Raw genomic sequence first — 71,416 nt, 5'->3', positions numbered from 1 at the left:
ACTCAGCTCTGCTATCAACCATAAACAATACTTGGAAATTAATTTAAAATCTACCTCTTTCCTCTCTTTTTAATGTATTTTAGCCATGCTGTTTCCTTCCAACTTTGTTCCTTGATTTTGGTTGTCTGTTACTTGAAGGAACAACTCCCCCTGAAGAGGGAACATAATAATGTTTCACACTCTGGTCTCTTGTGTTCAGTAGTGTTTTCCAGGTATTTCTAGCAAAAGTAACAAAAGATTGATGGATCCTAGCAGGATCCATAGTGACCATAAAAAACAAGAGGTGGTCTTTTCTCAAAGCCACATTGATGCCTGGAAAATGTGAGGGCACATGAAAGATGCCCAGTATGCTGTTTAGGATAGGCTAAGATGTTAGGTGTCCAAAGCCTAAAGAACATTTTTTACACATATTTATTTTCTGCTAGGGACAGCAGTGCGTCTGTTTCCCTTCCTTATACACACGATTTTGATGGCAACTCTGGCATTCAGCAGAGTCTGAAACTGCAATTGAGGGATTTATTCCAGTTTAGAAGAGAAAAACAAAGCTTTCAAGCATACAGCCCATCTGAGAGCCTTTGAGTGATCAAGACAGGTGGGGCAGGGGTAGTGCCAAGTGACAAAAAGGAACAGATCCAGATTTTAACATCCAGCATTGCCATTGGACCTGGAGTTTCTTTGAACTGGTGAAAGATTCCCCATGCATGGTGGTTACAGTATCTGAATGGGTCTCAGAAAGTGGAACAGGCTGGGAAATGATAATCTGTTGAACCTCTAACTACCTCAATATCAGAGTTCAGTAATATACAGATTGATATTTCTGCATCTGAAAGAAATACAAATGAGCTACTGCTATTGCTGAGCTGTCTCTACTATGACTTCTCAGGAAAACATGTGGCTTTACAGGAACAGTAGTTTTGCTAAAAACAAAGGAAAGGTTAGGGTAGTAGGAAAAACAATTATATGATGAGACTAGAAAAATACAAAGCAAAAATGTAGCAGCTCTAGCAAAATCATTACAATGCCTTAGCAGCTAAATGTGAAATAGTAAGATGAACCACGAAAGATTGTGTTTTTTTCTTCCTCCTTGCACCTACAGAAATATTTATGAGTGTACAAACTGAGCATTAAAGAAGCATAAAACATTCTCATTCCGAGCTGATAGTGTTTCACATCCGTTTTCCTGGGTCTGGATGACTCCACAGGTTTAGGGGAAAAGAATAGCACAAGCAGAGTCTGAATCACAACGCAGTGATATGTAGCATGTAGGTGGTGACACATATGGACCATGTGTGGTTAGAGTCCAGCGAGAAAAATGCAAAAGAAAGAAAAATAGGATACAAAGAGAGGGAAAGAGAACAGTGGAAACTTGTAAGAAGTGGAAATAAATGAGGCCCAAGGAATAATTTTCAGTAAGAAATACTTTCAAGAAAACTGTGACCTAGTTGTGGACAATTTGCAAACAAAGGAGGTGAAAGATCTTGGATAATTATTCATTATCCTCCAAGATGTAATTAGAACACACCCACACTTGTGTGCAAGGGTTGAGGGAAGCATTTTTAGCTTCTATGAGCAGTTTTGATCTGCCTCCTAAAATGCTGCAGTGGATTGCCAAAGCAAAAACATGGCACCTCAAGACTTGCCTCTAACTGGAGCTTTCTTTGGAGGTTTATCTCAACAAACAGTTTTGAGGGTATCTTTTTGGTGCCAAAAAGTGCACAGATGAGAATTCTTCCTGTAAAAAAAAAAAAGGAATATGGCATCTCATGGATTGGATTCTAACTGCAGGCATGTATTTCTTGTTGACTGATTATGACATTAAAATAATTTTCTAGATGTACACCTCAAAAAAGAAATAATTAAAATCACACTTAATGACCGCAGCTCTTCAGAGCCTGCCAGGAGAAATGGCTGCCTGAGGACGCCCTCATATAGCGCTGATTCACTAGTGGCACATAAAATCCATCTGTCCAGAGACTCCAGAAGACAACTTTATCATTCAAGTCCAGTGTTTTGAAAATCTTATTCCAAAAAATACTGGTAGATTAATATTGAATTGATATTCTTATCTGGTAGCAGAGTTGTAAAATACTCTCTAAACAGATTTTGAGTCAATCGGTTCCCATGAGATTTGGTCCCCAATTTTGTTGACTTCCTTTTTTTTTTGCATAGAGGGGGGTTGTCTTTGAGACCATGAATCTGATACTTGTCACTGTTATACCTGCACTTGGAGAACCACGTGCACAACTGTTCCAAGAAGGCATGTTAAACATTTGCATTTACTTGATTAGCATATGCAAGTAAAATAGTTGCAATCAGACTCTTATTTGCTCTCAAAAACATGGCCTAAATTCCTGCAGAAAACAAGCAAAAAAGTAGATTCTAGACAAAACAATGGGATTTGGAGGCTTATGCCTTTCCTTTCTGCCATGCTCCTGTCACAGTTATTGAGAAGACTATGGGTGTGTTGCCAGATGATATGGAAACAAAGCATATTAATGTTATCAGTACTCATGAATAACAACAGATTAGCCAAAACACAGAGTGTGGCATAGCCTAATTGCTGTCAGGGTGTGGAGGCTCTGACCTGTGGGGGAGCAAGTCTTGCTCAAGACTCACACTTGAACCTCACCCATAAAGAGGTATTTGGTGGTGGAGCTGGAGAGCCAAAGGTGGTTGGGCCTGGTAGTAGCAATGTTATTTTTGTGCTTTAACTGTCTTAGTTATTAGGCCCAAAAGAGAGTTTCAGCTTGACCAGTTTCATACTCTATTCAGGTCATAAGGCTGCAGGTGAAAAGAAAGGGTTTATGGCTCTAGTAAAGGAAATATCAATGTTAAGCCTCCTCCAGAAGTGACAAGACATTTTGAGAAGCTTTGGAAAGAGACTTTCAACCGGTGACCTGTGCAATCAGGTTTTAAATAATTTAATACTAAAATGAAAATATATTTTTTTTTACAAGAACAAACATGTCAGTCATGAGAATTTCTGCACTTGCAGAGCTGACTTCAGTGAGGGGAGGCCATGCCATGGTACCAGGAGAGCTAAAGAAACATAAATTCTCCATGTAAATGAGGGAGACCAGCTCCATTTTCTCTCAAATCCAGTTGGGTGTATTCAGGCTTTGCATTAAGAGTAATCCGTATACCTGCTTAACTTCAAGAACTCTCCCTAAAATCCGTGCCCTAAGGCCCTGCCACCTTTGTCATGCAAATGAGTTACCCCTGCCTTTTTTACCATAGAAGCCATGAAAAAATGATGAGATACTATTTTTTCTCTCATTGCATACCCATATGTTCATATAGTGTCTAACTTTGCAGCTAACAGATGCACTTACTTTAGTGTTCTTAAAAAGAAAGCTAAAATCATCTTATATCTGCATCTTTCTGATACAGTAAGATATGAAAGGTTTTCTTTCAGTTACTGAAGTAGAAAGGTTTTTTCTGCCTTCTACATTAGAGTTTTTTGAATAATTTAATCCCTTCTGAGGAAAAGAAGCAGAGTATTTTCCTCTATATCTTCTGGAAGCAAGATGCAAGATCTGACGGACCAAAACTCCTTTTAATTCTGTGGAGAAGGGCTGATCCCTTAAATTAATTAGTTCCTACATAACAAGCAGCAGCCCCTCAGGCACAACATTTATTGGAATAAATCAATATTCTATTTTGCTTTGTGGAGGAAGTTCAGAAACCACCTATGAAGAAAAACCTAAGACATTGATAGAAGATTTTGAAAGGTATGCATAATTTGAGGATTACAGCAATTGACATGCCTCCTATTCTTAGATTTCTTTCAAGTCAGGAGTGTGTTTAGTAGATTTGGCTTTTAAATAATAATACGTGTGAATTAGCTATTCATTCCTGTATTCAGATCTTCACAAATCATAACACACTTACGGAAAGCGATCTTCTTCTATTTTTAATTGCTGAGCTTGAGGGGTTTTTTTTTTTGCTTCTAGAGATTACACTGGTAGATTTTAAATGGTGGTTTCAACTTGCCTATCCAACAGCAAAATTACAGCTGAAATTTTGGAACAGAATTTGAAAACATTTTCTTCTTGGCTTGCATTCTAGTTCTGCATTCCCGGACATGAAAACATCCCTTTATAAAGGCGTAGGAAGCAAGATCTCTGCCCCAAGAAGAAGCTAATTTAATCCAAACATAAAGGATAAGAACAAAAAGATCAAGTGAAGAGGTGTTTGCAGATAGTGCTAAAGGGCACATCAAGTGAAGTCTAAGTGGAAGGAAGACATCTAAAGAGACTTGAAGGTGAAGGAGAAATTATGCTAATGAAGGGGGTGGCTGATCCAAGTGCAAAATGTTGCTTGAGAGTACATAGGGCTCAAGAAAAGGAGGAAAGAAAAAGAGAACATGAAGCAGAAATTAGGTGACGGCTATGCCTCATCCCCATTAAAAGAGGTTTGTTAATGTAACTTACACCAATAAAAAGCATGTGCTGGCAAACCAAATATTTTACTTGTGAATACATCAGTTCAGCAAGCAACGAACAAGCAGCTTTATATATATACTTACACATATCTACAGAAACTTTTTGTCAAAGAAAGATCACCAAGACAGCAAGTAAAGCTACTACAGTGCTGAAGACCCAAGAAATTTCCTGCATAGATCTGGCCAAATTTATCTCAGAAGACAGTGAAGTGGATGCGAGACAGTCAGCACACCTTGCGTTAAGCGAAAGACCTTTCCTTCTATGTAGAAATGGAGGCGGCCAGAGAATGAGGCAGCCTTGAAAAGACAGTGTATTTATTTGAATCCAACATGTAAAAGAAAGGGAATCAAGGATGGGCTGAAGTACATGATTGTCAGAGAAGAAGAGAGGAAGGGAGGTAAGCTATGAAGCCTGTGAACCAAACCCTTGTGTGTATCAACTTCAAACTGGCATCAGATTAATTTGGGGTCTGATGATATAATTTATGCTGAAAAAAAAATCTTCTCATTCTGAACACTGCCTAGTTTCAGGTAAAAAAATAGAGCTGTGTACATTGAAATAAGGCCATTAGTTTTTCCGTTTGAAGAATGTGCTATGATTTCAGCTCACTTTTGTTTACAAAACAGATGTGCTAACTTTCACACTGGGTGTGGTGCTCTATTTCATTTTTGGTGTGCCCTAATTACTCACATTTATCCCTGCAATTCCAAAATTCATCTTTTTCAGCTCTTCCCCTGCTTCAGCTCCTTATCAGTAAAAATAATGCAAATTACTTCATTTAGCTTCTGCTGATACTTAGAATAGTGCAATGTATTTGAACAATGGTAACTCACCAATAAGTAACTATTAATACTGGCTAATTTTGTAGTATCGATTGTATAGATTTGTATTACACTTTTATCTACCAGTACTGATCAAAAACTGCAGCAGTCAGCACAGCTCAAGAATTAAGAGTATTGTAGAATTAGAAATCAGACCTAATGTTTTGGGTTAGACATTGTAGTGACCTAAATTCAAACTCTAATCCCTGTCTCAGGTAGTTTGTACTACAGATTATACCCCTGACAGCAATCATGGCACAGGAGATTATGACTTATCTTCACAAAGCCACTTCTCTTTTTACAAATTACTCTTTCTGGAAAGCTATCATCAAATAAGAGCATTATTTTTGTATACAGCTCCCAAAAGTATGTTAAGCATTTAAGTGCAGAAGCAGGCAGAATGCAGAAGAGAGGCATTTTTTCAGTCTGATAGAACTAAGACTTTGCACATCAACTTAATTTTCCTTTTCTTGTTGGCAGTTCATATAGCACAGAGCGCTGTTCCTTATCTCTCGGCAGTGAAGATTGGCAGGCACTGCTGGATACTGTATTAAAGGTACAGAGCATGATACTGTATGCCAATTCACAAATATTAGCAATCTGGAGGGGATTTTCCAGTGTTTTATTTGAGAGAAACTCCAGTCCAGAGCATTGTCTTCAATGCAAGCAAAAAGCTCAGAAATTACATTCATATATCTTGTCCTGTAAACCTATTTATCAGCACTGCTTTTTTAACTGACAGACCATTAAGGCATTACCTTGACATGAGTTTGTTTATCTATTTTTAAAAATAATAGAGCAACAAATATATTTCATTTTGAAATTATATCACATGGTTCTATAATTAATCGGGCTCAACTGCTCTATGATTTCATTTGTTCCTATTAGTGTAGAAGCACGTCAGAGCTTACAGAAAGTTAATCACTGGCACTAAGACATTGAAGATGTTATACAACACAGTGCATCATTTCCCTCTTTGTGCTGAATGTGAATTACTGTGCTAGGAGAAACATGAACAATGCCCCAGATACCTCATACCTTCAAGCACAGATGTGCATCAGTTCAAGTTGAAATGTAATGCATTAAATAATTTGTATGTGTTATCTCAGGGGTGAATTTGATCAATTCACTCTTTACAAACTCCAAAGACAGAGAAGCCAGATGGGCCAGTGGTGCTGGATGGGCCTTGCCAGGGCTGGGAGGTGTGGCTGGACTGATCCTGACCACCCCAAACCCCCTCCTAGCAGGTCCGTGGAGAATCATAGAATCATAAAACAGTTTGGGTTAGAAGGGACCTTCAAAGGTAATCTAATCCAAATCCCCTGCAATGAGCTGGGACATCTTCAACTGCATCAGGTTGCTCAGAGCCCTGTCCAACCTGGCCTTGAATGTTTTTGGCAATGAGGCATCTACCAGCCGTTCCAGTATTTTAGCGCCCTCATTGTAAAATGCTTGTACTTGTGTACAAGCTTGTACTCATCATACAGCCTTAACATGGCTGAGATTTTCCAACTCCGTCCCAAGCTCAGATGTCTTCACTTCAAGGTGCTTATCTAAGCCTCATCATCCAGATTCCAGAGTCAGATGAGGCAAACTGTAGGCAGCAGAGGCCAAAACTTGGCTTCAAAAAGTTCACGTGGCTTCTGCTGCAATGCGGAGATGCCTGACTTGCCTACATCCACCTCTGGAAATCCCTGTGGTCCTGCTTCCAGAGGTGCCTGGCCAGCATGATCTGGAGCTCCTGCCCTGCCCCAGCCCACAGACACACGGGTAGCCAAAATCTCCCAAGTCCAACCCACCTCAGGGACTATACAAAAGATGGGGACAGACTTTTTATTATAGCAGGGCCTGTTACAACAGGACAAGGGGTAATGGTTTTAAACTAAAGGAGGGGAGATTCAGGCTAGACATGAGTAAGAAATTTTCTACAATGAAGGTGGTGAAACACTGGAACAGTCTGCCCAGAGGGGTGGTAGATGCCTCAATCCTGGAGACATTCAAGGCCAGGCTGGATGGGACTCTGAACAAACTTGAAGATGTCCCTGCTCATTGCAGGGGGTTGGACTAGATGAGCTTTGAAGGTCCCTTCCAAACCAAACAATTCTATGACTCTATGGTTCTATACTTCTGGGTCCAGGCACAGCCTTGCAGCTCCTTGCTCAGGTCACTTGCCCTTGGCAATACATTAAGGTTTGTGATTGTGTGGGCCAAATCACTCATAGGCCAAGAAATACTCAGATGCATCACTCCACTCAAAATAGATGGTATCATGACCGTTACACCTGGCTAGAAACCAGGACCTCTAAGCAATGAACTTTTATATTACTTATAGGAAGACACACGTTGAGTGAAGACTGTGGCTATGTGACCTACAGTAATGCAGGAGACTGAACACAAAAATCCCTCCTCACTGTTAGTGTCCCTCCCACTAGGTGACAGCATCTGGGTTCCCCATAAAATTGTAGTTTCTTTCTACTCACGTGGTGGTCATGAAGGTGCTCTTTAAGAGATGGGAGATGAAACAAAAGGAAGGAAAAAAAGCAGTCTTTATGATATCCTGAAAGAAATAATTATAGGCATGCACTCTGTGGAGAAGACTTCAGGCTCAGGGTGCCAGGTAGCTGGCAGGGCATGACATTTATCTGAGACAGTCACTTCAGATATGACATCCTTGTGCCTGGCAAGACTGCTTTGGAGGAGGGGAGGAAAGATCCCTAACTTAGAGCAGACTCTGCTCCTAAGATTGTGGGTGAAGTGAGTAAAAATTTAAAACAAAGAGGGCTTTGCCTTTGGGGTGTGGTGCCAAGAGCAGCTCTGTGTTTTGCAGCCCACAGGAGAAGAAGGAGCATTTTGGGACAGGAGTTATCACTTCAGACTTCCTTAAAACCCTCCCGTGTGTGGAGAAAGCTCTGTATAAACACTGTGCCCTTTCCAGCAGGGATTTTTGCCAGAATCCTCTGCTAGAGGATGGTGTAACCTAGGACTGCAACTCACAGAAGTCTCAGAGTCATTTTTTCCCCTCTGATATCTGGAAGGAGACATTTGCCCACCCTGCTCGTGCAGCTCCCACCACTGATCCTTAGCAGCACACCTAGATGCAAAAAGGGATTTTTGTTTTTCCATAGGCTTCTTCTCACATGCTTGCTCCCCACAAACCACTACTTCTTCTCTGACTGCATTATTAAAAAGAAGTTATTGCTGAAACTGAAGATACTTGTCCACAAAAGTTCCTTCTGTTCTTAAAAAAAACAAACCAGCTTGAAATAGGGCCAATGTGATGCATTTTCTTTTAAAGCTTGTCTGCAGAGAGAAAAAGGATCTGACATCCCTAGAGTAGCATCTTTGGATGTCTAAGTGTTGAATGTACTGAAAGAATAGGCAGGTGACAAAAAGGGATCATGAAGACCTCTGTTAGTTAATCGCTTGGAGATATCTTGCAGCAAAAGGCAGCAAATCAAATGTGCCTCATTTATTTTTGACAGCTGTTAGCATTTGCAAAGTCACAGAAAATATTAAAGTCATAGGAGAGATAATGAAAGCACAAAGGCCTAATGTGATTTTCTTCAAGGTTGTTGTCAATTGCTTATGAAACCAGCACTGTCGCATCCGATAGAAAGCAGCAGATGTTTGCTGTCTCCTTTGTACACACAGATGTGGTTCTGCTCATCAGGTACATTTAGAACCTAGAAGGACTTGGCACTACTCACAGGGATTCAGTATGAAGTATCTGCAGGTTCTTCACTCCTAATTTGTAGAAATATATTTAAAATGTAAGATAATACAGTTGTAATGATATGGCTAAAATGAACATAATTGTGGCAACTATTTAATGCTGGATTAAGGTATAGGATTATTAAATACATTAATTTGCCTAACAGAAAAGTTACTGTTTTCTGCCTACTGGAAGATGTCATGCCTTTGCTAGATGCACGTTCTCAGCAATCCATGCTCCCATAATTGCACCTTTAGTCACCGTCACCGAAAGATGGCAGATGGCCTGTCTCTCAGTAAAGATATGAGATACTGAGTGACTGGGACATGACTCATATTTCTAAAAATTATTTTGCAAAATATCTTACAAGGTATCACATCCTGTAGTGGTCAGCACTGAAATGTCAACATCTGTGGTTTGAACTTGGTTTGACTTCTGCCGCATTTCAGTTGTCTGTGCTATTGTGCCAATGCTGAACACTGTCATGGTCCTGGGGTCCCCTAGCTGTCCCCAGGAAGGTGCCAATGCTCAGGGCTGTCCCACTGCCTGGCTGGGGTGGTGGGGCAGGTCTTGCCTGCAAAGTCCTGCCCTGCTGCCTCTGGGTAGCTCCTGTGGTCCTGGACCTCAGGGAGCACCCAGCCCCCATGGTGTCCTGGCAATTACTGCATATTGACTATTAAAATTTATTGCACTATTTAGTTTTATAAATAATAAAAAATAACTACAGCTTGCAAAATAAATAAGCTAAGAGTGTGTGCTGCTTTTGGCTGGGATAGGGTTAATTTTCTTCATGGTAGCTAGTATGAGGCTATGTTTTGAATTTGTACTGAAAACGGTGTTGATAACACAGGGATATTTTTCTTATTGCTGAATGGTGCTTACACAGAGTCAAGGTCTTCTCTGCTTCTCACACCACCCCACCAGCAAGGAGGCTGGAGGTACACAAGAAGTTGGGAGGAGACAGAGCCAGGACAGCTTACACCAGCTGACCGAAGGCATATTCCATACCATATGATTTCATGCCTAACATGTAAAGCTGGAGGAAGAAGAAAGAAGGGGAAGGATGTTTGGAGTGATGGCATTTGTCTTCCCAAGTAACAGTTACATGTGATGCTTTCCCAGAGCTGGCAGGACACCTGCCTGCCCATGGGAAGCAGTGAATGAATTCCTTGTTTTGTTATGCGTGCATGCATGACTTTCGTTTTACCTATTGAGTTGTTCTTGTCTCAACCCATGAGTTTTCTCACTTCTACCCTTCCAATTCCCTTCTCCCTGGGGGAGAGTGAGCGAGTGGCTGTGTGGTGCTTAGTTGCCAGCTGGGGTTAAACCACAACAGAGTGTTTTCCAATGCGCTATCCTGGCCTTACTTATGTGTGTGTGTATGTGTCTTTGCTGAATTTTCTGAATTACAGTGAGAAAAAAGAACAATTTACAGCAGTTCTTCGTTACTTGTGCCAATTAGTCCGTTTCTAGAAAGGCCATTACTATGACAAAAGGATGCATAAAGGCATTTAAGAGAGATCACTTAAGAGGTTATCTCTCTTAAAACCTCTTGTTCCTTGTATCCTACACGGGGACCTCCATGAGACATAGTCTGTCATACGTGTTATTTATACAAAGCCCAGAATAGTGGAGCCTGAGCGCTGGCAGCCTTTTGTCACTGAACAAAATGCTAAATAAAATGTTACACCCTCTTGGAAATCAAACTGGGAAAAGAGCATCATTATGCTACTGCTTAAACCACTGGTACTGTGTGCAGAAAGATGTGGAAACAGGCAAGAGGGTGGATCTAAAGTATGGAGTAGCTTACATGAGGGTTTGGACTAAGGCCTGTAAGAGTACAGCCAGCAAAGCAAACACAAACAAGAAATGTTGGGGTTTTTTTACTGTTTCTCGTAACACAGATCATATGACATAAGTGGCAATTAATAAAATTATCAGACAGTAAATTGCCCCAAGCAGAGAATGAGTACATTGTGGAGATCTAAAGTGAGAATGGGTTTCAAAAGGAATTTGATGAATTCATAGGAAATAGACTCAGCGAGAGATGATGAACATGATGGCCCAGATGCAACCTCTGGCAAGGGGTGACCATGTGCTGTGCATTGCCAAAAGCTGGAAGAGCTCAGCAGAAGAAGTATCCTGCCCTGCTCCTTATGCTCTTTCCTTCAATACTGGAAATAAGTATATGTAAGTAATGACATAGTCTTGTTTATAGGCTGCAGTGAACCAAATACTAAATAATAATAGCTGGAAGTCCACAGTGAGTATGTGAAGTAGATCTTTTTTCTGGTCAAGCTCTAGTGGGACACTTCCTTGCAGAACCTGCCACAGGAAGCTTCACATAGAGGCAAAGTGCTGTGAAACCCAGGTGACTGCTAGAAGCAAAATATCTGAAATCGATCACCACTTGGGATTAATTCCAAAGGTTTTTCAGACCCCCCGCTGTGACATATAACTATTTCCTGCACCACTAAAGAAATCTTTCACTTCCTTTTGTGTGTGAATTTTCATAGAAATTGTAAGTTGTTTCTTAGACAAATGGGATGCTTGAGTCAGTCCTGTATCATTTTCTTTACCAGCAAAATGGAATTTGTTGGGCTTTTCGGAAAGAGGGAGGCATAATTTTGGTAGCTCTTCCATGAGATCTTCTGTATCACTGGTTGAAAGGATCAGAATCACACCAAATAAAAGACCAGCAAAACTGCCCATTGTAGACCAAGAAGTGTATTTCTGGCTCTAGCTGTGATGACAGTTGTTTAGAATTTAGCTATTGCATTTAAAAAATCAGTATAACATCATATACAAATGCAGTTTATAAATAGACACATTTGGGGAAGTGTCTTTACTCATCATTTATCCAGGGCATATGGACTAGTATGATGATAAACTCAGTACATGCACATTCAGGATCTCTGGTTAGGCTGAGTGTTTGCCTGATTCAGCATAGCATGCTTTAATAATGTAATTCAATTCTTCCTCATTTTTAATGTTATTTCAGCCCGTTAACATAATTTGGTGAGCTATTATAGTTGTTACAGCTGCTAGTTTTGCCCTTAATACTGATTTCACTTATGACCTCAGTCAGAACTAGATTTAAAGTTTGAGATGATGTAAGTGAATAAGGATTATTAGATTTATTCATATGGCAATTTAAATAAGAAACTGCCTGGCTTAGAATGAATGGTAAATGAAAAATGCATGTGATTTATAGACCTGTCCATTTTAAAGATTTATACATAGAGTAGGATGATTAAGTAAGAGACAGACCTGATTATATGAAATGTGTAATTTTTGTAATGCAATATTGGAAGCAAGCTGCTAAACAGCACCAGCATAACAATGATTGCCCAAACAGCTTTTATTACAATATTACTGTACAGCTGGTATGCAGACATGTAAACACAAGCAGCAGGCCCCTGACCATTTCTTTTCCTTGACGATTGGTAGATGGTGTTATGTTCCCATGAAAAGCATCTTCCCCTCTCAGTGACTGCAGTACCATCTCCCATATGCAGGTTGTGGGACTGCAGTGCCGTCCAGGTTTTGTCTACCACTTCCATTTAAGAGTAGAGTTTTCCTCTGTGCCTCTGCTTTCCTATGCTCAAGTACTTCCAAGGCTGCATGCCAGGATTACTGACCTTCTTCCATCAAACTTTCCTCTATCAGAAATATGTAGAGATTTCTGAGACTTGGCAGAAGCAATTATGCCTCTCCCATAGGACATGAGAAGGTCCAGATGTATCATCACAGAAACCACAGGACCAGCAAAAATCCTTCCACTCTTCTACAACACACCAGAAAGAACAAGCTCTTCCTTTGCTCTCCATCAAGCATGAAGGAAAAAAAAAAAAAAAATAATGTATTTCCTTTCATAGGTTTTAAGGCTGGAAGAAGCTGTTGTAATTATTTAGTCTCCCAACCTGTATAATGCAAGCTGCAGACCTCCATTCAGCAGTTCCAGCCATCTTCTCCTTTAGTTCAGGACTGGATGAAGTCCTCTAGCTCACCATTAATACAGTAAAAGGCTTTGTGAACAACACAGTCGAATGATGCTTTAACACCCCTGCCTCAGAGCATTGCTACAACCTGTTGTGTCTCCTAAGGCACTATCTGATCACATAAGAATAAAATAGCAATACTAGTTGCAGTTATTGTGGCATTTTTGTGCATATAGATGCAGAGATTTGAAGACCACATGGCAAACATACATACACCCTGTGTAAGGATACTAAGCTCTGCCATTCTGCATGAATTAATACACTTTTTATGAGAAAGCTTAACAAATGTGTTCCAAACCAGGGGGTCTTCCATAACATAATTTGCATGAAACAGAATTGACTCAGAAAATTTTAATCTAAATCCCAATCTGATTTGTATAAAGTAATTTAATTTCCTCCCTAGTAGTTATATGGATTTTATCAATTATACCAATTAAATTGTCAAGCAGATTTATTGACCAGTCATCTACAAGACACTTTCCTTGATGTACTATTCTTATATCATCAACTGATCAAGCATGTCTAGTCTTAGTTTTTGGTGTCATTATGTGCAGCTGAATACTCAAAAGATAAGGTTCTAATAAATGAGGGGTGTGAACCAAATTGTGAAATGGGGATGGAAAGCTTCTTATTTTGAATTGCAGACACAAAATTACAGGTAACAGCAGATGCAATGAATTTAAATGTTTAGCTGCCCTACATGGAAAACACGCATTTGATTTCTGACCTCAGAGTTGGGTCTTAGTTAGAGATCTCCATGCTAATAGCTATTATCTAAATGTAATTATTCTTGCAAAAATGCACATCCAGTTAATTTCAAATATAAAAGCTGAGGCATAAAATTAAAGATTGGTTTTGAACTTGGAAATTCAGTACGTTGGATTTTCTCTATTGCTTGGGTTCTAGACAAGTGGTAAATCTTCCTGAAATAACCCTATTATCCATCTTGAATAATTTCATTATTAAAATACATTTTAATTTGTCAGAACAGACTACTAGAATCAGACATCTTGCTTCCATTGAGTGAGTCACAGTACAAGTTCTGATTTCATTGTAACCTTTTCTTAATTTCCTTCTACAAGTTTGCCAAGAAAATGAGAACAATACTGGAAAAATATAAAGGGTGAGTGTCACGAGGATGGAATCAACCTCTTCTCAGTGACAACCAATGATAAGACAAGGGCCAGTGGGTACAAACTGGAACACAGGAGGTTCCACTTAAATATGAGAGGAAGCTTCTTCACAGTGTGGGTGACAGAGCACTGGAACAGGCTGCCCAGGGGGGTTGTGGAGTCTCCTTCTCTGGAGACATTCAAAACCCGCCTGGACACATTCCTGTGTAACCTCATCTAGGTGCTCCTGCTCCAGCAGGGGGATTGGACTAGATGATCTTTCGAGGTCCCTTCCAATCCCTAACATTCTGTGATTCTGTGAAAAAGTGTCAAGAAATTACTGATCTTTGTAGTCAAGGAAAAAGGAGAAGTATGTAGTTGCTCAGTAAGGGGATTGCTGTGAAGAAGATTCAAAAGTCTAAAGAAAAAGGCAAATGCAAATAATGAATTTGATGTCCACTGGAGTGTTTGGGTCCCCGTTTGTTTATTGTGGCTAGAGAAGGCACAATGGCACACAGCCTCCTCTCCCATTAGGGGTTCGGAGAATGGGCACCATAGCCCATAGCATGTTTGGTCTCCTAGAACAGTCTTCTAGAACTAAAGGAGTTTTCAGAAATACTAGGCACCCAGCATAAATAAGAGCAGACAGAGTTGTCTACCATCAATAAAACTAAGCCTTGTGGTGCTGGTTGCAGGGAACCACAAGTCTGGTGGTTGGTGTTTTCTCCTATTACAATTAAACCTAAGATTTTGCTTTTCACTAATGACATAAGAAGCTTGAATTTTTGGTCCATGCTTACACTCTAGTCCTAAAATATTTTGAGAAGTTTGTAAAAAGCAATAAATTGCATGAGATGGTAAACAGAGCTGACATGTGAAAGACAAAGATCTTTTGGAAAGAAAATAACTTGTTGAAGCATCGAAGAGCCTCTTGGACTATTTCAGAAATACTTGGCTACATGCATAATCTTGGTATTTTTGGCAAGCCTGACTGTGAATGAATGCTTTAGCCAATAGTTCTTTGTCACTCCAGTGAACGATGTCATTAAAGATATTTCATGATGAATATGAAAGATAAATAACAGCTGGCTATGTCAGTGCAAAATACAGACCAAATGCACCTCCTTAAATGCTTGATGGCTCAGGACTGTTGCTCTGTCACATTTACCCTTTCCCATTCTGCAGCCATGGTCCCTCCTTTTCTTCTTTGAAATCCCCAACATTTCTTCAGCCCTCATGTACATTTTAAAAATGAGGAATAAGGGAACCAAAAGGTTAACACACAAGCAAACAGTGTGAGAGAAATTTCTTCTTTGGACAGGTAGCTGCTTGCTGACTGTGAGAACAGTTCTGCTAGAGCCCAGGACAGCAGATACAGCTCTGGCCAGGACTATGCTGAGGGCAACAGCCCGAGTGTAGAGCTGCATTAAACCATGCTAAGCAGGATAGGAAATAAGATAAAAAGTTGATCCCAGAGTAATGGTTTCCCTTCATAGGACTTCAGCCACCAGTCTGGTCTCCAGTGTGGAGTAGCTGTTTTGCTCATGAAGCACCTGAAGCTGATGGGTGGAAGTGTGCAGGGCAGCGAGAAGTCACTCTTGCCCCAAAACAGAAGAGAGCCGTGGTAACACATATATTCCATATGACTCCCTCCACTTTGCCATCTGCTTTGCACTGCTGAAGGAGCAGAGGTACCTTTGGGCCTGCACTGGGGCACAATGCAGCCATGATATTGTGGAATTAATGACTGTTTTCATCCCGTCTAGGAATCCTCTATATATTTCAAGTTGCAGAAACTTAAAGTGGCAGACAGGCAGTGACTCCATCTCCCTTGCTCCTGAGTCAGATATCTCACTTTGTGTGAAGCAGCAATGTGTTCACTGGTTAGTTTTGTGATGCTTTCCTACTGAATTGCAGGGGCAGAGAACCAAAGCCTACATGCCAAAATGCAGGCAGCAACTGAGGTCTTGTCATGCAGAAACCCAGGCACTGCACCAGGGACAGCAGAATCAAAAATGTCATTAAACTAGCTGGAGGGTGCCCCACCAGAAAAATAATACTTGTCATTATAAAAACAACACTGTAGCACCCTGAATTTTAGGGAATATTATTTTTTATCTACAGCAATTGAATAGTCTGGGTTTGATTTCTAGCCTTTGCTACTTGACCTAGCTGTAATTACCCAGGACTGTGATTTAAGGAGACAGTATCTCATTCCTTTCTCCACATCTAAGAGTAGCTAAAAAAAAAGCATATATTATTTAAAATGGAGTCAAGAACATACTGGTATAATCTGAATGTTCCCAGGAGAAGATACGGCAGAGAAGAAAGGACCATTAGTAAATTAACTCTTTCATCAGGTGGGTCAGCATCTGACATGGTGGGAGAAGGAAAGCGAGGTCAGGAGTAAGGTCCTTATCTTGGCCATGAGAACCTACTCCAGGAAAAGACTGACAGATCTCATTCACTCCCAAAGTGATGTGAGGGGTATGAGTTGGCAGCAATACACATCTTGTGCTCTGACAGCTCCTTTTGGCCACGAGCATTGGTGATGTTGCCTTTTGGGCAGCAGAGCTGGCACCACCCAGCAGTGTCTGCTCCCTGCACCCACTCACAGTCCCAAAAGGGACATTTCCTTTTTTGTTGCCTCCTGTGAAGACCCATGCTATTCAGACATATAAAAAGCTCCCTACCAGGTGATGAATAAAAAGGCCTGAGTTTGAAACGGTGTCAAGTTTTCATTAACATTTCTTTCCTTTAACTCTTTAAAGAAGGACAAAGGTTTTGAGAAGTGCCTAAGAAAGTAGTGGTTCTACTTTAATTATGGGATTCAAAATCAATTTTATACTCAGGAATAACTTTTACTCTATTTATTCTGTGGGTTCAATACACACTGAGACAGAGGAGAGTGGTTCAGCCAACATAGCATTGGCACATAAATGCAGGTAGCAGCCTCTGTCACTAGCAGACCCTGGGGGCTTTCTTGACTCTTCAAATATTATTGTTGTTGCTAGTGTCATCATCCTTGTTGGTATTTTAGCAACAGAACCAAATTAAGGGTTTTAAAAGAAATATGAGGTACAGGATCCCAGCAGATATAAGGGGTTTTAGCTTTTTATTTAGGTGTGCATAGCTGGTGCCTTCCAACATGTTCATCACTTGGAGGAAGTGGTGCAGATGCTTTGCAGAAGGTTTTCAGTCTGGCAATAGTGAATTGTGTTGTGTAAGTCATCCCGACCATAAAGGATGCCAGGGGAGAAGACAAGAAGATGCTTGAAAGAAACTGATACTGATGCTGAAAACATATGACAAAACAGATTACAAAAAAAAAGAGATGCTACCCAAACAGTGTCCAGGTAAACACAGCATTAGCAATGCCTCTGTTTGCAAACAGCTTCCAAGAGAAAAGGCAGTATGATACACACCCAGCTTCAGCATACATCGAGTCTAATCATAGTGCATATCCAGTCATTGCGAAGGTGGCAGCTGTTGTGCTAATTTAGATCAATACAACATCTTCTAACTTTCCCACCCTTCCTCTGGAAGCATCCCAAAGACAAATGAGTGGGGTACAGTGCATTGTTGGCACACAGCAACCTAGTATGAGACATCCATGAGCCATGTAGATTTTGGATATCAAAAAGGAAAAAAGATACAGAAAGAGATTTAGGAACTTTCAAAACATTTTAAAGATACAGTTATGAGAATTTCTAAGCACTAATAGGCACTGAGGTAAGTTTCAAAAATTGGTTCAGGCAGGTAGCAATTATATAAATGCAACTTGAGTAAGGAACCTCAGAGATGAAATATTTTTTTATATGGCATAACAAAATATTTTCTGACAGATGTAGATTTCTAAATGCCTAAGAATCAATCTTTTGAACTGGCATAGGCCCCTGCCTAGGAGAAACTCCCACATTCCAGTTGAAATCTTCAGCCTAAGATAAACTCCTAAAATTGCTAAATCATTTAAGACTGAAGTAAGTTTCAGAGCTACATAATTCTTTCTGTTTCAGCAAATCCCCCCAAGTCAAAACCTATTTGTCACTTAGCTGTGAACTCCATTGCCGGTTGGATACTATATTTCTAAATGCTGTGTCTGTAAAATACAACACAATCTCCCCTTTCACCTTGCACTATCTTGCCTTTCTACCCTGGGTTTCTACAGTCTTAGTGACAAATTGTTCCTGGCATACCACTGCAACTATAAGTAAAAAGAACCCAAATATAAAAAATATTAATTTCTTCCAAGAGCTTTAGATGTACCTCAAACAGATCTTGAAAACACCAAGTGCTTTTTTTCTATTTTCCTCTGCTTTGGTAGCTAGTAGCCAACAGTAGCTCAGCACTTCGGGTTAGCAAGATTATCAAGATCTTGGCTGTCTGCAACAAGTCAGGACCTCTTATCCCATCACATATCCTTGGATCCCACAGATGTTACTAGTATGTGACAGCTTCAACTGAAAAATAAATGGAAATGTATTCCCTTCTACTGGTAAGTGTTAGCCATGTGTAGTAAGCAATGGTTTTTGTCCTCTTCCCTTCCCAGTTCCCAAATATATCTGACTCATTCCTGCTACCTGTATCAAATGGTTTTAATTTCTGTATTTTGGTATATTTTATTCTGTTTGTGACTGTTTAGGGAGTTTTCTCCTTGCATTTTTTTTTTTTTCATCTTCTCTTCCTCGTCTTTCAGCTCGTGTCCCTGCTGGGGTTTTTGCTGTAGTCTTTTGGCTTGGGGTGTTGGGTTCTGTTTTTTTAAATGGAAGGATCAATGGCTTCTCATTTATCACCCTCTTCAGGAAGAAGGCAAGTGTTCCTGAGGTCACAACTGTTATTTCCACCAGCCCTGCGCTCCGAGTGCATGTCTGTACGTGTGTGCAGTCTTTAGCTTTGGCACACGCCATTGTGCCTGTGTTGGTAGGAGGAATTCCTGCTGAGCAGCGGCCTCAGCTGGTCCCCAGCTACTATCTGAAGAAGGAAGAAAGCATTAAGGCACAGATTCAAGCACCCATCTGCACAGGGCTGCTACCAACTGTCCTATCACTGATACCCACTGTTGTAATAAAAAGATGCTCACAGGAGAACAAAGGATGGATTTTCCTGAGCTGAGGTAACTGAGCCGGGGCAAATGGCCTTCCCTTGGAGGATGGAGAGGCAGCTGCATCCTCCCCAGGCACACCTCAGAGAAGGTAATGCTGGACTTGGGATGTCTGCTATTTTTTATCTGTATGTCAAGGAGGGGAAATGATATTTTCCTGGTCTTAAAAGGAATTGACATTTACTTTCTTTTCTCCAGATGGCAGAGAGAAATACACTAAGTAGGTGGGCAGGGGTTTGGGTCAAAAGAGAAAACCTGGGCCCATCACTTTTCTATGGGAGACTGCTGAGCATACGCAAAGTGCCAGCAGGAGTGGGGCAGTTCGGGCAGGGGTTTGGAGGAGAGTTGGCAGCTTGTTTCAGTTGTCAGGATGAATCCATGGGATAGACTGCAAAAAGCAAGTGAGCTGCAGCTTCACATCACTTCTTGTTGCATGCTTAGCTAGCTGAATCTGTGAATGGGTGGCTTGATGTTCAACGACAAAGCTTTTTACTTTTTCAATATCTTGAACATAAGGTCTTTCTCCGTTGAAACATAAGTGACTTCCCACCCCTGAGTAAATATATATATCTGTATATATCTCTTGCAAGGGGATGTACTGGGAGACAAGGCATGAAAACACCTACATGTTACAGACCTGTTTAGGCGGATTTCATGAGCCACTCTCCCATAATCTGTGTCCAGCTCTGTAAACCACGGCTTTGGCAGCACTAATGCAGCTATTTCAGAGCCCTGCCAAAGGATTTGCAGTAAGAGCTTAATAAGATACATCATCCATCCAGTATTTACACGATGATTCACCTGCATAGTATCTGTGTATCTGACATAAAGGAGAGCTGATTCAAGCCATGCAATAAAAGTGTGACATGTAGAAATGTAGGTCCCAGATGTGTGATCACCTTGTGCCATTTGGTCCAGAATATGTCAGATCTGGCCACTATAGTTTCATTCTTTTTTTCTCCTTTCTGACCACACAAACACCTTTAATGAATTACATTTATTCAAAGCACAGAGCAAAAATTTGACAAAAAAGTAGCAAAGCAAATATTTTTTTCTATTTGTTTTAAAGTTAATACTGCTAGGACTGGTAACTGAAGCCCCTTACCCATAGAAGGATTTGCAAGACAGTGGTTAAAACCAGTACTAGTTGTAGGATCTCTCATGCTGCAAGAAATATGAAAGTAAGATTATAACAGGGGCAGCCATGAGGAAAACAATTCAAATGTTACTACTTGGTCACACACAGAGTGACAAGATAATGGAATGGTGGGAAACCAGACAGATAATAAAGTAGGAAAATGATCACAGTCTAAAATTAGGTGACAAATTCTTGACATTAGTGTGTTTGTAACTGACAGTACTCGCCTGCTCTGAACAAGGGTCTGAACTTAAACACTGACATCATTGTAGATAGATGCTGCAAGCTCTTCTACTCCATCACTTAGCTTCCACCATAAACACTTATGCTAAAAAATCCATTTCTCCTTTTCAGTACTGGCATGAAGCACAAAGGCATTCTGGGGAGCGATGCACCCATCTAACACAGCAGAATCAATACCAAGTAATTGAGTAACACATTTATTAAAGCTGATGTTAATGCTTCTCTGAGAGAAGATTATCTATGAATTGCTTACCTTGATTAAAATTATGTCCCACAAGAAGCAGGTTTATAAATTGAAATAATCAGAAATGATGCATGAAATGTCCCATGGAATAAGCCTTGCCGATGTGTTATTAAAACAAAATAAATTCTTATCAGAATTTAGCAGAAAGGAAAAGAATGAATGGCTGTTTACTAGACTCACTGGATGTAAGACTAGCAGAGTACTTGAAACTATCAGGAGACTTCTCTGGAATAAATTAGTACAGATGTATTTAGGAGCTGTAAACAGCTGAGATGTAACCTGACCTTACCTGTAGCTTTATATACAGATACATATGCACACTTCATTGCCTGGTAATCCTGAGCAGGAGTCTGGTGAAAACACCATGGTGTGGCATAGGGACCAACACTCCTTTCCTTTTGAGTAACTCAGGAGAAACTCTGTGAAGTTACTCTTTTGCAAATTGAGGTAAAAAAAGAAGAAAGAGGCATTCTTTTTTTCATTGTAGCATTTTTCACAGAATCAGATCAATCTTTTAGTTAGGAGTAGGGAAGTTGGTTGTCTCTTTTCCTTCATCAATGAGCTGCCAGAGCAGAGTGAACGGATATAAACTGTGACATTTGCTGTTCTGCTGAGCTTGATTAGGAGGTCTGCAGACATCTCTTGTTTAAGGGGTTCAAGCTAAAAGAAGCATTCACACTACAACATCATTTATGTAGTGATCTTTGTGTTGATTTATTGGTAAACACACAGAGAAATAATACTGACTTTGCTGGTGAGGATGAGGGGCTGACTGCCTTTGTGGACAGACAGAGTGTCTGACATGCAAACCAGCCACAGCTTGGAGAAGAGAAGGCTGCTTACAAATATCTCAAGGATGGGTGGCAAGAAGATGGGACCAGACTCTTTTCAGTAGTGCGCAATGATAGGATGAGGGGCAATGGGCACAGACTGAAGCATAGGAGGTTCCGTCTGAATATGAGGAGAAATTTCTTTACTCTGAGGGTGCCAGAGCACTGGAACAGGCTGCCCAGAGAGGTTGTGGAGTTTCCTTCTCTGGAGACTTTCAAACCTGCCTGGACACATTCCTGTGTGATCTGTTCTGGGAGAACCTGCTCTAGCAGGTGGGTTGGACTAGATGATCTCCAGAGGTCACCTCCAACTACAACCATTCTGTGATTCTGTGATTGTCTGAGGGAGGGCACACAAGCTCCCTGGCACCCACATCTCCTCTGTGGGACACTGCTAACTGAGCTCATCCTCTTTCATTTTTGTTTGAGCACAGGATTTTAATGCTCTGAATCCTAACAACATTCTAAATCTACCACCATAACCTCTCTTCTGAGTGAAAGTTGTCTTTGATTTAAGGTAGCTGGGCCAGCCTGACAGAGGTTTCCATCCCTCTTGTGGCCTGTATATGCTGCTGAGTATCTTAAGGAACATGACTCAAAACTCAGTTCAGATGAAAAGCTGACAGCTAAAAGCAACTGCAACAGTACGGAGCCTCTGTACCCCTTAACCCTTTAAAACCCACCATCTTGTTAAAGGAAAAGACTAAGCTATTAAATGGTTCTCTTTAATGTACATCATAGTGGCCTGCAGTGGCCAGAAAGAGGCTCTTGTCTCCCTTGAGGAATGGGACATACCAAGTGCTGTGTCAGGCTGTCACACGGCAGCTCTGCTTCAGGTAGTGCTGGAGGTACACTGGGCATTGTCACTGAAAATATAAAGGAAAAACAATGTTTTCTAGCCCACAGATGTGTCCAACCACGTGTCTTCTCCCACAGCATGTCCACCAGCACCTTCAAACACACGGCCCTTTTCTTCTCCATTTCTTGCAAGAAAGTCTATAGGCTATATTCAATTGTCATATATTTTCTCATAGTTAGAAGACTTAATCAACAAGCTTAAAAACTAAGTGCAAAGATTTTGGTTGTGCTGAAAAAAAAAAAGGGTTAATGCCAATGAACAATGTGGAATGTAAAGACTCGTGTCAAATGTCTGTCATGGTATTCAAGCAGTGAATTACAGAGTGTAAATGTATTTAGCCTAAACCACATTTCATTTCTTCTTGCAACAGCAAAATCAACATTGTTACCTTCAGTTACATTTCCACTTTAAAAACCAGAGATCTTACTCTGGCATAGAAAAAATAAAAGTGACAATGGAAGACTGTATCAGATTCCAGTTTATTTGGATGTTTTTTAAAGACAACTGTTATTTTACTGGAATTCAAGAAACAAGGTGCAAGAAAATGCTGGGACTATTGTAACGCACCCATTGGATAGTATCACACGGAACACAACAAGAAAATAGAAATGTCATCTGTGATACCAGAGAAATGAGAAACTGCACCCATTACGTACACAGTTGTCGCGGAATAAGTGACACTTTGACGGTCTGCCCAAACAGCCTTACACTTTGTAAATGCCAAAACAAGCCTGAAACAGAGAAGTAGAAATGATGAGGAGTGATAAAAGGCCTTTTCAGAAGACAGAAAGAACAAAACAGCTGGTGAAGATACTGCTAGCGTATGTGAGAGCAAGTTCAGGTAGTGCTAGGTATATGTGTTGTGGAAAATGCAGTTCGATAGGTGGGAAAGCAAAGGCGTTGGATAGATATTTAGATTCCACATTGACTGTAACTAAAACTCGTAGCTGTTCTGTTGTTGTTTTGTTTGGTCTTCAGGTTTTTTATATTTTGTTTGCTTGTTTTGTTGCACGTGGTTTTTTTTGTATTTTGTTTTGGTAGGTTGTTTTGTTTTGTTTTGTTTTGTTTTGTTTTGAGGGAGATGGTTTTGGTTGTTTGGGTTTGTTTGTTTTGTTTGTTCCTTTTATTTTGGGATTCTAAAAAACGGGGGGCGGGAAGAGTAGAAGAACAGCTACCACCAGAGGCGGGTGGAGAATTGCTTTGCGGTTTAATATTTCTTTTTTCTTCCCCTAGCTACCGTGCTCTCTAACTCGTGTCCTTTATGTCCAGCTCGCTCCAGCAAGAGAAGGCTGTTCCTCCCCCGGGGGACGCAGGAAGCCCCCAGGTCGGGCGCCCGGCCCCGCGGAGCAGCGCTCGGCTGAGCGGCGGCGGGGTGCGGGGGTGTCCGGCTGCCCGTGTCCCTGTCCCCCTCCGGGGGGAGGGCCGGTGCGGCGGCAGGAGGGAGGCTGTGTGCAGCGGGGGTAGAGGGGCGGGATTGTGCCTGGGCGGTGGGTCCGTCTACCCCCACGCACCCCAAGAGGCGCGTCGGCTGCGGGGATCGCGGGCCTGCCAACGGGCAGCCATGGGTCACCGACCCCCCCGAGCCTCCTCGGGCTCCGCTGGCAGCCGGACCTGCCCTGCCGCGTCCCGCCTCGGCTCTCGGCCCCGGGGAGAGCGGCGGCGCCCGGCGCTGCCCGCCCCGCCCGGGGAAGCCGCCCCGCGGCCGTCAGCGGGAGGAGGATAGGACGGCGGCGGCCGCATGGCGGAGGTAAGGGGGATGGCCCCGGGGGCGGGGGAGGCACGGGCTGTCCCGGCCGGGCACCGGCAGGATGGAGCTCTCCGAATCTGCCCCGCCGCATCTGCCGAGCGAGGGGGAGAGTGAGCCCCGGAGCGGGCGGGCGGTCTGGGGATGTGGGGGCGGGCTGCGGGGACGCTTTTCTGAGCCAGTTCCCTCCCCGCAAAAAAAGTGAGTGGAAAGACCTGCAAACGTGTGCGGGACTGGCCCGTGCGTTCCCCACTGCCTCGGTGGCCGCCCGTCCCGGGAGAGGCTCACGAGCAGCGGGGGGCGATCGCAAACCGAGCGGCTGGTTCGTTCAGTGGAGTAAAAGCATGCAGCCTTCTGCTAACGGAGCGACCGCCGGTGGTTCCCCAAGCACCCGAGTGGACTGAACCCTTCAGAGCTGCCCTGGCCAGGGCCCAAGCGTGGCCCCAGCGCCGTTTGTCACCTGCAAGGCAGGGCTGCAAGGACGAGACTGTCGCTTCTGCGTGGCATTTCCTCCTGAAATGAATCGCCTCCGTTTGCTTTGTGTGGGCACACAGGCAGCTCAAGAATGTCATCCGGCTACAGAAATGGAGCTTCTCTGCAATGCATCATGGTGAACATTCAAGGGCAGGCTGAACGGGTCTCTGAGCAACCTGATCTAGTTGAAGATATCCTGCTCGTTGCAGGGGCGTTGGACTAGATGACCTCTGAAGGTCCCTTCGAACCTGAACTATTCTATGAGGAGCAGAACAGCACCACTCGCTTTGGGGAAGGGCACATTTATGTCGTAGTCTGATAACTACACCTGTCAGGAACATTTCTTACGCCTTGGGATTCTTCCTATGCCAGGGCTGTTGTATCCAGCCTCGTTGTATCTGCCTCTGTTATCAGTGTGGCACCGTGAACTATATAGTCAGGCAAGAAATACCCAACAGCGATGGCGGATTTCCCTCTTTCAGTCACACAGCATGCAGTCCGTACCGCAATTCTGTCTGCATGCACCCACTCAGACCCTCGTCTGGCAGAAGAGACGTGCATGTCTGTAACGAAGATTAGCCGAGCCATTCAGCTGCAGGGACTGCTTTTCTGAGTTAAGTCACTAGTGGGCATGGAGTTTCATTTTGTCATGAACAGTTTATGATCTGAGACTTTCGTGATACACTGTGCAGACAAAAGATAGAGTAATGCCAGGATGGTGGTTTTGTGACTCTGATGTTTAGTATGTTTTGAAATATCGAGTGGAACTACCAACATTTTTCAAGTTTTTTTTAAACCAGTATAAATGGCTGGTTCTTATGAATTAAAGGACCAGCATCAGCTATTAGTTATTACACTTGTCTTACATGGTAGGTTTTCTTTTTTATTTCTTCCTTTTACCTCTTTTTCTTGTTTGTTTCTTCGTTTTTTCCTATTTCCCCATGTGTTAGCTTGGTTATTTTTGTAAAGTCATTGCTAAACTAGTTTCTACACCCCAACTGTAAGTGACCACTCATTTCTGTGGAGAGATTATTCATTTCTTTGCTAAATGTATGTCTGGGCCTCCCTCGCATTTTGTTTAAGTGAAAGAATGATTGGAACAAGACAAGGCAGTGTTCCATTCTTGACCTAAAATGTAAATGGATTTCTAAGTGAAAACCCCCATGTCTCCTCCATCAGACTTCTTTTGAAATACACAACAGGTTCAAAACATGAAACACGAGAGGAAAAAGTTGATCTTAAGGCTTAAAGGTGACCTCTGTTATTTGGAATAACTCTACTTGTGCTGTCAAAATGTTATTGTAAGAGTATAATGTATTTCAAAGTGGTTTAGCTGATTTATAACCTTCATTTTGCCTTTTGTAAAAATAGACCCGAGCTATTATTAGCATTTCTCTTATTCACAATAGATCAGGATGAGGGGTCTGTGTAAACAGATGAAAGCGATTGCTTTGTTCTGCTCGGTATTGTGCGATTGTGTGGTGTTCTGAACAGTTAGCAGCTGGATTCATCTGGGTTAATTTTATTCATTGGGCTTCAGTCCATGCTGAGAACATTGCTGGCAACACAACACGAGTTGTTGATCCTCGTCCTTAGGGAACTGGTATTTAAAACCACTTTGGAAGACAACTGCAGCTGAAAAAGAAAATGGATTCAGTGGCTGAGGTGTGCTGTCCGAGCATGCTGAACTGTATGGGATTGCCTGGCCTATTTTTCTGTTCTGTGCTAAGATGAGATGTAGTGCAGTGTTAGGACAGCCTGAGCACTTAATCTTTGACAATTAGTAAAGCAAACAGGTGGGTTCCTACATTCAACTTGCTGCGTGACAGACTGGGGTCAGCCTTAACCTTTGTATTCACTATTTTCCGAGCAAACTATTTCATTCAGTCCCTTTCTGTAATCACACAGAAGTTTGCCGATGAATTGTAAACCACACAATATTTTGTTGCCTTAATAATAAAAATAACAAAATATTTTTCTTCTGGAATACACCTTTTAAGAGAGAAAATAATCATAAGTTCTGAGAGTCTTGCTACCTGTTTTCTTAGGCAGATGTGTGTGAAAGAACCAGGAGTGAAGAGTGCTTGTACCAGAGTAGAGACTACATTAAAAAAAAAAAGTTATTTGTTCTGAATCCTATCCGTAATTCACTGTCCTGCATTACCTAACAGCACTTCATAGGTGATTGGTAGAAGATGCGCTCCTGTGGCTCCATGCTGTTCTGATCTGGGTCAGCTACAGAATCAAGGCTTGTAGGTTTGGTTCTCAGGGATGTTTAAGACTGAGACTAAGGTACCAGGGTTCCTGTCTGACAACCGTGAGTTACATCTTTAGAAAAAGAAAAAAAAAAGGCAATAAACTTTTGCTTTGAATAGCCAGGAAAACATGCATCAGTTCATGCGGGGAAATGAAGTAATTTGTGTGGTAATGAAAGCTGATTCAGGTCCTACCATTTGCAGAATACACAGACCAAGATTTTAGGCTCTAGTGGGCACGTTTGCTAGGGGGACAGGTTAAAAGGATGAGTGAACTTTGTATTTTCTTTGGGGTGATTTTTTTCTCATGGTACTCTTTTTCTTTCCAGATATGGCTGTGTTTGTGCACCAGCTGGTCTTCCTCGTCACAGTTCACTGGAAAAGAGAGATAGCAATCTTGTTTTCTTAAGAAAGGATTTATAATGAAGGCACCACTTATTCCTTAAATCATAGAATCCTGACCTATTTGAATTCTGACATCCGCTACTGAAAACATAGGTGCCTGACTTTTCATGGCCTACTCAAGTCTACTCAGAACAAGGTCACAGTATGTAGGCTATATGTGAGTAGGTCACATTGACTTACACAGGTGAAGTTGGGCATGTCTGCTTATTTTTTCTCAATGTGTTGTAAATTATTGTTGGGAATGCATTTTAAGGAAAATGCTACATTGAAACACTGTGTGTCTGTGTAAACTTTGAAGGTTTTAGCATAGAAAAAACTACAAAAAATACAGAAAAAAATACATGCAGCTGGCACTGGATATAGGTGTGACAGCAGTAGGGAAAAGAGAGAAGCCATCCCACAGGCACACAACCTGGGATGCAGTCCGTGCCGCATTGTGCCAGCTGGAGGCTGCATTTTCCTGAGGTTTCTTGCTGTAACCCTGCCCCGACAACACTTCTACAAGCTGTTGTGTTGAGCCTTAAGTCCATATGTAAAACAAACAAGGCACATTTTCCAAAACACCTTAAAAACGGTGTGGGGAACTGGGAGGCCTCTGTGCTGCAAGGTATGGCATCAGTCCTACGTATATGGTAATAATATTCACAAATACATAGAAAGTCTCAAGAAGCTCGTGATACAATGTCTTAGATGAAGATCTTGAAAGAGCTGCCCTACTTGATTCCGTGATTTTCTTCTCCCTTTCTCTCTGTGTATCAGTATTTCTATATGTGTATGTGTGTATATATATGTAGACATTTGAAGAAAGGGAATATAAAAATCAGATGGGCTCTGTATTTTTCACAGAATATACATGGGGAATTATTTAGATTACAAGGAATGGACTATGTAGCTCTTCAGTTTCCTGTCTGTGGCCTGAATCTCACAGTAAAAACATTCTCACTTTCCAAATCATGTGAACCCCAAGCGCAGATGCTGCCCACACCAGCAGAAGAGGCGGCACCTGAGCGAGGGCAGCAGTCGCTGTGCTGGCTCATCATGCGGGATGTGGGACGTGCTCCAGCTCGGGGTGGGACGGAGAAGGCAGGCTCTGCTGCCACCCAGACCAAGGGGGTTTGTTACATGTGGATGTGTTGCATTCTCTATGACAGATTTTGGAGCTCTTCCCAACAGCTCAATTAAAGAACACTTGCTCTAATTAATAACTAACAGCATAACATTGGTGTTGTTTATGAATTACAAAAGTGAAGGAAGAAGATGCCCAGTGGATAATTTGTACTGTTTGTACTGTAGTCACTATGTTCATGTTTAGAAAGGGCAGTTTGGGTCAGGTTATGTAAAACTGTTATATAAAACTTGGAACACTGTTAGAGGCAGAATTTCACAGTGTTAAAGCACTGGAGGGGATGAATCCATTCTGGACTTGGGGCACCATTTGATGTATTTACACTGAGTGAGAATAGTTAGAGTTACAGATTTGTTTGTCTTGCTGAGTGTTGAAAGTTTGGTAAAATGAAGGTAAATACAAACCAGGTAGGCTTTTTTTTTTTCACTCCAGTGTGTTTGAGAGCAGTCCCACTGAAGCTGTGTGCTTAACTTACAGAACTTGGCTTGTTTAGTTTGGTTTTGATTTTTTCTGTTTAAATTTTATTTTGAATTCACTGGGCAGTAGGACATAGCAGTATTGCTGTGGGCGGATGTCTGCAAATAGGTGTCTGCTCATGGATGGCTCTTACCTGTTAGCCAGAACTTGCCCAGGTTTAATAAGAGGGTGTGTGAAGGACTGTGCGGTGTTTCAGAGAGAGGTGTGGTAAGAACCTCAAACGTTTGAGGCACCCGTTGTCTTGAAAGACCATGATCTTTTGTTACTGTGTGCTGTGGGAGGCACAAGGGTTTTGAAAAAGCCAGGTCAAATGAGTGGCCCAGAAGTGCGTAGACAGTGTCAGTGGTGTAGGGCTGATCAACACCGGGATTTTCTTGCTCCCTGAAGAGTGGGGAGGGTACTCCCGGTGCAGGGTGTGCAAGGGACATGTATGTAGGAGGAGATGAGGGGAATGTCAGGCATAAAGAAGACAGAGTGCGGTAAATGTGGAAAATAGAAGAGGAATTACATACGGTGGCAGAGGGAAGGTGAAGATACTCAGACCCCAGAGGAGGTAAAATCTTGGACTGTGGATTTTAACAGCGCTCTCTACTCAGAGCTGTGAGTTGGCAGAGTTTGGTATCACCATCAGGCTGGTGGCTCGAGAAAGGTGGGAGCTGGATACCTGAGGAAGTACCTTTTACCTTTGCCTGGGAGGGCTTAAAAGGAAGCTGTCAAAAAAAAAAGGAACTGAGTTGTGGACAAAGGTTTAGTAGAAAGGGTGGCCCATGAATACTTACATGTTTATTCAGTGTATCATTCAGTGACTATACCATACCAATGAGGATATATTACCAATCTAGCCTGGATAAAGGTACAGAAAGAAAGAAGTCTCTTGGAGAACCCCAATGTTGGGTAGTTCACTGACCACAACAGAAAGCATCTTGAGACAGCAGAGGCATAGAAAGAGCTTTTTCTTTTTTAGTGTGCTCACTCTGAAAGGGTGACTAAATAAATTTAATAACCTTTGTCAGTTTAAAAGGTTAATTTCTAAGGGGATATTAAACCATCTTTGGGATTAAAACTGATGTCTTAATTGAAATTAATGACAACTACTATTTGTGTCTGTGTCTTCAACTTGTATCCATCTCTGCTTCCATTTAGGAGTAGGTTGGTGTTAATTCTCTGTGTTTGCTGAGCGTGTAGAGTGCATGGAGCATGCATGTTTCATAATAGCTGGAAGAGCTGAGCCATGCTACGTAAAGCCCTAGCCCTTTTGTTTCTGAAATGCATGTGGCCAGGCAGATGCTAGTAACTCAGCACAACATGCAGCAGTGCCTTTAGCCATGTGCGTTTGGTTGCAGACCAGATGGCATTACTGTGATTTGGAGCTGTAGATGTTTGACAGGTGCCATATTTGGAGTCACAGTTATGTACTGTTTGATTTACTCAATTGCATTGCTTAATTAGCATGGCTTAGTGTGCTTTGTAAGCCTAACCATATATAACATAAGTTGCTTTGATATTTGGTGTTTCCTTCCACTACTCCACCCTTCATGCTTTCTAAAGCCTGGCTGCATTTCAGATAATACTCTTCTGTTCCTGTGTTTCTGGGATATTTTAGGGCTCATTATGAGTATAGAGAAACAGCAATAAATATTTTGCTTTTTAGCTGAGATTAAGTAGGTATCAATTGGTAAGATTAATTATCACCACATATTTAAAGTACACAGGCAAAAAAGCAACATCAATAACATTAGAGCTATATGATAACAGCTATGCATCATTATATTTAATTTTGAATCATATTTAATCCTGCAAAGCACTAAAGTGAAACTACTGGTTATGTTATTAGAAGCTGTATTTCTTTTGCCTAACTCGTACTGAAGTGGGACAATTTTCTGGAAATGCTACTTAATGAAAATGTGGCACAGATCACTAGGCCTGTGCTGCATCTTTTCAACTGGTAGCAAAGAGAGGGCCAGCTCTACAGAGAAGTGCAGTTAATAAAGCAGCTTGCAGAAAAGCATCTCAAAGGGTAATGACAGTAATGGAATAATTTGAAGCCTGACAACTAAAATAAAGGTAAAATAGAGGAATTAACAGGCAGCATGTGAATGACATATGTGAGTAATCAGCGTGCAAAATCGTTTTGCAAATAATGGTGGTCATATACCTATGCTCTGACACTGGGATTTGTAGAAATATTTGCAGAAATACCTGAGTCTGACTGCAGTGAAACAGAGCTTTGCAGGGGCTGGTAACCCCTGCCCCTCCGTCCCGCCTGCACACCCTGGCAAACCACCCCGTCTGCTCCGTTCTGCTGCCGTGAGTGAGGCCTTTCTGTTATTCCAGAACCAGTTCAGATGTTTCTGTGCACTTGTAGCACTGAGCTGTGTAGTTTTAGCCCTGTTTGCAAACGACACACTGATTAGTAGCTGGAAACAGCTTGCCCATGTTTTCTGCTGCTGCTAGAGAGGGGTCTTGTTCGCCCATCACAGGAGACCTATTCATGTTTTGATACCGTTACACATTCTGCTCCCTACATATTGTTTGATGGACCACAAATAGGGAAGCAAGGGGAGAAGATACATGGAGGGATAATCTGATGTACAGTGCACCAAATTTATGCTGAGATCTATATTCTGATGTACTTAATTGGAAACTGAAGGCTTTTTTTTTAATGTAATAAGAAAATCTGCTAAAGCCAGCAGTGTCCTTCCAATTGAGTATAGGCTGGGGCACCCGCAAAATCATACTTTCTCCCACCTCCTCATTGATTCGTGGACCACTTCGAGTGGCAGATTTGACATAAATTACTGTTTTTCATATTTCAAAGACTGAAAGACCGAAGCTGATAGTTGACCTGTACTTTAGGGAAACCACAGATGCACAGTTAGAGCCCAGGCCTCCAAAGTGAAAGGCTGATGGATAATTTGGTAAATCAGACTCGGTCTCAGATTGTGTTCTCTAGCCCAAGTGAAACTAGTAAAGGGCAGAAGCAAGATTAGAATTTGAGATATTTGTTTTTTTTTTTTTGGTTGGGTGTTCTGGTATAAGTCTCCTGCCTTGTGCTTGCACAGAAATCCTTCCGAAGGCAAGCTGAAGGTTGTCATCAGGTGGGGTGTAGCTTATTGTTTGGAAACAACCTGCTGTGGGCAGCATGAACTTCCACATTCTACAATGGTAGAAGCAGAAAGGCTGATGAAATAGATGGGCTTGGTAGTAATAGCAAGTCTTCTACAATCAGCAAGAATCAGTCTTTTCCTCTCTACAGACACCGCCCATGTATAGTCCTGATTTAGCTCTGGGGCTCATAATGGTGTTACTGTAACTCAACTACTGTTTCTTCTGCTACCATTAACGCAAAATAAGCAACAGGACAGAAACACTAAGTGTGACTGTGCAGTACTGAGTAAGTAGTATTTACAACACCTTATCTCTTCTATCATGAGATGTATATTCAGATTGTTCATAGTTGGGTGGAGCCCCTGGACAACTTAGTTATTTCAACTAATAATTCCCATTCTGAAACCTAATGCCAATTTGTATTTATACATCAGCTCTTGGCGTGTTTCTCTAGAGCAACACTGAGTTATTAAGCAGTAGCAGCTATTAAGCATTTGTGGAGAAGAATTACAGTTGTCATAAATATTGGGTTAAGTGCTTACAAGGGTACTACCCCCAAGAAGAACAGACCCATCTTTGCTGCAGATTAGGTCAGTCAGCATTAGCAGCAAAACTTTTCATTTTAAAATTTTCTGGGCTTCTGATATTATTGTTTACTTTCTGGGTGCCCATCTTCACAAAAAAACACAGTTGTTATCTTAATTGGAGTCCCCCTTGTCTCCCACAGCTCAGAGCTGCAATCATTAACCATGAAGCTACTCATCACATTGCTTTTTTGCAATACTCCAAGGGCATCTTATATACACTTCCCGTTGCAGGAGCCTTCCAGGGTCATTAGTGTTTTCAATATAACTTCTTCCTTATCTCTGGAACACCTCGTTTTGGCAATCGCTAGGTTGGGCAGTGCCTCCTAGCCCGTAAATTAGCCTTCTCCTCTGTTCAGTTTGGTAATGGATTCCACGCTAACAGGGTTCAGAAGTTCATCGGTTCAGTTTTCTCTGTACTTTTCATAATTTGAAAGGAATTTGGCTGTGGCCTTTGTGTAGCTATAACCATACATGGTTGCATATTTTATTTAACACTATTAATGCACTGCCATCTTGTGACAACCTATCTGTTGAAAATGGATTGCTTGTTTTTTCCAGGCACCACGTCTTTACAGCATGGGGGATTTTTCGACAGTTAACTTCCTAAAAAATATTATTTTCAAGGGCTTAATTGAAAATACCAGCCCTATCTCTCAGAGTACAGGTAGTCTTGTACATGGTAACTTCCTAGGAGAAATAAGGCAAGACTTTCTTCTGTTACCTGACCTCCCAGCAAGCATACTAGAGAACTCAGGACCTCCTAGTCTTTATGGTACATCCTTCCTTCCCTGTGGAAAGTGCTTTTCACGTTGTTTGTTCAATGAAGTGCTGTCAGAAAATTCCTTTCCTGCACCACAGTAGGGATGCTCAGCTATAGAGGAACCATATCATATGCTTACTTGATCCATTTATATTCTCACTTTTTTTGTATCCATGTATTTTATTGACTACTGTACTTGTCAGCAAGTGCTCTGACACAATCTTGGTCAGTGGCTTTGTACCCAGCAATGATACCCCATATAAGGTGGGCCTCAATGCTGCTGCAGTACCTGCCGTTTGGACTTCAGGGCTGAGGGATCATACAACAGCGGAAAAACGGAGTAGTATCTTAGAGTTGAATGACATCCACAGAAGGTGCGGTTTGGGGAGGGATTTTTCCTGCAAACGGAGTAGTAAAGGAGTTGAAATGTGAATACAATAGACCTTGGTTAAGAAGGAGCTAAGCCAAATGTGGCAGCTCACAGCCTCAAAAGCTTTCATAACCTGTGAAAGAAAAGTGGTGAGATCTTAAAGTTCCTGTCCTCCTCCCCTCTTTTCTTACACCACTGTTCTCACCAGTTAAGTCCTGCAGGTGAGCTATCTATCTTCTTCACAAGGTTAATTTTCCAACAATTTAGCACTTTGAACCAGCTCACACTGTGATTGGATGATCAATACTGCTACCAGGGAAGGCTCAGAACCACTTTTCTTAAGACCTTTTCTTAGACTAGATCAGATGTACCATACAGGCTATAGTTTGATGGACACTTAGCAACAGTCCCATTTCCACCTCTTGATGCTCATCAGTCCCACACTGTCCTTCGCGAGTCCTCCTTCTCCTCTCATCCCTCAACCACTTTTCCTCTGCACCCTTCCTGCTTCCTCTTGCCATATGCCAACACAGGTTGTGCTTTGTACAAGTGGAAAACAGCATTCAGGGTAGCTACAAGAATTTAACATACAACATTTTTACTTTAATAGATTCAAATATCAGAACATTAGAAAATAAATTGATCAAGACTGTGCAGGTGAGGAATGTAGAGGCATTCATTGTATAAAAGATCCTTTCCCCCCCGCCCACGCCCCATCATCTTTTAGGTGAGCTTACTGGAAGATATAGAAGTTGCTACTTCTAGTAGAAGTTGAGATCCATCACTGTCACACAATATACATTTCACCCAGACACTTTGCCGCCGTTTCAGTCCTCGTGATGCCACGCTACTAAGAACAGACTACCTCTCTCAAACAGACATTTACACAGGCAAGAGTCTTTTCCTCAGTCAAGTTTTAACAGCACAAATCCAGAATCACTACTTCATGAGTCAAATTTGACAGGGCCATTTTCAGCTGCCAGCATTAGAAACCAAACAGCCCACGGTGAAAATTTTGATGAAATTAAACTCATGTCTTTGGAGGAAGGTTTTGATCCTATAGAAGTTTCTCAGCTCTTTGAAGAACCTGGCTCAGATTCGGGACTGCCTTTGAATTCAAGTCACAGCACCACCTCTTACCTAATCTGCAGTGAAGGTGCTATTGGGTAAAGCAGTGATGTTAAATCTGTTTCTTCACATGGCTTAGGAGCTGTTGGTAGCCATTGCCAAGAACATGGCAAATATGGCCATGTGGAATATCCAGGTGATTCAGAGTGTTGTAGAGAAGTCACACTTCAGCAGTTTCTTCATAACCACACTTAAAATCAGCTGCCAAGTCAAGCAGCATCTACTCTGGAGCATCATCAGCAGATGTGGATGCAGAAACCAAATGAAGTAACAAATAGGTGCCATAATTGTACTGATACAAACCTTAGCAGTGACAAATCTGAGAACACCATTTTTAGTCAATGAAATTGTGAGCATGCCTGTCAACTCATTCAACACCATGCTAGCATCTGAGGAAAAAACAAAGCTGCTGCCCAAAATTGTTGTAAACGCAAGCTAAATGCAATTCTTAACTTGGAATCTTCAAATGCAAAAGGAGAGCCTTCAAAGGAGCACTCTCAGTGTAGCAAATCATCTGGATGAAGGAAAAGTCAAACAACTTGTACTGTGAATTTTCAGTAGATTGATGGCCTGTTAACCTGTACCAATATGTCATTCATTGCAGTAGTGATGGCAGTATTTTCATAATGCTCAAACACTTGGTCAAATCAGAACAGAAACAAGGTGAAGGGCAGAAGCAAAAATAATCACTTAGGTTTTATTTCTCCTGAGAGAATAAGGATATCTGCATGAAGACTGGAGGTCAGTGACTACAGTAGTACAAGCAGAAGAGATACTAGAGAAGGAAGTCTGTGTTGAAGGGTCTGGCAAACCCATCAGATTATCTATTAGAAAGTCTACCTGAATGAGCAAATCTGTTTACCTTTAATTAGAATTAAAGGAGCTAGGCCATCAGTGTAAGCAGAATTGAAAATACTGCATTTATAGGCCTACGTAAAACTATTAATTTAGTTTCGGGTGATGGGGGGCAGGGCCACAGGTCAGTAAGGGAAAAAATAAACAGCGTGCTTTAGATCAAAGCTACAGATAAAAGAACAAAAAACAGTTCAGTCCCAAGTACTTGATTCTTCATATACAAAATGATCTTTTTTTAGCACTGGAAGAAAAACTGTAGCTCACGTTCATCTTCACCTTAAATTCAGCGTGAATTTATGTTCCTAAGAGATATACTGTGCTTTGCATTTGTTCAGAAGTGTTCTACTTTTCCTAGTTTTCCTTTGAGGAGAGAGGCCCAGGAGGCTATTGCGTTTTTTGCATTACTTTCGCCATCATAGCTCTAAGCAAACATAATGTGCAATTTCACAACTCACATGGTCAATATTATCTTACCTTCATTCTCTGCAACTGAATCATTCTCAAGTGAGTGATGGTGAATGACTTCGTACTGCTTCCCAGTCTGTGATATATTTACTTTTGTGACCTTCCTTCACCCTCCCATTTGGATACTTCCCTCAACAAGTATGAAAGCGTTTCATTTTAGCTTTTAAAAATGAATATTTTATAAGTATCTTCAACTTTGTCGATTCCCCCCCCCCCCAAGACTTTAGAGCAAATGACATAGCACTAAATTACTATTTATCTGTACTTCTGATAAATGAGGTTACACTCTAATAGTGGCTCTGAATAAAGAACTTTTGGGTTTGGTATTTATTTATTTGTGCCATTAAAAAGAAAACATTTTCTTCACCTACATGCTTCTTCACCACACCTTATTCTTTTCTATTTAATAACTTGAAAAGAATCTGCAAAAAAGATGGCCTAAAAGAGAAACAAGCATGTAATAAGGTTAAGAGGCCCACTAGTTTGTAAGGTATTAAAATCAGTACAAATATGAGCAACTAGATAGCAATAAATACTTTTTACATCTTTTATAAACAAAACCCATGCAACTGGTATACATTAAAAAAAAAAAAAATCTCATTGGTCATGGCATGATTACAATGTAGCAACTTTATGGTTACATGTTTTTAAAAAAGCCCTCGCACCAAACACATGAAAACTACACATAGATGCAATAAAATTTAAATGCCATTTCAAGATACAAACTATGCCATTAGTAGGTAAATCATGTTATTTGTTTGCACCTGTGTTTACTGGTAGCATCAAACAGTATTTTCTAAAATAGAAGCACTGCCTCAGAGTGCAAAATGTGCTGAGTTATTGATATTGAAACCAGCCATTTCAAACAATTTGCTCTGCATATTGTATTTTAAAAAATATTTTAATGTGTGCATCTGTTCCTTCACTTACCAGTTTCAACACAGCCTCAAATTGCTAAATTCATAGCAGAAACTTTCTTAGTGAAGCCCTGGAAGTTACTGCTATTAGTTAAGCTTCACTGGGAGGCATATTTATCCTAACTGGTATTCACAAGGAATTTATTTCATTGCTAGTTCATGAATTTCAACCAAAACATGCAACAAGTAACTACATATATATGATGAATTGTGAACTGTTCTTCTGGCTCTGGGAAAAACCAAACCAAAACACAACCAGAACAAAAAAAACAGTACATTTGAGGCAGCATGAATGTAATCTTTTAATTAAATCACATAATCATTTTAAAGTCTATGCATGTAGCTTTTGTAGGACCAGGGCTTTAGGTCTACTTCACGGCCCCTGTGCACAAATTCTGATAGATATCAAGTCCATAACTGGTAAAACCAGAAACCCAAGTGTTTATGTTTTAGGGCTTCAAGAGTTTCTACAGTCCTATGAGGGAAGGGTACGAAAAGGAAATAAAAAAAGGTGAACCCTCTGTGTTACTTCTTTGGCAGCAGAACGAGCGCCCAGAACTCATCTGGGTGATGGTTACACAGTTAAATTTTGGCACATGCTGAAAGAAAGCAGGTGGGAACTCTGAGAGAGCAATCTCAAGGGAAAGCAGCATACTACAGCTGAGTCCTATGAAATGAAAATATCAGCCCCAAACCCATCTAGTTCCTTTAGCTGTAAATCTGAAGACCGGAAATTATAATGAACTGCCATCAGCTAATTCTACTCCCATTATTGCTCTATGACTGTATTTCTTTAAGAAGCTTATTTATGAAAATCAATTTCTGAGAACTCAAGTAGCAGCTATACCCCTACAAAATCACTCAGGTGAATTATTAATTTGGGGGGACTGAGTTATAACAGTGTTGACACAGATACTGAGCACCAGGTCTGGGTGTCCTAAATGATCTTCTCAAACCTTCAGCTACCTACCCACAGGAAAGACAACTGTAGTCAGACTTCAGAGAAACCAAAATCCCAAGTGTAGAAACCAGGAACTACGCCATGTAAAAAGACAGGATGTGGTATCAGACTTAGTCTGGAGCCAGATGTCTTGTAAAGAGCTATTAGGGCTGCATTCTACCTTACTGAATACCAACATGGAGAAAAACATCTCTCTGAAGTACAAACTAAAATACTTTTTAAAGACTTGTTACACTGCTAGAAAGTTGCAAAGCTGAGGATGATAGATTTAGCTGTTGATACAGAGAAAAAAACACAAATACCAAAGTGGGAGTTCTCATTAAAATACTGGTCCCATGGTAAAGCCATTAAGTAGTTCACGTTTGAGTGGTAAACCCTGTTTCTGTTGCACTAATGAAGAGATTAGAAAAGGTCAGACTGAGAAAAGTACAGAGGATAAACAGTGGGTGGCGAGGAAATTGCAAAGCATACCGACCTGCCTGCCCCATTATCACTGGTAGCGACACACACAGACACTACGAGCAGCATTAGCCACTGGCTTCTCTCAGACCTGATTATCTTCTAGAGTATTCAATGGACTTTATTAGAACACAACACCCTAAGCATTGTTTATGAAACATAAGGCTGCACACTGACATACAGGCACACTACCAAATAAACACCACTCCCCACCCCCAAAGAGTCATGGCATACTGCGGTAACATACACATTGAATGATCATTAACAGCACTGCACTCATGTGCAGCTTCAGCTTAGTGTTCTGGTTTTATTCAACACTTTGCTTTTCACAGAAGCTACATTTTACAAGCTACAGCTGTTCCTGCTCAAGAGCTTACAATCTAGTTTTAGATGGGGTAAACCAGAGTAACAAACTTCAAAGAAGAAACAAAGGACAAAGCAACTTCATTATTGGTTTGTCAGTTTTAACAGCTCTGTATTTGTCCCTATATACACACTACATTTAGATCTTTTGGCAGTCACAAGTATGGCTTTAACGAGAATCTTGAGAACAGAGTAGGTAGAGGCCTATAAATGACGCAACACGACACTCAGCACCAGGTTCTAGTGAAAATTTATTATTTACTAAATAAACCAAATGGAGATGACACATGTAACCATTACTGTAGCGTACCTCATAAAAGCACTGCAAATTGTTACCTGCTACACAGCTACTAGAACTCCAGTAAATGCCATTAGCCACTGATTTTTATACAAGTATGCCCAAAAACAGACCACAAAAGAGACCAAAGCAGCAGCAAAGGGTGGGCTGTGGAAAGTCCCACATTGGGGAGAACTCTAGGGGGAACAGCAATTTTCTAGGACTCGCCCGCAAAGTCACCCTTGTTCATAGAGTGAAGCAGCGCGGGAGGTCACAGAAGTTTGTAAACTACACAATCCCCAAACACTGTTGACCTAGTAGGTTCACAGCATCTTTGGGGCAAGTCAAACACCCATTTAAAGATCAACAATTTATTTTTACTGTTGATAAATAAACCCATTCTTGCTGACATTAACTGGAGTAACTTCTGCTGCAATGCAGATCAATGCTAGCTGCAAAGCAAGAGTACAACTGTTAAGAGAGACGGTATGACTTCTGGCAAAATGGATCAACATGACGCAGCAACACCCTTCCATGTTACACTCCTGTGCATTCCTACCAGTACCACTGCACCAAAGAGGAAAGAACCTAGCATCTCTCTCAGGAGAAAAAAAAATTGACAGCACTACTACAGGATTCTGCTTCCATCATGCACTCAGCTTTGAAAACAAATTGGAACACTGAGACTATAGGGAACATCTTGCTTCAGTGTGTTCTCAGCACATCATCCTCTTTCACAAATACGGTCAAGTTGCCAAAACAAACTCAAGCTGACATCTTCTTCAAATTAATATCTGTTTTCTGGGATTTTTTTCTTCCCCAGAAATATGACTTCAACCCCAAGATCATATGTACGTTTATAATAAAAACTAAAAGAATGCACTCTTCCCCACACAGGACAAAGTTCAATTCCTGCTAATTTTGCAATCATAAGAGCAATTTCTCACATTTTCCTGAACACTTCTTGGCACCTGAAGTACACGTAATAGAAGTGAATAAAATCCACCTTTAATGTAAGTAATAGAACACAAAGTCTGAGTAGTCAGAACCCTATTATTGACCTATTTTCACCACCTTTTTATAAACGCAAGTCATACACTGTGGGTTATTTTTTTCTCCCATACCAGTTACCAGTAGGTTTGTCCTTCACATTCTTCCCTGTTTGCTGGGAGCGAGCTGGGCTTAGTACCAACAACCTGATCCTCAGTTCCTAATACACGGAAACATGCTTACCAGCAATGTTACCCTTACTTCAAAAACGAAGTCTGCAGAGCAACATAAACCAAACTTCTTAGAAATTAGAGGACAAGTATACATTCAATACAAATTGAGGACCAGTAACTGACCACACACACGCTGTTGGTTTTTATTCAAAGTTGCTAGCTTTCAGCATCAGGTTGACTCAAAATAGTGACTTCTCTTACTGAATTAATCAGTAAATGTTGTGATTGTCAGTTGTTTTAAGAACATACCAAGAAAGGTCATGGAAGTTCAACAGCAAGACAGGAAACTTACTCAGATACTCAAAACTTTAAGACTTTAAATATCCAATAACTTAGTTTTTGCATACTGCTGGCCTCTATACACACCCTTCCCCCATGGCGAGTAGATCAAAATTAAAACATTCTTATTATGGAAAATACACTTAAATAAATTTAAAGCCTTGTTGCAAAACTACTGAAAGAGTATAAGTATCTCAAACAGAAAGAGAAAATTACTCCTCATTGAAGTGAGGTTTTTTTATATCATATGAATGTAGTCTTGGCAACTGCAAAGAAAAACATCCATTAACTAAACCTCTAAGTTCCAGGAAAGACAGCAAATTCCTTATCAACTGGTCAACTCATTCTGTTGGAAAGAAGAAAGTAAAGGAGATTTTGTGCGTCTTCATTTTCTGCTTCCGTTGCAGCCCACCGGTTACCTATGCAAATATTTCAAAGTTGAACTTAAGAAACACAGGAAAAAAAATCATATGTGAATCCTTAAATAATATTTTTGAATATAAAGAAGGTTAAATACATTAGAACAGTACAAACTGAAGATATGTTCCCTCAAATACATTTCCCACTGAAGCTTTGCCAAGCTCACACTTGCAAGTTTGTTTTTTGTGGGTGTTGTTTCCCCACCCCCAAAGATTACGCTATCAGTAATACAGTTCTGGTACAGCAGGAACTCTAATTTCATTCAGTCTTTCTCTCTTGATGCTAAAAGCTCTTTACCGGTGAAAAGGAGCTGTCTTAAGTGCTAGTTTAATTAACAGGAAAGGAGATATTTTTATAAAGTGATATAAAACACAGCCAAAAAGCTATTTTAAAGCAATTGTGTCCAACAGCAAAGATATCAGCATTTTGAACTTGTAGCACTGTTTCTCCCAGCAGAGAACAGATGCCTACAGTCAGAGATACAAGTTCTGTGAATACACTTGCCAAGTTGACTTTGTTTTAAATCCACCTCAAAATGGAACGTTTCAAATCATGAAAGGGTCTAAAAGCTGCACATAAACATTATTTAATGTTAGACACACACTAGGTTTTATTTTATTAAGCATTACACTAGAACTACGTTGGTATAAAAAATACTTTATTTTAAAGCTATGAAAGTTATAAAAATATGTAGTTAAACTTTCTACTCACAGAGTGTTCGCTATTTTAACATTAGTGATTTGTTTCTCCTAATGAATCTGAATTTTATTCGAAAGGTTTACAAGACATTATTACTATAATTTTAAAAACCCAGAATTACAGGGAGCTGTACTAATTCTGATGTTTTATCAGTATTCATTTAACCTCTAGATTTTTAATGAAGGCAGCAAAAACAACTATTTTCTGATGATACAGAATTTCTTATTTCTTGAAGCGTTTCTGTGGTTGACCACTTCTTCATTAGTTACCTGCAGCATGGCACCTTCCTGCCAAAGAAAAAAAAAGTGTATCTGAAGATGTTTATCACATATGTCTAAACCAAATTACCAATAGGGGAACTTCAGCCATTTTTTAAAAAAAAGTATAAGCAGTTCACTGGTGTGTCTAACACAAAAAGGAACAGGATTTTTTTCAGCTGAGTCCACGCTCTTCAGTGGGTAGCCTTTTAAAGGCAATGGAACTTTGAAATCAGGGCTTTTTTGGTGGGTTTTTTTTTTTTTTCTTTAAAAAACAGATCTAGAAGAGTATGCCACCCTTACTCTGAAAAACTCATTACTTGATGAATTTTCATTAATTTGAGGTGCAAAAATTGAATGCAGTGAGAGTAAGGCTGACAATTTGGCACTAAGGTTTATCAGCTGCAAGAACTATAAAAAATGGTGGAAACCTCAACATTCTAGCCAAATTCCAATTTACATAATTGCATTATGCACTTATGAAATACCACCTGCAGTTTCATTTGAAGTTTTCACTTCCCTTCCTAAAGAACTGCTTATGCAGTTAAAGAATGGACGACACATTCCTTCACAGAGGCAGATGTATTCTGTGGTGCAATTTTTTCCTTACACGTAAACAGTCTACAGTTACTTGGGAACCTTCAGGATGAAACACGTTATATAAAATAGATTACAGTAGAAAAGACACATAACATAGTTCATTTTCAACAGCACAGAACTACCTTCATTGCATTACCTTGCAACCATCATAATGCATAGACTCCCAAGAAAAAATAAAATGTTGCAGGATGCAAAAATAAAGTTGTATGATTTAATTAACTTGTGACCTACCATTTTAACTACCAACACCAGGGATGGAACCCTTGCAAAGCTTTACTAATGGACACTTGCAGGTCTCATTTGTTCAACTGTAGCAGTGTACAGTGGCAGCAGTCTATGCTTGTCCAGGGTTCATATCATAGCTAGATTCCAGTAGGAAAAAAATATGTTAAGTAGCTGAAATTAACAAAAATGTGTTTGTAAAAAATTTAATAATACAAGAAAACAGGATTCACAATTTTTTTTCAATTGGTAAATGTTAACTCAATCCATTGCTATGTTAAACTACATAACGGTAATCACTATACTGAAAGAATACTGTCATACAACATTAGTTTCTTGGTTTTTGAACATTAAAGAAAGGAAAAGTAAATAAGATCTTACCTAAAGAAGTTTAACTGAAGCTTAGAACTATTTTGCTCTACACCCTCAGCCTTCGTTGGCATCCTTATCAACTACTGTGGTTAAAGCTTTGCAGAAATACAGCGCAGCTTTTTAAGACTGGCTGAACTTAGTGACGTTTTCAAGAGTTCGCTTGTACTAGACCTGCGTCCCTGGAAGAGTAACTCGCTGGGGATACTTCCTTTCCTTGCATTGAAGAAGCAGCATCTAAAAGATCTAAAAAGGTGTTTCTCCTTGCAGAGATACCCCTTAAGTTATCTATATATTTTAAACCTGATCATTTACAGACAACATACTTTTTTCTGACCAGCATTTAATTTTACATGTACAACAATAGCTTCGTATTTTTGTGGGACCTTATGCTACCCACTCCTTGCCTTATTTTACAATATTAAAAAAAAAATCTAAAATTACACAATATTTCCTTTAGAATTATTTTATTAAATCATAAATGTACAACAGCTTCTTAACTCTACACACGCACTTAAATCTTTAAAAGGAAAACGTTATGTCTTATTACACCATGATCCTGGCTAATAGCTTTTCAAAACTTTGAGAAAAATCTTAAAAAAGGTTTCACATGTCACCTGAAACTTACAAATTTAACATTATCAAAGGAATGCTTCTACACTTACAAAGACCACTAGAAAGAAACAACAATTAAAAAGCTAAGAAACTGTCTTAAAGGCATTTTTACAATCCTTCCTCCACAGTAAGGTAATGTTATTAAATAATCCAAATCCATTCACAAAATGGCTCTCTGCATCTGCTCTGGTGTCTTCTGCCATATCACTGCATATTTATGCATGACTGAGATAAGTGTTTCCTTAACATTGTTATTTCGATAACCTGAAGCTGTTCTGTTACCTCTGGGCTCTCATCCTCTCCTATTTATACAGTGAAGCCTGTTTCAACAGAAGTAAAGAGTAAAAAAATAGGTTATGAAATTATTCATCTAACCATTTTTTAAAGGAAAGATAATATGATCCTAAAAAGCTTTTAACTCCTGCAGCTACTCTCAAGAATCACTGCAATTTTAACACTTATAAACATACTTACCCATGGCATGCTTGCAGAAACTCAATAACGGCTCCTCCCTCCATATCCACCACTTCCTCCACTGCCCCCTGGACCATAGTTTCCTGCAATTGCAGAAAGACACAGAATGGCTACATCAGTACGCTTTATAAATCTAGCAATGCTTCTAATTACTGTATGAAGATTAACATCTGCTTTACTTCCAGAGACTGCATATACAACAAATATTTTTAACATTTCACTGTCTTCCTCTAACTAACTTCAAGAACTTCCACAAGACCTACATGCTGAAACCTTGGAAGACTCAATGTCACACGTCATTTGATGCACTGTACTGTCTTGAGCCTGCAAGGGCTGACTTTATTTGCATGCTAAACCTTACAAGAAAAGGCTTCATGTTTCAGTTTCCATGTCACAAGCTTTACAGGCCATATTTAGTAACATTTAGACAACAAAAAGCAGAAAACGTCAGAGAAAAATGACACCACAACAAGAAGGGAGATGAAGAAACCCCAGCAAGTTTAGTGGACATGAAGTAGGCTCTCTACAAGTACTGTGAGCTGATAGCAAAGAACATGAAACTTGTCTAAAATCTTTTACAGACTGCCAAGTGCTAAACATTTCATAATACTCAGGGAAAAGTTAGTACCTTGTCATTCATCTTTCACAAAATAATAATAACAAATTTTTTCCCAAGATAATCTTTACAGTCTCAAGAGCCTAAATTGGAGCCAACTTGCAGAAAAAACATGGGCACTGCAGTCCATCTATTGCAGAAGTTATCCAATTTCTAGATATCAAACTTATAATCATAGAATGGTTTGGGCTGGATGGAACCATAAAGATCATCTAATTCCAACCTCCCTGCCATGGGCAGGGACACTTTCCACAAGATCAGGTTGCTCAAAGCCCCATCCACCCTAGCCTTGAACACTTCCAGGGATGAGGCATCCACAACCTCTCTGGGTCAACCTGCTCCAGTGCCTCACTACCCTTACTATAAAGAATTTCCTCCTTATATCTAATGTAATATACCCTCTTCTAGTTCAAAACAGTCACCCTTTGTACTATCATCCCTTCCACTTCCCCAAAAGACAGAAGCCCACCCACTCTGGCTCCAAGGAAGGCCAGGACATATACAATACCTCCACCATATGGTCCACCCATGTTTCTGCTGCCACCAAAATTTCCACTCTTCATTGGACCATAATTTGAAGGTTGTTGGTTGTAGTTTCCAAAATCGTTATAGTTTCCACTTCCATAATTGCCTGCATTATCAATACACAAGTGGATAAATGCGCAGATGAGCTAAAACGCCTGTAGCACTCCCAAAGTTCTCTCATTATTAGAATTTGTATAAAAGTACAACAATAACACAGGTATTCCACAAGTTTATGCAACGAACTACTTTTCCATACTATTTCATACTGTTTAGAAAACAAGAGCTTCCTTAGACAACGTTTACAACCCCCTCCCCTCAAAGTGCGAGTGACTGGCAGTGATTTACAACTTGAATGCTCTGTCATTTCAGGCCAGTATGTTACCTCCTCCATAGTTGTCATAACCACCTCCATAGCCGCCACCCTGGTTGCCATAGCCAGGTCCTCCTCCACCATATCCTCCTCTTCCTCCTCCGTAACCAGGACTGCCACCAAAGTTGCCACCTATGACAATACAACAATTTAAAATAAACTTTTCAGTGTATAAAGCAATCAGCTTCTAGAAATCTGAAAGACATTCTTCTGTTTTGACGTCTACAGGGGAAGAAAAGGCTAGGAGTTCTGTAAAGAAATGTCTATAAACACTACTTCTGAAGACACATACCAACTTCCACCCTAACTGAACTGTAACCAAAACCCAGACTGCCTACAGGCCTCAATTAAGAGGCTTAATTAAAATCTTGATTTTATTTTTTCCCAGGAAATTTAAGAAACACTGCTATTCTAAAGAAAAGGGCATGGATGTCCAGGAACTACCCATACAATTTGCCATATAAAGGTTTAACACAAGCCAACAGCTATGTGTAATTCTTAAGGCAAATAAAATGACTTTGGCAATTAATATAGATTTTATAAAAACTGTAAGTGAATGTAAAAACGTTTCTGAATGAGAGAAAAATAAGAGCAACAACCACCACAAAAAAAGTGAACTAACCTCCAGGTCCTCCACCATATCCGTTATAGCCATCACCAAATCCGCGGCCACTTCCATACCCATCTGTTGGAGAAAAAGAACAAACCACGAAGTACTTAAATTCATCTGTAGCAAACTAACTGAATTCTCAAACCCCTATGACCTTAAGGACGAAATCTCAGAGATTAAGCACATGTACACTCGAATTCGGTATGTGAAATAATACATCCCGTCCTTACTCTACGTCTTCTATTTTTCTTGCATTTGTAAGCCACACAGTTTTCATTTTGGACATACCCCTTTCACACTGTAAAAGTCAGCCAAGTGTTGCATACAATTATAGAGGAGAAATCTCTGAATTCCATAATGAAATTATTTAGGTTAATTTTGGATTTTAAGAAAATCCTTAAAGAAACCCCATCACCTTGTTTTACTGAATATCCACATAAATCAACCTGTATACTACAGAAGAAGTTTGCAAGTTATCTTTTCCTAAAAATTCTCTAACTGCATTTAAATCAAACAGCAGCAGATGATGAAGTTACCCAGAACCAGAAAATTGATATAAATAAGGCAAAAAAAAAAAAAAAAAAAAAGCAAAAAGAAAAAAAAAAAGAAAAAAAAAAAAGCAGCTACAAACATGCCTGTCTTACCAGCTCCTCCTCTGAAATTGCTGCCAGGTCCTGGACCAAAATTGCCACCACCTCCACGTGCATCACTGAAACCGAAGTTCCCTGTAACAGTTTAATGTTTGTAAGCGGTGAGATCATGGAAGGTGAACACAAACATCAACCACAAAACATTAACTGTTACTTGTACGTACCTCCTCTCCCACTTCTGGAATTTTGAACTTCTTGCATTTCCTGTCTAGAGAGAGCTTTCCTTACTTCTGCATTATGGCCATTGATGGTGTGATACTTCTGCACTATAACCATAACAAATAAGATACGATCAGCATTTAAGTACTGATCTGGCAACAAATAGAAATATCAGTCTTATTATAATAATGAAGTAATTTCCAAATTAATCCACATATATTCCACATAATCATTCTGAAAACCCAAAATACCACAATTTTTAAGCAAAGAAGTCAATACTTATTTAAAATACGTTTCCCACACAATCCACTAAAACGACAATGTAGCATTCCAGTCTCTCTTAAGTTTAACTTTACAAAATTATTGAGACTGCAAGGATTAATACTATCAAATGAAAGAGTGGAATTAAGCTTACTTACATACGATTTTATCCACAGGATCATGGTCATCAAATGTAACAAATCCAAACCCTCTCTTTTTACCAGACTGTCTGTCAGTAATGATTTCAATAGTGTCGATTTTTCCATATTCCTCGAAGTAGTCACGAAGGTGGTGCTCTTCAGTGTCCTCTTTAATACCACCAACAAACAATTTTTTCACAGTAACGTGAGCACCAGGTTTTCCAGATTCCTGTTTAAAAAAAACCCTTTAAATTATCACAAAGAAAAACAATATCACAAATCACTATTTTTCCAGGATTTCAGGAATGGAATACTGATAAACTAAGATTTTTTTTTTTCAAGCACTGAGGTAGCCCTCTTAAGATGCATGTCCCTGCAACTTCGCCCGAGGGGCAGTCTAGGAAGCAAGTAACATGGTGTAATTTGAGGTTTTTCTTCCCCATTCAAAGCCTTAAGCACACTGAAAAAAAGTTAAAAGTGCTATGAAATGCATAAAAGTAAATTAAAAAACCTTTAAACGTATTTAAACAAGACATTAAGATCAACTGCTTGAAAGAAGCATGATTTTTGTAATTGAAACAAAGATGTGTCAGCCTCCTCTGCCCACTTCTTCAATGGCAGTGAAGGCAACATCCCACTTTTATCAACAGTAAAGGTCCTTCAACCTCTCAGCGAGTGCACAGCTATGCATTTTAACTTCTATTCAAAATATGATGACAACTCCTCACATTTGTGGGTTATTTTTGCACTTTGAGCAGGGTATCAAAAAGGCTGCACTAGGTAAGAATGACTTATTTGTAAAGCTTATAAATAGCTTTGTCTGTTTAAACAGTACATAGGTATGCTGCTTTAAATACCTTTTTCCAAATGCTAACCAACCCTGCATTCTGCAGGAAATGGAAAGAAAACTGGGATAACTAACAGGTAGCTAGTGATTACAACTTTTGTTTCCCTTGATCACTGGGACAGCTCATTTGATTCCAGTTCATCAATACAAAAGCATTAAACACCTGGATCCAACCTTAAACTGGTAAACCCTGCCAGAGCTCCCACAATGTGGTGAACAGAACCCACCTAGAATCTGCACTTGCTCCTTAAGTACCTCTGTGCCACACAGGCCTGGTTGAAAAGTTCACAGGTGAATTGCATTCCTGTGCATACACCTAACCTGTACCCTGAAGTTAAAAACTATACCTGGGGCTAAAACCAAAGTAGTCCCAAGATGATTTTGTATACCACCACTAGGAAAAAAAAAAAAAAAAAAAAAATATTTCCCTACATTCTTTATTTTTAGTCATTTCAGTTACATACCTAAATACCCCAGGAACAGAGCCAGGAGAGACTGGCAGGAGTTTATTAATTTCAGGTTTGGTAACAGTTAACGACTCCAGAGAAGAGTTAGTTCGGAATGTGCATAATTACAGGCATTAGACACACTTTCGCTAGCAGCGTTTTCAAATCCCAGCTGCATCACCTGCAGACATGATTCTGTACCCAGAATAACTTAATAGTTCACCGTAATATTAGACATGTATGTAATAGGGTCATTTAACAGATGAAAAGTGTGGGGAAATAGCACCTCATCTGCAGCCTTTTAACTCACGAGTTTCAACCCATGTAATTTCAACAAGAACAAAGCTGTGCTGGTTTGACTGAAAATGAGTTAATTTTCTTCGTGCAGTTAGAAACCTTTTTCATAGCTCGCACACTCATTATTTGGACTTAGTCTGAGGCATCAAGGAAGGCAAGAGTGTTCTATCCCATTAGCATCATGCTTCTTATTTAAGAAGGACTGGGGGATCTTCCGGTTTCTCTCTGGGGCGTGTTCTCACTCTTGGGTGTTTTTTTCTCTCGCATGTTCTTTCTTAGGTTTTTTTTTTTCTGGAGTCAGGGGAATTTTGGTTCAGGATGTTTAGCTCGGCCCTTTGCTGTTTTGCTGAGGTCTTTCTGCCTTTTTCCTTCTTTTTGGGACCGAGGTGTGGTTTCCTGAGACTGGCTGCTCAGTTGTGGATGGAGTTCGTTTGGAATTGCTTGAGTATCTTTTTTTTCTATTATATATATATATATTTACTAGTAGTGTATTAGTATTTTGTTATTTTATTAAACTGTGCTTATCTCAATCCAAGTTTGTCCGTTCCCTTTCAAATCTCTCCCCTATTGGGAAGAGGGCACTGGGGAAGGGATGAGTGAGCAGCTATTGTGGTTGTATTGCTAGCTCGGGTTAAACCATGACGAAAGCATAAAAGTCTGACCAAAACAGATTCATTTTTCAAAACATTAGAATTATCTACTTTCGAAGCCACACTTACCTCTCTAGCCACAGCTCTCTTAGGCTCAACCACCCTTCCGTCAATCGTGTGAGGTCTTGCAGCCATGGCTGCATCAACTTCAGCCATGGAAGAGAATGTTACAAAGCCAAACCCCCTTGATCTTTTGCTTGCAGGATCCCTCATTACCTAAAAACAATAAATGTTTAAACCATGTCTCCCTGTCTCATGTTAAGCTTAACAGTAACAACTTGAGAGAAAATGCATGAACTTAATTTATATTTTCCTTGATTTGATTTCAAAACACAATTATGATAAAGTAGCATGCTATGATGTTTAAGTACATGAACAGCACTGCTTGGCATCACAGAAATTTAAACCATCATTGTTTTCCAACACTCATAATGCAGAAATGCTGATGTATCACTGACATACACTTACATTTGTTTTCTCAAAAAAATCAAACACATAATTATTTTAAGCTTTCCGAAGACCACAGATTTAAAATCTAAAATTTAAAATCTTCCTAATTCTACCAGAGTTTGCAATGTAAGGTCTGTGCATAGTTTCAATGAACTGAATTATGTGAATTATGGACCAACCACCTGTACACTTAGGAAAATATTAATATTCAGTCTTTTCATTAAGCTATCCTGAAAACAAGCCCCTCACTTCTACAATTTCTAAACATTCACTGCCATCATTGCACATTAGTACGCCAAACTTACCACACAATCTGTAAGTTTTCCCCATTGCTCATAGTAACTCCTCAAGCTTTCCTCTGTTGTTTCAAAACTTAAGCCGCCAATAAACAGTTTGCGGAACTGTTCCTTTTCCCTCTATCACAAAAAACAAGATTATATTAATATAATTAACAATACCCCCTTTACATCAGCATAATTAGACACCATGTCAGATTTTTCAAAAGTGTCAAAAACTTTCGGCAAGACATATTTTTCAAAATTATGCTCAGCTCTTCTAATTATTCTACCACTTCTGAAGAAATTAAGAAGTTTATGCAAGTCTATGTGTCTACTTTTACAATACAGATTTTACTGTTAAGAACAATGAACCACAGTCAAAGACTCCCAGAACAGTCCTCTCAAAGATCTTCAGGAAATGTTTTTAAAGAAAATTAAAACAACCCCAAAAGTTCTCATTACAGGTAACATAAATTCATTCACAGTTGGTTTCTATTCCAGACAGTATTTATTTTTAAAAAACATCCCAGCTCAAATTGTCTTACATGGATACTATCATGCTATTCACCCAAGGCACTAAAAATAAAAATAAAGGAAGGTACGCTTCAAGATGTTCTAAAATGGGTTGACGATTCCTATTTTCTCATTAATTATTAAAATAAATGAAAGCCAGAGCATCTGCCAAATTAATCTGGGATCCTGCACCACTGGAATCAGCACTAAATCTATCTGCCCTGAACAGCAGCAGTATCAAAACTAAGTGGATTCCCTTTGAAACGGAAATGTGAATAATATTCATGTTACGTATCTACTATTATAAATTATGCTTTCAGTAAGACTTTGTTCTATTACCTTTCAGAGAAATTACCACTGTGCTTGTTTGCAGAAATTTCTGCTGGGATGACAAGTACACCATTAAAAAAAAAAAAGGACCAATAAGGCATTAGATTTACTATTTTGTATGTGGCATTCTACCAAGCAGGAAGAACCTTCCCACCTCTACCAATTAAAGATACTTTTATATGAACTCTTTATACTAAGTATGCATCATAATTTTCATTTTCTGCACAAAACAGTGTGACTAAATCACGTATTTTGCAACTTCGTATGTCACACAGCAACCATTTAAAAATGCACTAAAAAGTAATCCCCTTCCACAAAATTTAAGATGTCAGAATGCTGTCTGAAAGAGAGCTGTCTTGCTAGGAACAAGCTTTATACAGCTAAATAATTTTAAAAATCAAGAAAATCTACTTGGGTGTTTGGTTTTATGTTTTCTTTAGGGTGGTAGTTTTTTTTTAAACAACTTAAACACTACATAGTTAGCTAAAGCTGCCAAGCACGATATAACCAACTATGCACTGGACAAAAAAGATGAAAACTAGAAAACCAATGAGATTCAGAAAATAATAAAAGTAGTTCAGTGCACAAATGCTTTTGAAAGTATTAAGCCAATCTGCACTATAGAACAACATTTTTCTCAGGTTGTCAAAGGCAGGCCTGGATATAGATGCATGTAAGACAATTACTGCACGTAGTACTGAATCGTTTTTTGTGCAAAATGCATCACCTTATTACCAGCTTGAGATACAGCAGCCTGACAAGGAAATAAACCATTATAAAAATAAACATTTCCCCCAAATAAAAATGAGAAGTTTAAAATGTCTCTTAGGAACACGTGAAAATTTGCTGTTTGATCTAGTATGCTTACTTCTAAGGAACACAGAGGAAGTTAGTACTGCCTCCTCCTTGTACAGACAGGCAAAATTAGAAGAGTTTTAAACCAGCAAACCCATGTTATGCCAAGTTTCCTTTCATCTCATCTCTTAAAAAGAATAACGGAAAGGATGTTGCATACCAATCTTGGACTAAAATGTCATATGCTGCAAGCCACGCTATCATTTATGATTTTGAGTAGGCTAGCAGAGGAATAATTTTAAGCAACAATATTAGGGAAAAAAAAAAAAAATCCTCCCTTCAGATTACTTCAGTTCTGCTTGAAAATCAGGGACTACTTAGTATTTTAACAGGCCCACAACAAACACTTTTTCCTATACGATCATCATGTGTCTAATAATGGACACTTATGTTCTTAGGAAAACATAAGAATCAAGCAAATTTAGTAGGCAGGTAGGATTTTTCCAGTAAGCAGTAGGTTTACCTTTTGAAAACCATTGTAAACAAAACTCAAGGATCTCTAACAATTACATTTGCTTTTTAACAGACATATACTACCCATTACTAATAAACATTAAACAGAATAATAACAGACTTAACAGATGTATGAATTATTAGAAAGTGTAATTTACCATGTTTCAAGTTTCATACAGTACATGCCCTACCCAGAACAACATCTAGGCACAACACCGGTCAGGTCACACAAAAACAAGTCACTCCCAGTCTTTCAATTAAAATAACTGTGTGAAAATACCATACATATATTGCTGCACTAACACAGGCACAGCCAGGGAAGAAGAGAGACTATTTGTCTTAAATGTGCTGGTTTAACTGAAAATGGGTTAATTTTCTTCCTGTAGTTAGAAACCTTTCTTTTTCATAGCTAACATGCTCATTATTTGGACCTAGTTTGAGAACAAGAGATAACAGAGACCTAATGCTTTTAATTACTCTAGTCTGAGAGCCAAGGATACTCTGCACACTCTGCCCACAGGTGTGAGACATTGAGGAAGGGGTGCATGGATGAGGCAGAGCTTGATTGACATCCAGACTGATCAATAAGAGTACTACATCCCATTAGTGCTATGCTTCATACATAAAGAGAGTCAGGCCCTTCTGGTTGGTTCTTCCGCTTTTTTTCCTCACTCTTGCTTGCTCTGGGGCACAGCCAGGGCAGTCTGGATCGGGAGTTTTAGTTTGGCCTTTTGCCGTTTTGCAGAGGCCTCTGAGCCTTTCTGCCTTTTTCCTCTTTCTTCTCTCTTTGGGACTAGGTGCTGTTTCCTGGGACTGGCTGCTCAGCGGGTTCATGAGGAATTGGAGGAATTGCCTCGAGTATCTTTTATTTCTTCTACATATATATATATATACACACTTACTAGCAGTGTATTAATATTGTTATTTTATTAAACTGTGTTTATCTCAATCCAAGTTTCTCCTTTCCCTTTTGATTCTCTTCCCTATTGGAGAGGGTGCGTGGGCAAGGGGGTGAGTGAGCAGCTATTGTGATTGTATCGCTAGCTCGGGTTAAACCACAACATGTGTCAATTTTAAGCAACTCAGTCTACCATTAACCTCCCACTATGGTCCAGAAAGCTCGGACCATCTGAAGTTTATACTGAAGCTCTAAAACATATGATAAAATTATCACTCCAGTTCCTTTCAGAATCTTGGTAAAAATCCTCGTTTGGTAAAAACAATCGCCTCTCCCCCCACACAACCCACCTCCACGATATAAGAGCTGGAAGAAAAACCTCTTTCAAGATTTCCATAGTACACTCTGTGGTAGGAACAGAGTGTGAGAGGAAATCTTTATGAACTCTGCAGTTTTCATGAGTGCTTATTTTAAGCCTCCATTCGCAGGCTTAAAGGAACACTTCAAAGGACTGGAAAACACGTAGTCTTTGCTGAAAAAAAAATCATTAGAGCAAGGAAATGTGTTTCATACAGCAATAATGTGTGCACAAATACTCTGAGCTGACTGCAGGCTTCTCTGAGTAACAAGAACGGTTAACAAAAACAAGCTAGTGGGATCTCCAAACAACTATGGCTAGGCCTGCCGAAAGCAAAGCTGCGTTTATTGATCCCAAACGAAGGACGCTACTCTCTCAGCTCACCCTCTCAGCTCCTCTGCGTTCTTTCCCCGCCCTCGCAGGCAGATGCTATCCCGAGCCGGCTCCGCCATGTGGCGGCTATCAGGAACACAGGGCGCCCGCAGCCAGGAGGGGAAAATGGCGCCCAGAACCAGCCGCCGCTTCCAGGGACAGCGATGAGGCGGGAGGAAAAGAACTCCTGCAAGTACCGACCCCAGGCAAAAAACAAACAAAAAAACCCGCCCAAACCCAAGTCCTCAGGCTAAGCAGAAACCAAGTGGTGCAAACCGCTTCTAGGGTGCATCTGCACACACGGTACCAGGAAGAGTCTGCCTGCAAACGCTATTTTACGCCCCCCGCAGATACTAGACGACTACGGCTGCCATCCCCCCTCCCTTAGTCCGTTTATCGCTCGCAGAGGAATCCTCACAGTCTCACGCACCAGCGAGTCTCGGCGCCGCCATTTTAGCCCTCCCCCTCGCCACCGCCATTACTGGCAGCGCCGCCCCAGCCGCTCAGGGTGCCCTCGCCCTGGATCCCGCATTAACTGACCTCCATAGTCGCGGGTGCCCCTCCGTTCTCTCCCCGCTTCAGCGCCACCTTAACAGCAGCCCGGCTAACGGGCACGTCAAGTGATTCAAGAACTCGCCCACCCGCCATGCACGGCTACCGCAGCTTCCGCCGCCCCTCTCGGCTGCGCACCAGCCCCAACCGTCGCTTCCAGAACCTTCCCGCCCGCTAACGCTTCCTCTGCGGGAAGACAACCAGCCGCCCCCCCACCCGCAGCGGCACCGACCTGCACTGACAGGGGCTCAACCCCACTCGTAACGTCCACAGCCGGAAAATTTCACTCCGTACCCATAACCAAACCTGCCGCCCTCCTTAAAAGCAAACCCTGAATTTTCCCTTTTTTCACGTACCATGTTCTTCATGGTTTACCTATTCCTGCTCGAGAGTAGCGTACAACTGGTCAGTAATGGCTGCCTTAACTGTTACGCAATTTGAAATTCAGCTCCACGTAGTGCTAGCGCCCTCCTTCTCCAAGCCAGACTCCCTTCCCAGGTTTTCGTTTAAAAAAAAAAACAAAAACAAAAAAAGCTTGGAGCCGGAGCTTAAATATCTCCAAACGGGCAACAATTCTGTATAACGCCCCTGCGTGATTTTATCACGTAATAAAAAGTCATCAACTCCGTTAGTAATGGCTGTCTCCGGAATGAGCCGAAGGAGCCGTCGTCGTCGAGCTTATCCACTTCGACAGTCGCCGGAAAAAGCCGAAACAGGAATGGAATCCCGTTCGACTCGCTTCGGCAATTTCCGGAATTTGCCGAGGCAAAAAATACTGGCGTTCGAAACCTGTTCGGCAATTTCCGGAGAAAGAGCCGCAGCAGTGATCGACCATCCAGCGCGTTCGGCAATTTCCGACAACGGAAGAGACTCGCGATACGTGCCCGAGCGGAGCCGAAACGGCTCCGATCTCGATTGGCACCGTGACGCGCCTTTTTTTTTTTTTTTCCGGAAAAAGCCGAACGGCACCGAAGGCTCAAACCTCCGAGAAGGGGGTTATAATTAACCGAAAGCAGCCTCGCATCTCCCCCCGCTGCTCTCGTGGTGGCCACCTGTGGTACTGGTAGGGAGCGGGCGTGAGCAGAGTAAAACGCACCCCCGAAAACTCCCGTTGCTGCTGGCGGCCTGGTCCCTTCCCCCTCTGCCCGAGCAGGAGGAAGTGAGAACGACCCAGATTTTGGCGCCAGCACCGACACAAAGCTGGGGGCCGACAGCCAGCGCAGGGAGGCGGGCTCCACCGCAGCCTGCGCCGCTCTACCCCACACGGCCCACATCGGGCCCACCGCCCGCTTCGGTACTCTGTTCTTCTTTCCCTCCTTCCTCTCCTCCCTCCCTTTTTCTCTCTTCAGCGGCACCGCACGCACCGCGACAAAGGGTGAGTGCTGCTGCCCCGCGCACCAGGGAAATGGCGCTGGAGCTGCTCCTTTCTTCCCGCCCCTTCTTCTCCCTCTTCCCCCCCCCCCTCCCTCCCGCAGCTCTCGGGGAAAGCCACCGCGGATCCACTCGCGGCTCCTCACCCGGAGTGAAGCCTTCCCCAGCCGACTCCGACCCCTCTCCCCACTCCTAGAAAGAGTTTTCCAGCTTCTCCCCCGCACTGCTTTCTGAGCCCACCTCCCTCCCCTAGCGCCCTAACGACTAGGCCTCCCCGCCGCAACGCGGGAAATGGCCGCGCTCCAAACGCCCCCCCCTCAGCCTCGCCGCAACGAGCTTCAAACCCACCCCGCCGCTCGCTGCCCGCCCTCCCCGCTCCCGGGCCTCGCCGGGGCCGCCCTCCCACACCGACTAAAGGCCTCGCTCCGTGGCGGGCGGCGCCCGCTCCGGCCCAACGCGCCCTCATGGCGGCGGCCATCATGGCGGCGGCAGTTACCGGGCTCCGTTGGCCCGTTCCCCCGCCCGCCGCCCCCGGCTCACCCAGTCGCTTTCTCTGTCGCCGCGAGGCATCTTCCTTCTTTTGGACGCCTGACGCGGTCCTGCGCTAGCCCCCCGTTGGAGAGACGTCTTGGCCCCCCTCCTGTGCTGGCGGCGACGACGGTAGGAGGTTGCAGCTCGCGCGTAGGCGGCGTCGTGCGCTCTGCCCCGTCAGCCGCCGGCGCGCAGTGCTCGGCCAGCCCAGCCCCACCAGCCGCCGCGCCCGCCCTGCGCCGCGCTGCCGCCCAGCCGCTCCCCACCCCCTCCTTCCCTCCCTCTCCCTCTCTCTCTCCCTTCCCCCACCCCCCGACTCAACCCCCCTTAGATATCGCTGTTGCGGGCGCTGCACAGTGTGCGCAGGGCGAGAGGCGAGGAGGAGGCGGGAGACCGGAGCGGCTGGGCACCATTGAAGTCTGTATCCTTCTCTCTCTTTCTCTCTCCCGCTTTCTCTCCCTCCAGCCGCCTCCTTCCTTCCCCAATTCCCCCTCCCTCCGCTCCCCGCGGAGCGGGCCTCGGCTGCGGGGAGATGCGGGACGCAGCCCGCCTGCCTCCCTCCTCCTCTCCCTACGCTGCCGCTTCCTTGGCGGCTCGGGGCACACGGCCCTGGCGCTTGCACGGTGCTTCCCGGCCCGCGCGGGAGCGAGGGAGCGGGCTTTGCGGCGGGGAAGGAGGGCTGCGCCGGGGGGCGGGGGCAGCGGCACCCGCGCGGTGGCGGACGCGCTCGGGAGACAAAGCCAGCCTGCCACCGCCGAGGGGCGGCCTCCGCCACCGGGCGTCCCTGCTCCGGGAGGCGGCGGCGTGTGCCGGGCCTGGGGGAAACGTGGCGTGGTGGGGGAGGCGGTGTGGAGGGGGCCCCGGTGGCGGGGCCGCGGCGCACAGGGCCCGCCGGACGGCGGCTGCCCGGGGCGGGAGCGGCGGGCCTCCTCCCGCAGGCCTCGCCGTGAGCGGCGGGCCGACCCCGCGCCGCCCGGGGCAGTCCCGTTAGCTCGCCCAGGGCGTCCCCGCCGGCCTCACGTGCGCCCACCGCAGGCCCGAGGCGCAGCCTCCGCCGTTAGGCCTCCGCAGGGCTCTATTTTCTGGTGGGAGTGGCACGGGGGTTTTATTATAATTATTATTATTGTTATTGTTGTTTGTTTTCCCCTTTGTCCTGCCTTTCGAATGGGGACAAGACAAGCCCTTCTGCACCGGGGCCCTAGCCCCTGCCTTTCTCCCACTCCGTCTACCCCACTGCCCATGGGATTGCCAAAATCCACCTTCCCTGTCAGGGGAGGATTGGGTGGGATTGCCAAGCCCGGGAGGTTGTCTGGCCTTGAAGGACTTACTCTTTTGCCTTGCTCAGGCATATGGGGAATTATAACAGTTCGATAGTTTGCAGTGGGGTGGGGATAATATGTGCCCGAGGAGGTGGCCAACATGAGAAATGACATGGAAAAGGGGATGGATTGTATTCAACATCATTTGTGTAGGTCAAAAAAGTAGTATATACAGCTTAGCTGAGTTAATATTGCTCTAGGAGTTTAACTTCTGCAAATTTGAGAATCAGAAGGCAACCTTGTAGTTAAGATTAATAGTTGCTGTTTATAAGCATTTACTACAGTGTAAGAGCAATGGGTGACTCATGACAACACAGATATGTAGCTGCTCCCCACTAGATATGCAGTTGATATACCTAGGTATATCTTGATTAACTGCTAGAATCTGAACTCCTGTTCTGCTGGGTTTAAGGAAATAAGCATCCCTGATGGTCCTCCCCCTTTTCCCTAGAAACGTCTCTGTGCCTTAGAAGGCCTTGTTAAAAACCTTTTTTCAACCCTATATACCACTTTATCGTTTATACTGGCTAGCAGGATGGTGTGTTACTGGGTTATGCCAGACAAAGTAGTAACCTACTTTTTGTTCTGGATTTAATCCGTATTAGAAATGTTATATGCAGGGAATATATGGGGGTTGGAACAAGGACCATGTTTGTATTGGGATGCCTTTCTCTGAGTAATGTAAACTTCCTTTTAATTGTCATGCATTTTTCTAGTAAAAGCTCTGCAAGTCTGCAATAAAAATGGCCTCCAATAAAACTGCATTGGTAAGTTCATGCACACCTAAAGTATATAAGGATTTAATCAACATATTTTTTCTTCAAACTTATAACTTGGCATCTCCATTTAAAAGATACATCCACATCTCCCCTCCCCAGCATTATTCTGACCAAAATTTCAGATCCAGAAAGTAAGGCTACTAGAAAGGACATTCATTATCTTTGGCTTTAATGAATCTGCCATTTCTAAAGAGACTTGTTGGGAAAAAAAAAATTAAAGGTCTCTGCACTCCTTCATCTGTCCTACAGTAGAAAACACTAAGCATTTTATTAGCCTCCTTTCAGTACACCATGTAATTCATCATATATGTAACAAAATCAAAATCATGTATTAATTTAATTTCTCCCAGTGTATTTGGGGAAAACTAATTGCCTGAGAAAAGGCAGTCTTTACAGATGAATAATAACATTATTGGGAAATGATGTGGCATAGTTAAGATGCCGTTTGAAATGATTTTAACAAATAACAGTTTCTTTGAATTTCATAGGAGCAGAGATTATCAGATGTCAACCCCTCCTGGACCGTTTTAATGATGCATTCATGGATCTCAAGTCCTATAAAGCTTTGCTTGACATTAAAAAATGGACTTCTAAGGGCAGTTGGTTGCTGGTTATCATTCAACTATTAATGATGCGTAGTTTTGTGAAAGACACCTGAAAAAGTATAGTGTGAGATGCATCTGAGGTTGAGGCGGGGAAGTAAGCAAAAATACACATATACAACTCAAAATTTGGAAAGCAGAACAGCTGATCTACAATGCATTCAAAAGGCCTTTTCTTAAATCTACTGAAGTTATTACTAGTTGACCCAGATCAAGATATATTAAAAAGTTGTATTAACCCCTGGCTTAGAAGTGCAATGGAGTAACTTCCTTTATATTGTATGATAAACTAGTTGAGAAGATTTCACCAAGGTGAATGTCTGAACTTTCAGTTAGTAATTGATTGCCCACTCTTCCTTAATTTGAGGAAGAGAAGGAGTTAGCCAGGCTGGGGAGGGGGTGCCTCAGGAAGAGGAAAGAATCAGTGCAGTATTTTTAATCTTTTGATATTGTTGAGAATTTTACTGCACAGGTCAGGAAAATCAGTTATGGTTCCCATGGGAACCATAACTAATTCTGCTTCATTATGTACTTGCATGCAAAACCTAAATGTATGGAGCGATAGGATAGCTGTGGAACTGTAAATTCTGATTTTGTTGCCTCTTGTATGTTAAAATCCTTCACCAGAGTATCACATCAGTGTTTTAATCTTGCCCCTCAAAGAAAGAGTGGTTATCCGCTGGAGAGCATCTGCATCTGTCATACTTGACTTGGGAATGCAGAAAGGGAAATGAGCCATAGATGAGCATTCAGCGGTCAGATGCCCAAGTTGCAGCTTATAACCCTAGAGGAGGAAGCTTTAGGGGTCTAGTGGACATTCAGTAGTCAGGTACCACATTCACTTGTGGTCTGAGGCTTACATTGGCTTGTGTGATCTCAGAGTGTACAGGGTTTTTAACAAGTGTTCAGTATTTCTGCAGGCTTTGTGATCAAGTGTTATTTTAATAGGTTGGAAAGGCTAAGGGGTTTGGAAGGTGGTGCTAATGCACACAAGACCTAATTCAATCTCTAATATTTAAACCAAAAAGCAACATATTGTTGATCTTGTTATTTCTTACTGCACTGCAAGAAAAAAATACAGACCCACATGGCATTCGTTTTCTTCTGTGGAAGATTATGTAGATACTTAAGTCTTAGAAAGTAAAAAAAAAAATTGTTGCTTTGATACAGAAATCCAAAACATTTAAGTGACGAGAATTAGTGAAGCCGAAAAGAGTACCAGAAAACAGTCTTCCATTGAATCAAAGAATTATAGTCCAACGGAGAACACAGATGGAGATGTTCCCCACTTGTAGCCTGCTTGCCTCATCACCAGTAATTATAATGTTATTACTATGGTATAGTGAGTCTTTGTCTTTTTTTTTCTTTTTTCCTCTGCTTCTTTTTGTTTGTTTGTTTTCCTCATATCTGCCCATTTCTCTTTTTCACATTTCTGTTTTCTTGAAAGCAGCTGCCTTCATAGAAGCATTGGACATCTTCATGCTTCTGTTTTCTTTCATTTCCCGTCTTGCGTTCTTTTTACTATGAAGGCAAAAAAAGCCAGTGTGCTTAAGTTGACACTTTTCAGACATGAATGCTGTGGTCGAAATACACCTGGGATATGCAGGCAGTTAAAATCTCATTGGAAATACATGCTCTGTTTTAGATAATCTCACTTGTATGATTCCAAATCAAAACAAATGTCACATGAGATACAATCATATACAGAAATTTGCTGTTTGAAAGAGAAACTTGAAACTTGTCTTCACTGTTTGCACCTTTAATTTATGGGTTGCTAACTAGACTAAAGCTATTTTGAGGAGGGAAGGAAAAAGTCATTGTGAAAAATAAGGGGCACAAAAATAGGGCTTTGTGATGAAAGAATCTGCTTCACATCTTTGGTCTACAAAAAGACGACAGTTTTTCTTCTAACGCATACCTTTTTTTTTACCATTCACCACATCAGGACAAAATTCTACAAAGTCTAAGTTGGACAGTTTGAAAATTGCTTTGCAATATTCTCAAACTAACCTGCATTAATTCTAGAGAGGACTAGAGAAAGGCCATCAAGCAAATAGAATTGCTCTGTGTTTTTGCTTGTCTGTTTTCTGTTCTATAGGAAGTGCATTAGTGAGGAATTAGTTCTGCCCACTTTGATTTAGGGTGCTGCATGACTATGTGTTTTAGGAGCTTAATACTGCACCCATTAGTTTGTGGCTACCACTTTAATAATTTCCTTATAAGGTGCGGTCCAAAATGGCAAGCAAACTGCTTTTGGTCTGCTAGTGCTCCAGAAATGTGATATAACAACACGATAGCCTTGTTCCAATCTTTTTAAGATTACAAAGAAAGAAATTCTGAAACGTGTCCTTCAATTAGTATTTAATTGCGCCTTATTAAACTGGGAATGCCTTGAGGATGATGTGGATGTAATATTTGTTTTAAGAACTTAAAAAGTATTACTTGAAGTATCGAATGTAAACTTAAAATATTTATAAAGTTCTTTAAGTTAGCAAAATTTCATTTACATGTTAAGTGCTGTACTTAAGTGTAGCTGTTTTAAATTTTTGCACCTTTGTGACATCTGTTTGAATGTAAGTTACATTGGTGCGTGGCTAAGAATGAGAAGGGACTGCACTAATGGAATGCTCCGAGAATGCATCCTGTTCACTAGTTACGGGTTATTGCCGAGTATTTTGCTTATTGTAGCAATACAGCATAAATTTTGCTCCCATCAGCTTCTTTTTTTTTTTTTTTTTTTTTTTTTTGGAAAAGGTAGGAACCACCTTTTTTGAGTAGCATCCCTTTTCTATTTTGCGCATTTTCACCATTCCCTTATTACTTTTCTTTACTTCTGCCTTATGCTGTTTCTTGCCATCTGCCTTTTCATAGGCATAGAGTTAACTTCTAGAAGCTTCATAATTTTTGAGCATGTAGCACTCTGAGAATTAAATTTATGAGGGGAGTGGAGGCACTGAGTGTAAGGACAAAAATCTTTCACCTTTTAAAAAACTGGTGTTGGGTATCTCATTAAGCAACTGAAAAAAACCCAAAACATTAACATGTCTCGCTCAGGTTACCTGACCACATGCACTAACGTAAAAGGGGTCTGAGCTTCTGGCTTTAGTGTGAAAAAGTACGTGATTCTTTGCTCTTCACTGAGCAAAGTTGGATTTGGCCAGTGAAGTAACTGTGTCAAGCAAAAGAATGAGTAATGTCATTCTGAATTTCTTTTGTAGCACAAAATGGGAAAGAAACAGAATGGCAAAGGTAAAAAAGTTGAAGAGGCAGAGCCTGAAGAATTTGTTGTGGAGAAAGTCCTGGACAGACGTGTTGTAAATGGAAAGGTGGAATACTACTTGAAGTGGAAAGGATTTACAGAGTAAGGCATTACTTTTTTTTTTTTTTTTTTTTTAATCCTGCTAGAATGCTAAATGCTAACCATTTATTTGAAATAACTGCAGAGAGGGGATTGGATGATGATGGGGATACATTTTAAAGAACTTAAAGAGAAGGACATCTATAAATGCATATTCAAGTGGGGCAGTCAAGTATGAAAATAAAATAGAAGATATGTAGCTTAGTGTTTGTGCTACATAAAATGTTCCAAGATTTTTGCCAAGTCCTTAGTAATTGTTCTTTTACCACTGTTCTTTGATTGTGTCAGTATCTATCAAGGTGAGCAAGGCTGACAGTTTGTTATATGTGTGATGGAATGAATGTTACTTCTGAGGAAGAAATTTTGCTGGGATTTAAACTGTAGGCAGGTCTGAAGTGATGAATTTGAAGCAGATAGTTTGCTTATTATTCACTTTTCTGAGCTACTCTGAAATTAGATGAGTTTGCATAAGGAATTCTGTGGCATGGTTACCTTTATTAGGCATACCCGAAAGGTATCTCTTGAGTCTCTTTCCCAGGACTTACGGAAGCACAAAAAAATGTTACAGTGGACTTTAACAAGCTGATTGTTAAAGAAGGTATGTAGTTGTGCCTCTTCCTTCCTGTGGCACTTTCTGGCAGACTACTAGCTGAAAAAAGGTGATGCACCTAGAATTTGGACATAAGCAGTTACATATACAGTCACATTATTGTTGCATACTTCCCGAAGTGTTTGCATTGCAACATTCTGCATTGTAGCACTTGACACTTCTGTAGTGAGAAGTACATAAGTGCAGAACACAATGTGTTTAGTATTCAAGGATCTGATCTGAAGTTGTAAAAATACAATTTTGTAGCTGAAAATAATTTGTAGGCATCCTGCTTGTGCAGTAGGGCTGTGCAGTGTTTGTGCATGAGGACTTCTGAGGAGGTGCTTAGTTGTTGCAGGGAACATTCATGGACTTATTAACATTTTTGTTAATAAAATGCACACTCATTGAAACATTTGTGGTGCCAAGCTTAGGATGTGGAACCTTTGTCCCCCTCCTGTAGTCAAGTGAAAGAGGGAGATAGTTCTAGACAGAGTTGATCTCAGTGCTTGGAGAAAACTTTTGAGAGCATTCCTCATATATAGAAGCTTGGACATATATACTTAAGCTGATTGTAGTGTATGTTGTGTATATTCTGTTCTCTGTCAGTCATAGTGCTTGTATCTTATGGTTTGTTTGCATGGACAGTCTTTAGAGAAAGGAGGGAAGGGAGTTAGTTTAAAACGGACAGGTATGTTTTGGTAGGGTGGGGATTGCTTGTTTTAACTCCTGTGATCCCACTCAGATCATAGGAGTTAATAGAGCTGGTTATTCTGTATCTCCAGTTTAAGAACGTTGTTTTTTGACAATAGCAGAGCATACTTCTTTCAGTCATCAAATGCAGTACATGAAGGTTATTAAAGATGGCAAGACAAGCATCCTTAGGTTTAAGAAACCTCCCTTACATAATGAGAAAAAAAATAACTTGCTTAAGGTGAGCCATGTGGCTAGTTTTACATTTTTCTTCTTTTCCTAGTTTTACATAAATGTGTGTATATTTCAGTGCTGACAACACATGGGAACCTGAAGAAAACTTAGATTGTCCAGAGCTAATCGAAGCTTTTCTGAACTCTCAGAAAGCTGGTAAAGAAAAAACAGATGGTGCCAAAAGAAAATCTTTGTCAGATAGTGAATCTGATGATAGTAAATCAAAGAAAAAGCGTGATTCTGTAAGTATGTGTTCATGTGCTAAGCTTTATTCTGCTGTGTCTCTTCCCTAACTCTCCATCCCCATCCCCCCCCAAAATCCTGTTGTGACTTTGAGAATGAGACCAAACATGGGTTTAAAACTCTAAAAATCGCACGACATCTGGAACTGTGGTTTGAAATCGTTCATGGCGGTTAATGAGACTCTCCAAATGGTGGGTAAAAGATGATTGGTTGACATGATGACTAAAAGTTCTTGCCTTGTCCCATGGTGCTTAAGGAATAATTGAAAGTAAGACTGCTTGAGAGTAATTTATTAATTATATGAAGTGGTCAGTTTGTATTAGAGCAAGAGGTTCATGAATGGAACAAAGATGGAGCTCTATTTTGGCTTTCATATTTAGTATATGATTTTAAATAGGAAAGTGACAAGATGGCAAAATGTCAAGACCAGGCAGTTACTCAGTTTAGGATTGGACATGATGGTGGAGAGGGAGTAGAAAGGGTGACTGAAGAAAGCCTACCTTTTCTTAAAGGTCTGGGTTTCTCCTACAATTTAAATGAACAATGTGACAAATTTAGCACTGATAAGTAAAAAATAATGCACATATAATAATGTGCTCCATAGTTTACATTTTCTCTATAAGCTTCCAAACTAGCAACTTGAAATGAAACGTTGGCAATGTCAGTGGCTTGCTGAAGACAGCTATTGGATGTGTGGTTACAGTCAAAGAATTTGGAAGGCATCAGAAGGAATAGTTGAAGAGTAGTAAAAAAAAAAGTCGTTTCTCTATGAAGGTAATTGTGTGCCTTCATCTGGTACAGTAGTGGCCACTTTCTCAAAAAGGATATTGTGAACCTAGAGGAACTAATACAGGAAATAGTTGTGATGTTCCTTACTGCCAGTGCAATCCCAGTGAGCCAAGAAGAGTTGAGATATCCCCCAAGGGTGCAATTTCATGGTTGGCTTAAGCCAACCCAAATCTGTTTTTTTTGCTGATAAGGATGTGTTTTTCCCATTTCCAGGAGTGCATTTTGGCTTTGTCTCTTTTGCTTTTACTGGCCGTGCTGGTTTGTTTATCTGCTATGAGGATTTTTAGATCACTTGTTTTGTGTATTGAGTTTTCAGAAAGAAATGATAGAAACATTGGTTTAAAATTCATTAATTTTTACTCTACACCTAAATGAACTCAACAGACATTTTAGAGGGGTGGCCCATAGGCTAAGGGAATGATATCTGTGTGTATATATCCAAAGATAGGAGAAGAAGGCAATTATTTTGAATGTATTGGAAAACGTACGGCCTGGGCATGATGTAGATGGTATAGAATAAGGGGTGGATACTGTCCTGATTTTGGATAGGATAGAGTTAATTTTCTTCTTAGTATCTGGTATAGTGCTGTGTTTTGAATTTAGTGAGAGAATAATGTTGGTAACAGACTGTTTAAGTTGTTGCAAAGTGGTGCTTGTACTAAGTCAAGGATTTCTCAGCTTCCCATGCTCTGCCAGCAGGGAGGTACACAAGAAGCTGGGAGGGAGCAAAGCCAGGACAGCTGACCCAAGCTGGGCAAAGGGATATTCTATTCTATACCATAGGATGTCACGCTCAGTATATAAACTGGGGGGAAGTTGGCCAGGGGCTGGGATTGTTGCTCAGGGACAGGCTGGGCATTGGTCAACAGGTGATGAGCAATTGCACTGTGCATAATTTTTTTTGTATATTCTGTTGTTCTTAGTAGGAGTAGTGTTAGTATTTTCTCTTCCTTTCCTGTCCTATTAAACTGTCTTTATCTCAACCCACGACTTTTACTTTTTCTTGATTCTTCTCCCCATCCCACCAGGGGGGAGGAGTGAGCAAGCGGCTGCATGGTGCTAAGTTGCCAGCTGGGGTTAAACCTTGACACTTGGCCTGAAGATCAGTCATGAAAAAATAAAATTAGTGTAATCTTCAAACAATTATATGTAATTATAGCTTTTATAATTAAGTAATGCTTTAGTTTTGTTATACTCACATAATATATACACAAGAATGCATATATCTAGCTCTAATGCCAAAAGAGAATTTTATTTTAAACTAGATAACAATCTTCTAATTTACTCAATAGGTTGATAAACCAAGAGGGTTTGCAAGGGGTCTTGATCCCGAGCGGATAATTGGGGCTACGGATAGCAGTGGAGAGCTTATGTTCCTCATGAAATGGTAAGTCTTACATGCACAGTTCTCGTCCGTATTAAGGGAGGGCAGGCAGTTGCACTTAGGTTAGTGAGACAACTTCATTTCAGGAGTAAGGCAGAGAAGCTGGTAGTCTGCTTATTAACCTTGTATTCTTAAAAAAACAAGGCTTCTCTAACCAGTTAGTACTTAACACCTCTTCCTTCAAAACCCAAATGACTTCAGTTTCTACTGGTCCAGTTTTACATAACTAGAAATTTGAAAGGTAAATTCTGATAAAATGTGGAAAAATTTGCATTTGTATGGAAAAGCTGGATCTCGGTAGTGCTCTTGCTAAGGGAATGGCAGGCAGAAATCCAGCTTTGCATGTTTCAATAAGCAGAAACCAGCTGCTGGATAGCCAACTATTTAACCAACAGTGGTGCCAGCTGTTCTGCATGCAGCCGTGGAACTGGAAGCAACTAGTGGAGGAAGCTGAGGTTGAGATGAATAAACAATGTGAAGGAGAGGTTTATCTTTATGGGCTCATAAAGAGGGGGGAAAGTGATGGGGCAAGTTTGTGGTGTTGGGAGGGTGGGTGGAGACCAGCTTCATTAGCTATAATGTTGACAGGAGGACTTCTTGCCTTGTGAACAAGTAGGATAAAATTAGTGTTTTTTCCCAGTGTTGAGAATACAATACAATGAATTAGCATTTTCTGGGGTTTAGATTTCTTATGGTGGGGAGATGGCAGGGATGATAGCTTTCCACAGCCTTTGAGAAGGGGTCTCCAGATAAATGATTAGTCATGTGATATGACTTGGCTGCTGAAAATTAGTGCTTTGAAAGATTCTGCCTCCCTTCTGCATTTTCAATTTCTCTATACATTTTATGTGAAATTTAAAAGAGTTGCAAAGTATAGATTTTGACTATTTGAATTTCTGTAGTGATAACTGGCAACACCAGACACAAAAGAAATGTACAAAAAGCAGCTTTTTTTTTTTAGTTCAGTTGCAGTTGATTAGTTTTTCATAATTGTAGTCAACAAACATAGATAATAATATGTATGCATAAAACTGATTTGTAAAGGCAGCATACACTTAAAAATGGAATCTGAAGCATGTCAGACTGACAAGTTTATTACCCCAATACAGCATCAAGAGTAGCAGTATGAAATACAGCAAGTTGCAAAAGCAATACAGCAAGTTGACAAAATTAGCAAAGTTTTACTCCTTTAATTACATAATGCAGTAGGTAACCATATAAAAGATTCCATTTGAATAGCATTTTCCTTTCAAATAGACAAAAATACAGGAAGGGAAGAAAAGGAAGATGCAGCTATGAAACCTTGGTGTTAGCATGGAAATTCCTGGTAGCTATAGTGAAAGGTATACTGAGAACTGATTTCTAGCTGATATTCTTTTCAGAACTTACAACCTATCAAGAGCTGTAAATCTTACTGAATTACTGATTATGTGTTTTCTTAAATCCCACTCTCTTCTACATCAGGAAAGATTCTGATGAGGCAGATCTGGTGCTGGCCAAAGAAGCGAACGTGAAGTGTCCTCAGATTGTAATTGCTTTTTATGAAGAGCGACTAACTTGGCATTCATGCCCAGAAGATGAAGCACAATAATTGTTTGCATTGCTTTTTTTATATATATGAATATTAAAACCTGAAATTCGATTTATTAGCAATGTGAGAAACATACATTCTAACAAGAATCAAATTTGATATTTTTTTGAAGTAGTATGTTTTGCATCAACAGCAAGTAAATAAAAGCTTTCTGCAACTTGTTTCATTTCTCATGAGAGAGCATTTGATACTACTGCTTCCTCCATGTTAGGTAAAAGCTTTTATAAAACATTCATAAACTTCCATAGTTATTACAAAATCGTAATGAATGTCTAAACAAACTCACAGATGTTTTGTAGTCTTCTATACTATTGATGTGCATGTATCTTCTTTACCCAAACCTAGCCCTTTAAACCTGTAGAATCATTCTTTTTAGTATTTGGGATCACTTGGCCTCAAGAAGACCAGGTGAAAACTAACTTTGTAGTAATTTGAATGTTATCAGACTGTATATTGTTTACTTTATTGTAAATACTGGTGAACAGTGGTCAATAAAATAGTTTTATATTCTTCCTTTATACTGATAGGCTGTGACTCTTTTGAAGCGATATGATATTTCTGAACTTTTGATATGTTAAGCTCTGAATTTGTAATATATTTAACTGTAAGTTGTTTTTTTGGAGGGTAAATTAGTTAATTGATAGTACCCCATTGCTTCTCTGTAATCACAATACCAGGCTCTCATTCTTTGTATTTTTTTGGAAGGACCTGTGAAGTGAATATGGTTTGGGCACTGAAGTTTAAGTCACAGGCAGCAACGATACTGCCTGGGTATGGTTGGTGGTCACAAGGTGAAGTGACCTCTGCAGGTGTATGAGGAAATACTTGACATGTGTGGATGGTATCAGCCTTTGCTTTAATTTCTGGTCTTAATACAAGGCTATAGTATAACTAGCAGTGGTTTCAGACCAGCCTGAAGAATACTTACATAGTTCTGCCTTTACAGTGGAATATTTTAATTAAGAAACTTAAGTCATATACTTTAAAAAGAATAAGACTTTGTTTCTATTTCAGGTTGAATTTTAAAATGAATCCTATAGATTAGCTGCTTGGAGAATGCCTTCAGAAGGGCGGAAGGGGTGGGGAACTCAGGAGGAGGAAAGTTGCCTTTTTCCGTTCTTAAGTTGCCATTCGTCTTCACATGCTTTCGTCAACATACCTTTTGTTGGTGTTTTGACTACCATGGTGTGGTTTGCCTTGAGCTGTGCCTCTCCATGTGTCAATGGCCACTATTACTATTTGCCCTCACATAGCTTCAAAAGCCATTTACGTTGTGAATCAAAACTTGTCATTGTAAAACATTTATTTGAAGTTAAATGCTGCAGTAGCTAAACAGATGCTAAATTACCTTTTTATGTGTAACTGCCTTGTCAAGATTTTACTGCTGGGTTTGGGCAGAATTCAGTTGCCATCTATTTGTGGCTCTAGGAAAAATGAGATATTGCTGTTAGTGTGGGGGTTCCCTTGCACCAGGGTAATGACAATTTCAGAGCTTAGCTGGCTTTTCAGACAAATTACCCCAGCTTTGTCATATGTGTAAGTCTTCTACAAAGTTCATGGCTTAATTCTTTGGGGCTTAGAATAGAAATATGTATATACTTAGTATATAGGAGTCTGAAATTCTGGGGCTTTTTACCCTCTAGCTTGAGAAATATACGAGCCAAACAATTCCAAAGCAGCTTGCATTCTCCTGCCTCCTCCTTCAGTGTGGAGTGCTTTTCAAGGAGTCTTAAAACTGTTATTCTACAGTTTGTGTTTTATTGTCTGAAACTTTACAGTTTCTATACTTTCTTCCAAGTGTGGTTATCAAGTTTATATGAAGTTGCTGATCTGAAGCAATACAGGTTGAACTATTTAAATTGCCAGTTAGTGGTAGACTAGAGATTTTGGTTGAAAGGTTGATTCTCCTCAATTTGTAACCCTTAAAATACAGATGTGCAACTAGATACAGCTTTTACATTATACTTGGATCTTTCCTCTGACTATCTGTAAAAAATGCACTGTATTCACATTTAAACAACTTTACAGCTTGTTAGACAATTATTTAGATTTCTAATTTTTTACTTTATGACAGTAGTAATGCTTACTGGTATTTGTTTCCTTTTTTTCCTCACTTTGTGTCAAACTGCATTTTGATAGTAATGAAATGCAACACTTAAAAGTTACAAGTTATGTAAAATTATGCTGAATGTGCTGCATACATATGCAAAAAGTAACAAATGTTATTAATTTAAAATTAACTGATTAAATAAATGAGATATCTTCTGTAGTTAGTGAGTTTTGCGGAGGTTTCTGGTCATTGTCCTTTCTTATACAAAACAAATAGATTTCAGGTTGTCATTTCATGATTGGTCTTGGTGGATGCTGCTGTCCTGAAAAAGCAAAACAACCCAAAACCAAACACCAAAACAAAAAACCCGGTTGTGCTTGCTCCAGTACTACTCCTCGCTCTGGCTGAAGAAAATACTCTTGAGTTAAATTTAAGCAGGTTACACAAAAATCAGTTATGGCATCATCCTCTCACAACCTGGTTCTTTGCTAGGAAAGAATACTACATTTTGCGTTTCTAAAACCTCCTAATTTGTTCATTAGTCTTGAACTAATTGCAAATTAATTAAAGATCAATTGATGTTAAGTGGAATCAAACAAATAGCTGCAGAAGAAGCCACCAGCATTGGGAGTTTTATCAGTTCAGCACAGATTCTACATGCTTCTTTGTAATTTTTCTAAACTCATGGTCCAGTTCTCTTTAAAACCACTTGACAATTTCTTAACAATAGATTTTAGTACATTTAGGGCTCAACATATGTTGCCATAATTTGAAACGTAACTTTACTGCTAATTATTATTTGTCTTATTTACTCACCTGAATTAGGCTCTTGCACTATAAAAGATTGCCCTCCTTTCC

The 71,416-nt window shown here is 40.8% G+C and overlaps 3 protein-coding genes across 12 annotated transcripts; 2 read left to right on the top strand and 1 right to left on the bottom strand.

Annotated features, from left to right (window-relative positions):
• Positions 1-24,244: 24,244 nt before the first annotated feature.
• NFE2L3 (NFE2 like bZIP transcription factor 3) lies at positions 24,245-41,655 on the top strand (the record flags this gene model as incomplete). The annotated part of the gene is given in 11 exon segments (XM_082044601.1): positions 24,245-24,253; positions 34,540-34,584; positions 34,588-34,684; positions 34,687-34,979; positions 34,983-35,132; positions 35,136-35,257; positions 35,259-35,328; positions 35,334-35,454; positions 35,457-35,485; positions 35,491-35,507; positions 35,509-41,655. Coding segments are annotated over 11 exon segments (1,071 nt in total). The 3' UTR covers positions 35,627-41,655.
• A 141-nt stretch (positions 41,656-41,796) lies between these two features.
• On the bottom strand, positions 41,797-57,117 carry HNRNPA2B1 (heterogeneous nuclear ribonucleoprotein A2/B1). Of its 5 annotated transcripts, none has more exons than XR_014183489.1 (13): positions 56,937-57,117; positions 50,722-50,832; positions 50,036-50,182; positions 47,745-47,955; positions 47,331-47,432; positions 47,161-47,241; positions 46,529-46,591; positions 45,919-46,038; positions 45,520-45,642; positions 44,396-44,478; positions 43,319-44,241; positions 42,947-43,077; positions 41,797-42,145 (listed from the first exon to the last, which is right to left on the bottom strand). XR_014183489.1 is itself a non-coding variant. In XM_082047006.1 (11 exons), exons 1-10 carry the CDS (start codon positions 55,119-55,121, stop codon positions 44,417-44,419), a joined length of 1,128 nt encoding a protein of 375 aa, XP_081903132.1. In that variant the 5' UTR covers positions 55,122-55,147; the 3' UTR covers positions 41,797-42,145; positions 44,396-44,416. The 5 variants fall into 5 exon arrangements, 1 of the variants encoding a protein (XP_081903132.1); XR_014183490.1 differs by lacking the exon at positions 56,937-57,117 and adding an exon at positions 55,382-55,701; XR_014183491.1 differs by lacking the exon at positions 56,937-57,117 and adding an exon at positions 55,014-55,151.
• On the top strand, positions 56,132-69,026 carry CBX3 (chromobox 3). 6 transcript variants are annotated; one of them, XM_082047009.1, is made up of 6 exons: positions 56,332-56,400; positions 58,963-59,013; positions 62,846-62,988; positions 64,578-64,743; positions 66,826-66,920; positions 68,382-69,026. In XM_082047009.1, exons 2-6 carry the CDS (start codon positions 58,990-58,992, stop codon positions 68,506-68,508), a joined length of 555 nt encoding a protein of 184 aa, XP_081903135.1. In that variant the 5' UTR covers positions 56,332-56,400; positions 58,963-58,989; the 3' UTR covers positions 68,509-69,026. The 6 variants fall into 6 exon arrangements, with proteins under 6 accessions (XP_081903138.1, XP_081903137.1, XP_081903135.1 ...); XM_082047008.1 differs by lacking the exon at positions 56,332-56,400 and adding an exon at positions 57,239-57,344; XM_082047012.1 differs by lacking the exon at positions 58,963-59,013 and having other exon boundaries at positions 56,132-56,400.
• The last annotated feature ends 2,390 nt before the right edge of the window (positions 69,027-71,416 follow it).

The sequence above is a fragment of the Streptopelia decaocto genome (assembly GCF_964273445.1).
Source record: "Streptopelia decaocto genome assembly, chromosome: 2".
Taxonomy (NCBI): domain Eukaryota; kingdom Metazoa; phylum Chordata; class Aves; order Columbiformes; family Columbidae; genus Streptopelia; species Streptopelia decaocto.
Note: the sequence above shows the minus strand (reverse complement) of the source record. Positions and strands in the feature narration are given on the sequence as shown.

Excerpts from the sequence above, each read along its gene's own strand:
- HNRNPA2B1 (XM_082047006.1), bottom strand. The coding sequence starts at position 55,121 with ATGGCGGGTGGGCGAGTTCTTGAATCACTTGACGTGCCCGTTAGCCGG. Across the intron at positions 45,643-45,918 it reads TTATGACAACTATGGAGGAG|GCAATTATGGAAGTGGAAAC; the intron begins GTAACATACTGG and ends TTGATAATGCAG. Across the intron at positions 44,479-45,519 it reads GGGTGGACCATATGGTGGAG|GAAACTATGGTCCAGGGGGC; the intron begins GTATTGTATATG and ends CTGCAATTGCAG.
- CBX3 (XM_082047007.1), top strand. The coding sequence starts at position 60,900 with ATGGAGATGTTCCCCACTTGTAGCCTGCTTGCCTCATCACCA. Across the intron at positions 64,744-66,825 it reads CAAAGAAAAAGCGTGATTCT|GTTGATAAACCAAGAGGGTT; the intron begins GTAAGTATGTGT and ends TTTACTCAATAG. Across the intron at positions 66,921-68,381 it reads CTTATGTTCCTCATGAAATG|GAAAGATTCTGATGAGGCAG; the intron begins GTAAGTCTTACA and ends CTTCTACATCAG.